Here is a 72,089-nt window from a genome sequence, read left to right as displayed (position 1 = left end):
GTATCAGAGCCTAGGTTTCTATTTGAATAAAGCTTTCTCTAGCTTGGGTAGATTCTGGTCAAGGAACAAAATGGGAAGAAATGAGTCTGCCTCCTCAAAATCTCCCATGTTTGATGGATCTAATTATGCCTTCTGGAGAAGAAGAAATGAAGACCTATATTTCCTATCTTGGTTTTGATGTGTAGATGTCTATAAAGAATGGGTATAATTTCCCTAGTGTTCCTCCCACTGATCTGGATGCCTAGAAAGAGTATGAGAATAATGCAAAGGATAAACATGCTATCTTAAGTGGGTTGTCAAATAATGAGTTTTTCAAGGTCCTGCATTGTGCATATGCCAAAGAGACTTGGGATAAATCACAAAGATTATTTGAATGAGATGCCAAAGTCAAAGAGGCCAAGCTGCAATCACTAAGAGGTTAGCTTGAAGGCATCAAGATGAAAGATGAAGAAAATATTGTAGACTACCTTCATAGAGTAGATGAAACTGTGAAAACCATTAGAGGACTTGGAGAGGAAATTTCCAATGAGATTATTGTCAAGAAGGTACTTAGATCTCTCATATCTAAGTATGATGCTAAGGTTTCTACCACTAAGGAAGCAAAGGATATGAAAACCTTCACAATGGATGAACTATTTGGCTCTCTAACTACCTATTAAATGAGGACAATCGATGAAGCATCTTCAAGGAAAGAGACATTTTTCAACTCCATTAAAAAGAGAAAGGAAGAGATTGATCATAAAGGATCTAGTGAAGACTCGGATGTAGTGGTAGCAAACTTTGTCAGAAAACTCAAGAGAGGATCCAACAAGTATAAAGGAAAGTTACCACTCAAATGCTTCAACTGTGGTAAAGTTGGACACTTTGCTATAAAAAGTCCTTATAATGAAACCGATGGAGATGAGAAAAGAACTTTTGGCCGATCTGTCGATAAAGACAAAGAAAGGATGTCTATTGGTAAGTAGGAAGAGGCTACCAGAAGAAAAACAAAATGTATAATATTGAGGATGATGCCATAGATGAAGAAAGTGCATCAGAAGATGACTACCATGAGAATGAAAGAGAAGTTAATCTCTTTATGGCACTAGATGAACCAGTTATTGAAGATGAGGAAGAAGAAGACATTAAAGCTGAAGTGGATCTAGAAGGTGAGCTCATAAGTTCTCTTGAGGAGTTAAGTAAGACAAGAAGAGAACTCAAGAAGGTGAAGCTTGTTGCAACAGAAGAACAAGGTCTCTTGAAGTGATCCCTGGATAAGTCCAATCAAGTTATCTCCAACTTAAAACTCCAATTGGAAGAAACCAAGAGGATATGTGAAGTTACATCCTCTGATTTGATGAAGAAGGAAAAGGAGCATCAAGATCTAGAAGTAGAAATAATGAAGCTCATAAAAGAGCTTGAAAAGAGTAAGGATGGACTAAAAATGAGGAGAAAATATGAGGGTAGCACATAAGCCTTAGATAATATGTTGAGAAAATAGAAGCAATATAAAGATACCGATGGCTTAGGATTTGAAGAAGGACAAAGTTCAAATAGAAAAGACACATCTGATAAGGAGATACAGCTCACTTATTCTAGTAAAGGTGAAGAAAAGAAAACATTCACAATAAGAAAGGATACTAATAAGAAGACTTATGTAGAAGGTGTTAGAAACAATCACACAAACCAGTATACACAACCAATGAACCGAAGGCCACAATCAATGTACTAGAATGCAGATCTGAGGAGAAATGCAAGGGTTGATCATGAAGGATTCAATAGAGTTAGCAACATGAAAGGAAGACCCCCAATGAGACAGACGTTTGTAGGACCAAGGCAAACTAACTGGTATGTTCCAAACTTTTATGGTTATTGTTACCAGTGTAACAAATTTGGACATAGGTTAGCTATGAGAGTAGAAATCCATTTAATGCACTCTGAGATATGAATGTTGTTTGTTATCATTGCAATGGATTTGGTCATAGGAGTTTTGAATGTAGGAAGAATAAACCAGTGTTATACAATAATCTTGAAGATTCATCTTTCAATGTAAATGTGAAATGCTATAACTATCAAGAGTTTGGACATATAGAAAAACTTTGTAACAATAGGAAAATCAAGCAAAAGAGGACAGATCCTGATTAGGAACCAATAGCCAAATTGGAGCACAAAATTGCAGTTGATAAAAAGAAGGAAACTCAACCGGTTTGGGTTGAGAAAGAAAAGGACAAAGAAGAATCAACTCTGATAGTGCACACTACCATACATGCTGAAAGGAGAAATCTATGGGTTGTAGACAGTGGATGTTCCAACCACATGACTGGTGATAACTTTTTTTTTATCAAAATTGAAGACTGGAATGGTGGCTCGGTAAGATTTGGAGACAACTCATCTATCAAGATAAAGGGAAAATGTACTCTAAATATTGATGGCAAACATAAAGCACATGATGTGTATTATGTGGAAGGCCTGAAGCACAATTTGCTGAGTGTGAGTCAGATGTGTGACAAAGGTTATAAATTTACCTTTGATTCTACCAGCTATTAGATAAAGAAGGAGAGTATTGATCAGATTGTAGCTAAAGGTAAGAGGACATATGGTAATTTATACAATTTGAAAGAATTTTTTGAATCCCAATGCATGTTGGGACAAGTGGATGAAAGCTGGTTGTGGCACAAAAGATTAGACCACATAAATTTTTATAATCTAGTTGTAATAAGCAAAAAGGGTTCTGTGAGAAATATACCACCCATCATCAAACCAGTAAGCACATTTTCTAATGAATGTGTGAAAGGAAAGCAGACTAAGGTGAGCTTTAAGACAAAATAACACAACACTTCAAGACCACTTGAGTTGGTGCATACAGATCTATGTGGCCCAACTAGGACAAGAGCTCTTGCCGGTGAAAGATAGTTTATGTTCTTCATTGATGACTATTCAATATTGACATGGGTCACTTTCCTACCAGATAAATCACAAGAGTTTAATAGATTCAAGATCTTTCAGTAGATGGTAGAGAGGGAAAGTGGGTGCAAGATGAAATGTCTAAGATCAGATCAGGGTGGAGAGTTCCCATCAAGTGAGTTTGAAGATTACTATGAAAGACATGGAATCAAAAGGCAATACTCAACCCCTAGGAAACCACAACAAAATGGTGTGGTAGAAAGGAAGAACAAAACAGTCAAAGAGATGGCCAGAACCATGTTAAATGAGGCAAGTTTTTCGGACATGTATTGGAAGGAAGCAGTTCATACTACTGCCTATAGCTTGAACTAGGTTCAAATAAGAACAAACAATAGATTAACACCTTATGAGTTGTGGTATGACCATAAACTTTCAGTCAAGTAATTCAAAGTATTTGGAAGAAAGTGTTTTATCAAGAGAGATATGGATGATTTGGGTAGTTTTGATTCGAGGAGTGATGAAGGGATCTTCCTTAGTTAGTCAACTAATAGTAAGACCTATAAATGCTACAACAAAAGACTAAGAAGAGTGATTGAGAGTGTGCATGTGAGAGTTGATGACGATATGCATAAAGGAAGACAAGCACCAGTGAACTAGTATGATGATTTTGGGGATGAAGGTGAAGAAGCTCAGTCAGACAATGAACCAGAAGAAGCATCCAATAAGGTCCCTAACTGGAATCTACAGCAAAACCACCTAGAAGAGAAGATTTTAGGTAATAAGAGTGATGGTGTGCAGACTAGGAGAAGACTTGCCTAAAACGATGAACAAGTCAATTTCTGCCTCATGACTAAAGTAGAACCTAAACAATTCAATCAGGCTAGCAAAAGTAAGAAATGGATGGATGCCATGGAAGAAGAGTTGTAGCAAATTGAGAAGAGCAAGACTTGGGAATTAGTCCCTAGACTGGAAGACAAGAACATCATTGGCACCAAATGGGTCTACCAGAATAAGATGAATGAAGAAGGTAAAATCGTTAGGCATAAAGATAGACTTGTGTGCAAGGGTTACTCTCAAGTAGATGGCATTGATTTTGAAGAAACATTTGCACCAATAGCTAGATTAGAAGCAATTAGGACATTTCTAGATTTTTCTGCCTACAAGGGTTATAAGGTATATCAAAAGGATGTAAATTCTGCCTTGCTCAATGGGAATTTAGAAGAAGAAGTGTACATGGACTGACTAGAAGGGTTTTTATTACATGATGATGAAACCTTTGTGTTCCAATTGAAGAAAGCCATGTATGGTTTAAAGCATGCTCTAGAGCATGGTATTCAAGGCTAGATCAGTACCTGAAGGAGAAAGGATTCAAAAAGGGGAGTGCTGACAACAATCTATACATCAAGGCATATGGAAATCACATGATCATTGTAGTTGTGTATGTAGATGACATCATTTTTGGAGGCAACAAGGACACTCTTTGCAAAGATTTTGCTGATTAGATACAATCAGAATTTGAGATGTCAATGCTTGGAGAATCAACATACGTTCTTGGTTTCCAGATATCATAGCTAGATAAGGGAATCTTTATCTCACAAACCAAGTATGCAAAGGACATGCTAAAGATGTTTCAAATGGAGGACTGCAAACTAGAGAGTACCCCCATGCTGACCGGAAGAAAATTAAGAAAGAATGATGAATCACCGGTAGTGGACCAGACATTGTATAGATCCATGATAGGTAGTTTATTGTATCTTACTACTTCTAGATCAGATATAATGCAGGCAGTCTATATGGTGGCTAGATTTCAAGCAACACCTAAGCAGTCACATATGAATGCAGTAAGAAGAATTTTTAGGTACTTGCAAGGGACACTCAATTATGGATTATGATACCCTAAACAAGGGGAATTAATCTTGGAAGCATATACTAATGGTGATTGGGTAGGTTGCATTGGTGACTGGAAGAGCACAAGTGGTGGTGCATTATTCCTAGGTGACTGGTTGGTCTCATGGCATAGCAAGAAGTAGGATTTAGTCTCCCTATCAACTATTGAAGAAGAATACATTGCTACTGCTACATGCTACTCTCAGGTACTTTGTATGAAGAAAACCCTCAAGGACATATAGGTGAACATCTTTGATCCTATTCCCATCTAGTGTGATAATTCAAGTGCCATCAACATATCAAAGATCCTGGTGATGCATTCGAGGACAAAACATATAGCCATCAAGTATCATTTTCTCAAAGAGAAGGTTGAAGGGCAGGAAGTAAAAATGGAATATGTCCCTACAGGAGAACAAGTGGTAGACATCTTCACCAAACCATTACTGGTAAGCACTTTTGAGTACTTAAGACACAAGTTGGGAGTTGTATCACCTACCTCATGCACTTAAGTTTGTAAGGAGATATATGGTTCATGGGGATTTCATAGCAGTAACTATATCTCTTGAACCACATGCTGATCATAGGGAAAGTTCAAGTTTGTATGTCTTAGTACCGACTGTAATCACTAAGAGAAGATTTGACTAAGGGGGAGATAAGAATGAATCGAAAGGGGAGAATGAAGTACCCTAACCATTTGTCATTGTGTCAAAGGGGGAGAAAGCTACCGTTGTGAAGACTTGCAATGAGTTGACATCAATACCGAAGGGGGAGATTGTTGGCATTAGGCTTTCATTGATGTCAACTAGTATGGCATGGTCACTAGTGAGTAAGTAGTGGTGACCGATATGGGTTAAGTAAGACATAATGATGTCAACCAATATGTGTGTAAGCAGATAGAAAGGTATGTTACTGGTACACATGGAATGCATCATCTACCGGTAAAGAAGGACCATCGGCAAGGAAAAGCAAGCAAGCAAAGAAGAACAAAAGGATGTGAACTGGTATACACAGAGAATTTTAATGGTATTGGTAAATGGACTTAGTAGATGGACCAACATGTTTGATGGAAGGCCAATTTGATCCATTGATAAAGAAGAGGTCAGCAGGTATGAAGGTCCACCCGTGAAGTTAGGTTATACATATAAGGTGATTTGAACTAGTAGTTAGTCTTGGTTGGAAAAGGATATCAAATTGACATAGAAGACTAAAGATGACACCAAACCAACATTACAAACGATAGTAGGTGGATGTCGAAAAGGATGACATGTGGAAACTAGGTGGCGATCACGCAGAGGTCACTAAAGTATTCATTGATGTAGTAGTTAACAAACAGGTCAACATTAATGAAGAACTCACAAATCATGGGAGGATGGCAGAATGTTGTGGTTCAAGGAAGACAAGGTGGCAAGGTGATTGAACTGACCTTGTAAGATGATTTGATCTTTGTACCCATTTGCTAAAGGAAACAACTAAGCCATTAATAGCGATTGACAGAGAAATGCAAAAAAGCAATTCATAGACATCCAAAAATAGAAAATGCACATTGAAAAGAGAGGAGATGGTTGTGTTATTTCGTGTGATGTAGATCACCATTCCAAAAAAGTAGATGATACTGGAGCACCGATCTAGTTCTTACCAGTTGGGTAGTTTTCAGTGGAATTGGTTGAGAGAATAACATTTCTTCATGTTTGAGTGTTTAGCATTATGGTTTTGGGATTTATTCCCTTGTGTTCATGGTCATTGTCATATTAGAGTTTCGTAGCATTTGGCCTTGTTTCTGGTAAGATGTGGATGTTCTTACCAGTTAGCTTGGTTGTATGTTGACCAAAGATGATTTTGGGTTGCGGTTGATCTCCATAACTTGTGGATCATTTGAGGTGTTGCTTTGGGCCTTGGCCGGTATTCTCAGAAGTCTATGCATCATTTTATGTTTTGGATTTATTCTTAAGTGATTGAGTTGACATGTTATCATTGCATGTTTCTTGAACCAATTGGTCTTTTGGGCCAACTTGATTAAGTTATAATTATTTGTGGGAAGTATATATATGGAAGCTTCTAAATCATTTGAGGATAGAAGACACAACAAAGAAGTTTATAAGATTGAAGATTTTGTTTTGATATTGAGAAAAGATGTAGAACCAGCGAGATTCTGATCTGGTAGGACTGAGGCTGAAAGGCTGAGGTTTGGATTAGGATAAAACTGATAGACTGTTACCGGAAGCCGATTTGATATGAGGATGATTTGCGGATCTTGTAACTACATTGTAAGCATTATTTGTATCTTGGACTGCAATCCACCATGTGGCATGTATAATTCTTCACATTGTAACAAGATTCATGCATATTGTTTACCAATTATTCTTTCTATTGTAATTAATGGCACCTTGTTACTGGTTATTCTTTCTACTATTATTGGCACCTTGTTACTAGTTATCGATATGCTTTGCATGGTTTATGTCTTAAGCTACAAGGTTGGGTTGTCCTTCATTAGATCTCCCTACCTTGATTGTGTCAAATGGTATCAAAGGAAGTTCGTGAACTTGTTGTTGGATAGAGTGTAGTTTGTATACCGGCTGGTTGGAGAGAAGATTGAGGCAACTTGTGGACTTATTTAGATCACTGAGTGTGACGTAGAGAAATATTTGTAGGTAGACCATTGATCCTAGAGCTTGAGCTTGAGGTAGTTAATGGGTGGACACTTGAATAGATTTTTGTGGAGAGGCAACCAGAAGCTGTGATTAGATCATCCAATCCCTGAGGCAGTTGCAAGTACCTACTAACCAATCATCAAACCAGATCAAGTGATGGTAATCACTTTTCAATTAACCTTGAGAGTATGATGCAGGAGCACCAGTCTAGTTCTTACTGGTTGGGCAGTTTTCAGTGGAATTGCTTGAGAGCATAACATTTCTTCATGTGTGAGTGTTTAGCATTATAGTTTTGGGTTTATTCTCTTGTGCTCATGGTTTTTGTCATATTTGAGTTTCATAGCATTTGGCCTTGTTTCCAGTAAGATGTAGATTCTAGTATTTCCCTGGTTGGTGTGTTCATACCGGTCAGCCTAGTTGTATGTTGAGCAAAGATCATTTTGGGCTATGGTTGATCTTTGTGACTTACATATAGTTTGAGGTGTTGCTTTGGGACTTGGCCATTTTTCCCGGAGGTCTACACATCATTTTATGTTTTGTATTTGTTCTTAAGTAATTGAGCCAACATGTTACCATTGCACATTTCATGAACTGATTGGTCTGTTGGGTTGACTTCATTAAGTTGTAATTATTTGTGGGTGGTATATATATGGAAGCTTATGAATCATTTGAGGATAGAAGACACAAAAGAGAAATTTAGAAGATTGGAGACTTTGTTTTGAGATTGAGTGAAGATGTAGAACTGGTGAGATTCTAATCCGATAGGACTGAGGCCAGAAGGATGAGGTCCGGATTAGGATAGAACCAATAGACTGTTATCAGAAGCCAATTTGATATGAGGATGATCTACAGATCTTGTAACTACATTGTAAGCATTATTTGTATCCTAGACTGCGATCTAGCATGTAACATGTATAATTATTCATATTGTAATAAGATTCATTCATATTGTTTACCGGTTATGTGTTCTTCCTTGTTACCGGTTGTTCTTTCTGTTGTTACTAGCACCTTGTTATTGGTTACCAGTATGCTTTGCATGGTTTATATATTAAGATGCAAGGTTGGGTTGTCCTTCATTGGATCTCCTTGCCTTGACTACATCAGCAGATTAGATCAGATCTAATACAGATAGATTTAATGAAGGTAAAGCCTAACATGACACCGCTTGAATGCTTCTTTTGGTGGGAACCCTCATAGATAAATATGTCAACTTGAGATTAAAATATTTGATGCTAGATGTGAGGTGTGAAAGGAAAGAGAGTTTGAACAAGAAGAAAGACAATCTACCTAAGAGTTATTTCTTAGAGAGTTAGAGTGTGTGTTAGCAGGCTGAACCGGTGAGAGGGTCTAACTGGTAGAGATAGATTAACTAGTAAACTATTATAGTCTTAACAGTCAAACATATTGATAAGAAGTGATTGGTTAGGAAGGCATCCAAGAGTGACACTATGAAGTGTGAGGCTTAGAGAGAGAGAAGAAAGGTTGGGAGTAATTGGTGAGTGATTAGAGAGAATAATCTGATAACCCACTCTGTGAGAACCAGTGAAGAAGAGGAGGTTGTTAACCAGCAGACATCAATTGATTAGGTGTTGCAGATTTCATTTGCAACTAAGTAATATCATTGCATTAAAATTGTATTTTATCACATTACACTGAGTTGGTGCTTGGTGTAGGGGTTGGTGGCCTAAATCAGTAGGCATTGGTGCTCCTTGGGTGGTGCCCTAAATAATTGTAATTTGTTGTTTTATTGTGAGGCTAGATTGGAGTAGTAGACTCCAACAACATTTCTCATCAAGGTTTTTCCCATATTGGGTTTTCCTCGTACATTTGGTGTCGTGGGTTATGCATTTGTATGTTTGCCTCTTTTAATATCTTCTCATATATTACTAGTTTGATTGCTTAGTGTTTAGGTTGTTAACCTATACTCAAGGCTTGGTTTAAAGAAAAGATTTTAGGAACCAATAATTCACCCCCCTCTTAGTGGTACATTGTGTTCAACAACTTTTTCTTTGGTAGCTAGAATTGAAGTTGTTAGATTATTTATTGCCTATGTTGCTCCAAAAGATTTGAAGGTTTATCAAATGGATGTCAAATCAACCTTTCTTAATGGTGAGTTGGAAGAAGTGTATAGTGAGCAACCAGATGGATTTCAGCTGACAGATGAAAAGGACATGGTATGTTGGTTGAAGAAACCATTGTATCATTGAAGCAAGCCCCTAGAGCATAGTATGCCATATTAGATAAGTATTTGATGAAGCTTGGATTCAATAAAGGTACTATTGACAATAATTTTTATTTTAAGATTGGTTAGAATAACATTTTGATTGATGAAGTTTTTGTTGATGATATTATCTTTGGAGAAAATTACTACCTATGTAATAAATTTGCCGAAGAGATGCATAATGAGTTTAAGATGTCTATGATTGGTGAGATGAAATTATTTCTAGGATTAAAAATTAATTACTTGGATAAAGGTATTTTCATATCTCAGTCCAAGTAAGTGAAGGAATTATTGAAGAAATTTGGTTTTGAAGACTCTAAACTAGTTGGTACACCTATGGTGAAGGAATGTAAGTTGACAAAGGATGACGATTCTTTAGAAGATAATCAAACCAAATATAGATCTATGATTGGTGGATTGTTGTATTTGACTCATAATAGACCTAATATAATGAATTTTGTGTGTCATGTTGCTAGATTTCAAGTTGATCCTAAGGAATTGCAAGTTATTCCTATAAAAAGGATATTCAGATATTTCAAAGGGACAGTTGATTTTGGTTTGTGGTATTCTAAGAATGATGACTTTATTTTGAGTGTTTTTATAGATGTTGATTGGGAAGGTGATGTTGATGACTGAAAGAGTACTACAGATGGTGCATTCTTTTTGGGTAAGAAGTTGGTTTCTTGGGCAAGTACGAAGTAAAATGCTATTTCTTTATCTACTACAGAGGTTGAATACATTGTTGTTGCTAGCAATTGTACTTTGGTAAGTTGGATTAATCAGATGTTGAAGGATATAGGAGTTATTTATGATGAGCCTATTTCTATATACTGTGATAATTCAAGTGCTATCAATATTTCAAAGAATCCAATATTGCATTCCAAAACAAAGCATATATCAATCAAGTTTCATGTCTTGAGAGAGAAGGTGAATGAGAAGGAAGTCAAACTAGAGGATGTATCTAAAAAGGAACATATCATAGACATTTTTATGAAGCCTTTTCCTAAAGATTATTTTTTGTATCTCAAAGAGAAGTTAGGGATGATTGACCCTCTTGATGAGAACTAAGATGCATGGATTTGCATAATTTTGGTGAACTTTACATAGATATTTTTTGATTTGGATTGATGAGTGAGGTTGCTACAAGGGGGAGTATTCAGTGCTGGTGTTCAGTGGTTCATATGTATAAATTTGTGAAGCTAATTCAAAGGGGATGGAATCTTGATTCCTAAGGATTTTTCATTGATGTCAAAGTGGGAGAGAAACATGTGAAAAACTCTTTGGGAGAGAAGGGCATTTTGAGATTTGTGATTTGAGTTGTTTGTCTAAGGGGGCATTGATCCTTGTGATTTTGAGGGAGATTATTGTGAGTTAATTTCTTTCTTTTCATTGATTATTTTTTACATGCATATGTTACCATCAATTCCAAAGGGGGATATTGTTTGATAGTGTTGAGAAGTTTTCTAGAATGATGTGTTGTCATTGATGTCAACATATTCTTCTTTGGATTTCAGTGTTGCAGTTTGGTTGGATGAGTTGGTTTAAAGCCTGTTTGTTTTAGATGAGTTGATGTGGTTTAATGGGTTTTGAGATTCTTATCTCTATTTGATCTAGTAGAATTTTCAGAGGTCTAGATGTTTATTTGATTGAGTTATGAGATCCAACATTAAGGATGTTATTCAGTTGTTTGTGTTATTCGGTATTTTGGGTTGTGCTCTGTATTGCTCTAGAATTGTAACATCTTTAGTTACAGGCATGTAGTATGTATTCAAGATATTTATGTGTGTCCTCAATTTGATTGGTTCATGATTTGCAAATCCACAAGCAAATATTTCATGTTGATAGCCAATTATGTTGGTGTTCTTGAGCTCTGGTAGAGAGGATGATGATTCCAGTGATCCGAGTTATTGCAGTTGTTGTGGTACAATTCACATTTCTTGTGAATGTTTCTAGATTGTATTCTATGCATATTAGTGGTCCACATTGATTATTTTATGTGCTATTGAATATTTTGTTTGTCTGGTGATGTTCTTCATGTTATGTGACATTCTTGATGTTGTAGCATGTTGCGAATGATCGAGACATAATTGTTGGAGGTGTTTCATATTTGTGATGGTTTTTTTGGTCCAAATTATGTCTTAGATGATATTTTTTTGGTCTACATGTATTGTTGTAGCGTGTGAGGTTATTATTTTTTTATTTGTGTTAAGGGTTTAGCCAACCTTGTAATATAGGTTGATGGCTTGTATAAATTAGTGTAACCATCAATGTGAGGTATCAATCTATGTGAAAATATTGTATCAACCATTTAGTAGTAGGGAAGTTGTGTGAAGTGTACAAATAAGTGTGTTGCACAATATTTGACAATGAGATTAATCAGAGTTGTATTGAGGCATATGGAGATGTTATTCTCACAATTTATGTAATTCAAATTGTTGTCCAAATGCTTTTGTAAGTCAGTGAGACTTCCTATAAGATAGTGATCCTTCCCTAAAGGTTGTATCCTTTTTGGGTTTCTTATTTGAGCAGTGAGCTCTAGGCAGTGTGCCTGAATGCATTTACATTCCCCATTGTAATATCTCATTTACTCCTACCAGGGTATTATTTCATTGTGGGTAGCTTCCCACTGTGGTTTTTCCCTTAATCGGGTTTTCCACATCAAAAATCTTGGTGTTATGTGTGTTATTGATGTGGTGTTGTTTCATGCTTTAACTATTAATTATCAAATCTAATTTATGGTTTTAGTTGTAGTAATTTTTTGTACAAAATGATTCACCCCCCCTCTCAGTTTGCTGCATTATTGCCAATAGAAACATCATAAATGAAGGAGACATTATACCAAGATCTACCCAAAGAATCAACATCCACTGGATCACACACATCCAAATTGATAATTTATTATGGTCTCATTGTTGCAAATGTGAATTTGATTGATGTTTCAATATGGTTGTCTTTGATGTCAATGTACTGATTCTGTTTCAAGTTTCACTGCTTGGTTTTTGCTTTGAATGTTCTGACATTGTAGATATTTTTATGATACGTTAGCATGTTGTTGAATATTATCTTGAGTTTCTTCTCTCTTGTTTTGTTGGTTCAAAAAGTGTTCTCTAGAAGTCTATTTTTTGCTAATGATGTTTGTCTGATAGAGTTTGCAGAGCTTCACATTGCTCCACATTTTAGTTCTCTTGTTGTTTTTCTAGATTTATGCTTCTAAAGCTTGTATCTTTGTTATTCTTATTCAACATGTGTTGTGTTGTGGAATTATTCTTACATGGTCTAGTTAACCCCAAAAGCTCTATGTTCATGGTCCATCGATTACAACATTTGGATAATGTGTTGTTGCATTATGGTGTGGTCCACTTTTTATTCCTTTCCACCACATGAATGCTTAGTGAAGACCTAGTTTTGAATTATGTTTTATTATCTCCTTGGATGACTTGAGAAAATCTATTTTGGAGATTAGTATATATAAATATGATTGTAATCGAATATATATCGAAGTATTTGTAGAAGGAATTTGATTATAAAAGGAATATATCTTTGGCAATGTGAAGTGGTTTATTAGTGTGGTTGTGTGTTGATGTTGTTTGGTACTCATGGCAATGAGCCTAAGGTTTCTTCTAGCACTGCAGTGGAGTTGTAATTGTGACTTTTGTTAGGATTAATGATAGTCCCAAAGATACTAAGAGGGGTGGGGGGGGGGGGGGGGGGGGGGTGATTCAGTATCTAACCGGTTAACAAAATATTTAACTTTATTAAGAACTTTGGACTCCAAAACAGTGTACCGATAAATAAGAATTAATGTAGTAAATATGAACAATAAAGACAACATAGAAAACACACCATAATACAAGATGTTTAACAAGGAAACCTGGTGTGGGAAAAACCTCGGTGGGATTTGTGACCCACAAATTCACTCACCGACCAATGAATAAATATTACTTATAATGAGGGGCCTGCACATGCAAGAAGGCCAACTGCCTAGAGACCACTGCTCAATAAGAGTCACACTGACTACAAAAGTGGATTATAAAATCCAATACAATGTACTACTTCAAATCAGCATCAACCATGCCAGGTTCAATACCAGTTTAAGCTCATTCTATAACCAAAACCTTCATTGTCACTTATATCTCCTTATACAAAAATATCATCCATACATTCTCTCCATGCATATAACTTACTCACAAAATGACATATAAGATCTCATACATATATATGAGTCTTTTACAATATGCCTTGTCGGCTTTATAAAAGATATTTACAATTAAATACAATAAACAAAAGTTTATTCCTTGTCGGCTGGGGGTGCTGGTATGCATTGTTGTCACTGTCAGTGAAGTGTCTATCGGTGCATGTAGATGTCTATGCCAGTGTCAGTGCTTGTTGGTGGCTTTACCAGATGAATGCCAAAAGGTTGCCAGATGGTTGCCATCAATGACAACACCTACTATTCTCATAAGAGTGTAGAATGCCAATACCTTTTGTGGTAGATTCTTTCTTTCTTCCTCTGGGCAGTGAACCTCCTTATTTTTTTGTCTTTTTTGGTCCAACAATGAGCCTACCTATAGTGAGCAATTCTGGTAGTGAGTCATCTTCTAAAAATCACCTTAATCAATGTCATTTTTATTTTGAGAACTAACATTCTTCATGGTTTTTCCCTTCTTTGGTTATCCACATTATATTTGGTGTCTCTTGTGTGTGTTATTTTCATGTTATCATTTGGTCATGGTTAAGCAATCAAAAATTTAAATTGTCAGACTTGTTTATGTGGAAAGTAATATAAGTTTTAATTTAAAATTGATTGCTTCCCCCCTCTCAATTGTTTGGAACATTCAACATATGGTATTAGATGTTTGGTTCCTAGAAAGGGAGACTAATCTCTCAAGGAGATCCGATGACACATAAATTAACTATCCGTACTTTGAAGGATGCGACTATAGTTTTTGAAAAGTAAAGATGCAAGGGGGTAAAAGCACAAAATTGTGTTACTTTCAGGCCAACTTATCAGCACAAGTAAATTTAAGTCATTCTAACTAAAAAATAATTTTAGTCAAATATATGGTTTATAAAGATTCATTATAGCTATGTTATATATGGGCCACAACTTTTCCAATTGGAATTGTCTACTAAATATATATTTTATACCACTTTGGGTCTAGAGTTACCAATTTTATTTTATTTTTTGAAAATCTTGACGTTTCAACAACTCTTACTCTTAGATTTTATTTTTCTTTGAAATGTAAAAATACCCTTTTATAAATCTATAAGTGAATTTTCCAAAATATATATCTTTTAATATTTTAATTAGTTTTCATATTTTATATTTTATTTTTAGTGAAAGTAGGTCAACACTAAAATATAAGGTTGATTATCTCGTGAAGGAAAAATACTAAAATTTATTTAATTTTTTTTTTTAAAAAAGCACTAGAGAAAAGAGTATGTGAAGATATAATTATTTTCTAATTTGGATTTAAATAATTAAGAAAAAAGGTGATGCTGAATGGAAAGAGTTATATTTCAGTAAACACGGCTTTTCAAATTTATTAAAAAATATATATACATTAAAAATAGTTAAAAATATATTTTTTCACTAAAGTTTCAAGTTATCAATATACACAAAAGGATTGAAGAAAAAAAGGAAAAAGTTACTATATAAAGTGTGACACCTCATGTAACTTCAATTTCAACATTTTATCAACAACTAAATTATAGTGTTTACTTTATAAGAAAGTATATTCAAATAATTTTTTAATTTTTTAAACAATTACAAACATGAAATACATAAAAAAAAAAATGCATTTTATTAGTTTACATAATTTTAAAATTCAAAGCATATATATCACTTTCTATTGATTCAATTTAAAAAGTTGAATTAGCATTGACCAGTTCCTTTATAAAAGTGTGACATAACTTTGTTCTTTTACCCGAGGATATTTGATTTCTCTGAGTTACAAAACCTAGAAGTCTATGGAGACTAAGTATTCAACACTAGAAAATGGACCTACTACATCGGATGAGCTCCAAGCTTATAAATAAAATGAGCGTGCAAGGTATGCTATCTTTAGCACTTTATCTAAAACTGAATTGGCAAAGATTGTTTCTTTAGACACTGCTTATGGAATTTGTGAAAGATTGAAAAGTATTTATAAAATAAATGAAAGAGTCAACCTATCTAAGATGTAGACTACTAAGGCTACTTATGAGAATTTGAGAATGGAAGAAGGTGAAGGAGCTATGAGCTATTTTAAGGTTGATAGTGTTGTAAATGAGATCAAAGATCTTGGTCGTGTCTTTGATGAGAATGATGTATTATAAAAGATCATGAGAACTTTATCAAAGAGTTACAGTGACAAGATATCAGCTATTGAGGAGACCTATTATCCAACAAAATTTACTAGAGAACGATTTTTTGGCACCTTGATTGCATTTGAGATGAGAAAATTTGGCAAAGACAAAGAAAAATTAGAAACGACATTTAAAGCATCAAAATTTGCAAATGAAGATTTAGATGATGAGAGCCTAGATGAGATGGAAGTAAATTTTGTGAGGAAACTAAAGAGAGGAATCGACAAGTATAAAGGTATGTCACCCCTTAAATGTTTTAAATATGAAAAGATTGGTCATTATACATCTAGATGTCCAAATTGAGGATCAAAATAGAAGTTTAAGGATAACAATGGAAAATTAAATAAGAAAGCGTATTATGTTAAAGATGATGTTGGTATTTCAGATGATGAGTCATATTATGAGGATGGTGATTGTTTGTTCATGGTAGAGAAAGATAGACCTAAACCTAATAACTCTAAGATTGTTAAGATTGTTGCTTCAACGCTACTTGTTATGAGAGATAGAAATGAATGGTTGATTGATAGTAGATGTTGAAATCATATGACTGGTGACAAAAGTAAGTTTGTAAAACTTGAGAAATATGATGCTGGCTATGTTAGATTTGGAGATGATTAGACTGCTCTAATTGTTTGAATTGGTTCTATTACCTTTGATGGAAAGCATAACACTGATAATGTTTACTATGTAAAAGGACTACATTATAATATTTTGAGTGTTGGATAGATGTATGAAAATGGTTACAATGTTATCTTTCAAGATGGTGGTTGTGAGATCCAAAAGAGATCTAGAACTATTATTGTTGTGTGAAAAAAGACTAGAGGAAACATGTATCAGTTGGAAGCTGCTACAAGACATTATTTATTATGACAAATCAATGAGAGTTGGCTCTGGTACTGGAGGATGTGTCATATCAATTTTGACAATTTGGTGAACATCAATATGATAAAAGTTGTGAGAGATTTACCAAGACTCACTAAACCCGATAATAGTATTTACAAAAAAATTCAAGTGGGAAAATAAACAAAAGCAACTTTTAAGGAAAGTCCAACAATCATCTGCTGGATTATTGGATCTAATACACACATACCTATATGGTCCGACTAGAACAAGGATTTTATAAGGTAAAAGGTATTTCATGCTCTTAATTGATGATCATTCTAGAATGACTTGGGTTGCACTTCTAAGATAAAAATCATTAGCATTAGAGAAGTTCGAGATATTTAAAGCTAGAGTGGAGAATGAAGTTGATAAAAGAATTAAGTGTTTGAGATCTGATAGAGGAGGAGACTTTATTTCTGAAGAATTTGATACTTTCTATGATAAATATGGAATTGGAAGACAATTATTAGCTCCTAGGATACCTCAACAGAATGGTGTAGTTGAAAAGATGAACAAGACTATTCAAGAGGTGGAAAGAACTATGATCAAGGAAGCAAACCTTTCATAAGTTTACTAGAGAGAAGATATACACATTTTTGTGTATACCCAACTTAGTTCTATTCAGAAAGAAGTTTTAGAAGACATCATATGAGTTATGGTATGGAAGGATCTCATCTATGAAGTATTTCAAAAGTTCTAGAAGTACATATTATATTCAAAGAGATGAAGGAAATCTTGAAAAGTTTCATAACAGAGTAGATAAAGGTACATTTCTTGGTTACTCTACAAAGAGAAAATATTACAAATGTTGTAATAAGAGGTTGAATAAAATCATTAAAAGTGCAAATTTGAAGGTTCATGAGAATATTTCAAAAGAATCTGTTATTCAAGCAGGGTATGAATCTGATGAAGGATAAGTGAAGAACAAAGATTAAGAGAAGCTAAAAGAAACTCAGGTTTCTCCAACAACTATATAAAAAAACCTAAGGTTGTTGGAAATTGACACTCATCAGATTTATTTTGTTGTTATTGATGGCAACAAGTTTAGATGGAAGTCATATACTGACATTAGGAGACATATACCAGCAGACACTAGCATTAGAGTATCTAGGATTATACCGATAGCGGCACCGACACTGGCATTGCTGGAAATGTGCCTCTAATTCACTTGACCCTTTGTTCATACTGATCGGGTTGACTCTGGCCGATGAAACAATGTGAAGAAAATCTATGAGCTCTATCTATATAACCTTTGCCAATGTATCCTCCTTCATCGGGTGCTCGGAGAAGCAGGGTTGAAGTCATCCCGATGACCCAACAAAGTCATCTTCGGTCATCAGGGTAGCATCGGCTATTGGGTAGACTTGTTCAGTGTTATGCCAATACCCGATGAAGTCTCCTTAGGCGATCGGGTTGACATTGGCTATCGGGAGGAGTCTATGAGGAGTTACGTTGATATCTGATGGATCCACTTTGGTCGAATTTCATGTTATCAGGGATCGAGGTAACCAGTTTGGTTGTGTTTCTGATGACCTGATGAAACTGACTAAGTGCTATCAGTGATCGGCATGACACGGTTGGTTGCTACATCGATACCCGATGAGTCTACTTTCATTGGTATCAAGGATTGAGGTAGCCAGTTTGGTTGTCTTGCTGATGACCCGATGGAGTCACCTTCGGCGATCAGGTATCATCGGGAGCTCGGGTCTATCTATTGGAGTGTTATTCTGATGAGTTGATGGAGCTAACCTATTTTGAAGCCATGGTAGTGGAGTCATCTATTGGTTCATCGAGAGATCAGAGCAACATATTTGTGGTTTGTCCAATGACTGATGGAGTAGAGACTAACCATGGATACTTGCTTTGAATCGAAGTCCAAAAGATGAGCTCATGGTCACATTAGAAGTTCCTGCCAGTATATATGAATATGAGCTGACTCGAATTCCTTGTGCATGTGGGATATTGTGTTTCCCATGAATGCAGACCGACGCAGGTAGACGGTTAGACTTCAAACCATTGGTGCAGTTGCTCAGATGAACTGTCAACAATCTGGTATATGAAGCCATTGGATAATTATGGTGGTATGGTGTGTGATAGATATCTGAGAGCCGATTGTAGTGTCCAGTTCGTGAGAATCTGAGAATGAATGCCTATAGTTGCAGACTGAAACTTTATTGTAAATTCATTTACTAGAATAAAGTGTTTCAACTAGTGGTAGTGGGTTTTTTCCCAAAAGGGTTTTCCCATGTAATTCTTGGTGTTCTGTCTCTATGTTGATTCTCTATGTTATGTCTATACTATTCTTAATGTTCTATAAAATTTTTAAACTACATTCTTGTATGATTTCCCTTGTTAACTGACATTAGGAAGGCGTTTCCTAACTATGCTTTCCTTACAGGCATCAGTACTTCATGGAAGTCAACATCAAGGAAGATTTTTTTAATAAAATTTTTTAATTATTGTTGAGGCCAACATTGACTATATTTTGTAATATATTGTAAGCCGACATAAGGCATATTGTTTTTAATGGGTATATAGGTCAGTTTGCTAGGTCATTTTGAATATGACATAGGATGTGACATAGGAGAATATATAGCAGAACTATATAATGCAAAGTATATGTATGTAGATCATTTGTATGTGAATGTTATATCATGCAATGATCTATAGATAGTTTGGAAATAATTTTTGGAGGAGAAGAGATACCGGTAGTATTGTTTAGGGTTTATGAACCTGTACAAAGCAGAGCTAGAACTAGAACTCTATTCGGCATAGCAGATGCATTTTGTGAGTTCATTTTTATTGTTTTACTTCTGCAGAAGCTTGTAGTTAGTGAGACTCTTTAATGATGAGCAGTATGCTCTAGGCAGTGTGCCTTCCTACATGTGTAGACCCCCATTATATGTAATATCCTTTGATATGGCCAATGAATTGATATTGTGGGTCACAATTCCCACTTTGGTTTTTCCTCTTTGAGGTTTTCCATGCATAAATTTTGTGTGTTATGGTGTTCATTTATGTGGATGGTTTATTTTCTTCATGTTATATGTTTATTTATTTACTGGTTTATATGTGTATGGTATAAAAGGATAAAATCTTGTGTTACTAGCATAACATTGGTTCACCCCCCCTCTCAGTGTTCTTGGATCCCAACAATTGGTATCAAAGCCTGATACCTTAGAAGAAGTTTATCAGCTTGAGGAAGATCCTGAAACCAAAATCTTTGAACATGGCTATGGAGAAGAAACTTGAGATGACTCTTGAGGATTATGATGTTGAAAGGATAAAGAACTTGAAATTACAAGATGAATTGAATTCTGCTAATGAGTTCATTCTTATCCTGCAAGATAGGTTATCATCAGCTCAAGCCAAGAGAAAATAACATTTAAAAAACCTAGATAATGAGGAGAAGGATCCACTTAAGGAACAATGTCAGAAACTAAGTAAAGCAAACATGATCATGAAGAATGAAATACAAGATCTAACTATGAGGTTATCAAAATATATTGAGGATAGAAAGAAGAAGGAAGATAATCTTGTTATATCTCTGAAGAACAAATTTGATGAATATGGCAGATTGACTCATGAGAATAATTTGTTGAGAACTAATTTGGGACACTCCCGGAACAATGAACAAGAACTTGAAAGACAAATAACTACTCTAAGAGATGACGTGACTACTGCAAGTGAGTATAAAGAAAAATTCAGGATTAGTGTTGCACAGTTAGATGACTTATTGAAAAGACAAAGGTAGATTGATGATTCTAGAGGACTTGGATTTGTACAAGGTGAAAGCTTCGGTACTGCAAATGAAGATTAGACAATCGGTATGCAAAACTCATCAGAACAGAGGAAACTGGTAAGGAAATATAATGCATATAAATTCAATGGTAGATGTTTTGTTTGCAATAAATTTGGGCATATGGCTAAACAATATAGAAATAAAGAAAATCAAAACTACAATTCTATTCTCGGTCAATGCACAAATTGCAAGAAATATGGTCATAGATCACAAGATTGTAGAATGAATGTTAAATTTCATTCATGTGGAAAGTTTGGACATTTTTCTAATCACTGTAGGTCAAGGAATGACACCGGATATGTCAAAGCAATTCAAAAGAACAATGTTACATCTTATGCATGCAACAAAATAGGTCATATTGCTAAGTATTGCACAAGAAAGGCTCAACCAGTTAGTAATGATAAAGATAATGAGAAAGGAAAGAAGAAGGTAGATGAAATACAACATGATCACACAAAGAGATGGGTTAGAAAATCTGAAGAACCAAGTAAAGATGGATCTACACCGGTAACTCCACCAGTAGAACAGGGTATTCCTCCACCGGTAATTGAGGCATAAGCCTTAGGGGTTGGTAAAGTCATTGAAAAATCTTGCATATTACTCCAGAGGAGATCTAAGGAGAACTGGAAGAGATCTGGAGAGTTGTGTTCATCATAGATAAAGGTTCACCCATTACAAGACTGTGAAACCGGCACCTTGTAGGGTTGTTCACAAAGCATTTTATTACAGAGAAAGATTAGGGTTTTATTTGCTGATAAAAAGGGTAAGTGAATTCATTATCACTCACCAAGAATTAAAGCATTCAGAGTGAAGAAAAGGTGAATTTCAGGTGAATTAAGAGCAAGCAAAGGCATTGTGAAAGGATTTCAAGCAGTTATTTGGGAAGCACTAAATCTTCCACCAGAGTTCAGTTTTAGGTATTCTTCAAAAAATGGAATCTGGATCTTCAGCTCCTACTTTCATTGCAAATCCCACCATTATTGAAGTAAAGGATAGGTTAAGGTGTGTATTCAAGGAGGTTCCCCTGATTGCTAAGAAAGAAGACTTTGCGAGAGCATTTTCGAGGGTTCCTAACGATGCGATGTATGTTGAAGACGTGAGGGCATACATTCATTGCACCCTAGAGGATCTAGGCATAGAGGACATCAAAAGAATGTATCCATCCATGATATTGGGAGACTCTGAAACCATCAAGTTGGAATACAAATAAATTGAGGATCTAGGGTTAATCGATATTCTGTACATACCGAAATTGAAGGATGAAGTCATCAGACACAATCTAAGTAGGGTTCACAACAAGTTTATTTGGTTGGATTGGCCTTACATGATCATTAAGGAGGCTATTCAAGTAGTTATCGACTTACCCAAAGTCAGACAAGAATGTGCCAAGAAAATTTCCAACATAGAGGTTGAGAAACTCACTGGTGCAACTCTTGATAGAAGATCAATGAGGATCAACACAATCACCGACACTGATGTAAAATTTGCAAGCATGATAATAGGTTATAAGGTAACTCAATCTAATTGATTGAATTCTATTTCTAGTTCATGCATTCATGCTGCATATCAGATTCTCAGGAATAATGTAGAGTATGATTTATGTGAATGGATGAGGAATGAGTTGATGTTGAACCTTGGAAAGATCAAGGGAAATAAGAAAGGAACTCTTAGATATGGTAATCTCATTGTATGTCTGATGCTTTACTTCCTGAATGAGCTACCTAGTTCTAGTAAGGAGCATTAGGCTCATGACATACTGGTAGGTATGTAGATCAAGGAAGCAATCACCAGTCTTGGTATTGGCAAAGATGAGAAACTTTGGGGGTATTTCAAAACATTCCAAGAAAACATGAGGTAGAGGGAGAGAATATCAAAGAAAATTGTGGAGAAGTACTCCACTGATATCTGTTTTATGGTGAAAACTGATGAAACTCTTATGGAAGCAATTGAACCTAGGACAATATGGGTTACAAAGCTTGGATATGAAGTGGATGATAGCATTTTTGAATTCTATGCAAAAATGCTACTTGAAGCTCCATTGGATGACAAAACAAAGCATATTGACACAATAAAAGAGAAGGCCCTTGAAGTCAAAACTGGCTTCAATAGGAAAAGAAGAGAGAAGAAAATATAAAAGATGTCTGCACATGTACATGATGTAATTCATAAGATAGACACTCAATTGGGTTTTGTATCTAAACCAATAGCAGAATTGATAGTGGCTAGTACTGCAAAAGTGAAGAAACCTGAAGCTTACATTTCTACCATCACTTTTGATTCTAACCCTGAGGACAATGAACCTATAGCTTTCAGAAGGGTACAAAGGAAGAAAGTAGATCAACCACCAGTAGAGAAGAAGAAGGTGGAGCCTAGGAGGAGACTTGTTAGAAAGGCAACTAAACCTACTACACCACCACCTCCAGCAAGGAAGCCTATACAAAAGAGAAAAGTAGTTACATCTACTCCGACAACCACAAGCAAAAAGAAGAAGAGTGATGACACTAAGTCTGGTAAGACTAAAATGGCATGTGCTAAATTAATTTATGAAATTAGAAATGATGGAATGTTGAAAAATGTATCTAAGTATTATGAGGATTTAGAAGAAAGTGAGGAAAATGAGATTCAAGAGGTAATTTTCTTATACATGGAAATATATAAGAAAGCCCTAGTAGAAATTTTGAAGGAAATTCCTCTATCATTATACAATAAATTAGATGCTAGAAGACTTGATGCAATCAAGAGGGATAGAGAAATTAAGGAAGTAGAACTTTTGGAAACGTATGGTGCTATAAATAATGAGGAAATGAAAAGATGCATAGATGTTGCAAACAAAACAGTATTTAGTAGGCAACCTCAGCAAATAAGACTAATGATGGGTAGGGTAATTGAGGTAGTAAATGAGACCAAAGATGGTTGGACCAAATTCTTCATAAAGGGAATTGACTCTACACTAGCAGTTCATATTGATTCCCTGGCAAAGGTTTTGGCAATTGACACTTCTCAGGTTGAGAAGAAATCTATCACTAAGATGAGTCCAACTAAGTTGATGATGATGGCAATGTTGGCATTCTACACTCTAGTGAGAAATGATGGTGTTGTCATTGATGGAAACTTACTAGCAACCTTATGGATATCTTGAGGCACCAACACCAGCAGGCATCGGTATCGATAGACACTTCACCGACAACAGCAACAATGTATACTAGCACCCTAGCCGACAGGAATAAAGTTTTGTTTATTGTATTTAATTGTAAATATATTTTGTAAAGATGACATGACTTATTGTAATAAGACTCATATGTATGAGATCTTGAAAATCATTTTGATATAGAAGATAGGATGGATGTAGAAGTGATAAGAAAATATTAAGGTAGATTTTGTATAAGGGCTTATGGTTATAGTATGAGCTTAAACTGGTACTGAACCTAGCATAGTGGATGCTAAATTATAGAAGTACATTATATTGGATTCTCATAATCCATTTTTTATTTCAGTGAGACTTCCTTTTGTAATTAAGCAGTGAGCTCTAGGCAGTTGTCCTTCCTGCATGTGGAGGCCCCTCTTGTAAGTAATATCCATTCATTGGCCAGTGAGTGCATATTGTTGGTCATAAATCCCACCGAGGTTTTTCCTGTTAGGTCCTGGAGACAACTAAGAGGGGGTGGGTGATTCAGTTGTCTAATAAATTCAAACCAAAAACCATTTAACCAACTTAATGCTTAATACTAGTAAACCAGTTAAGTATGCCGGTAGACAGTGTTAACAATAAATTCCTATACTGGTAAAGATTAATGCATGAAACATAAACATAAAGTCATCCACAACACATAACACTAGTATTTGTACATGGAAACCCTGTAAGGGGAAAAACCATGGTGGGAAACCTTACCCACAATGAGATGGTACTACTGCAGATAGTAAGTGTACATAAATGGGGTCTGCACATGCAAAAAGGCCAATAGCCTAGAGCTCACTGCTCAATCACAAAATGGGAGTCACACTAACTACAGTTGGATGGTTAAATCCAATAAGAATGTATTGCACAAAATAGCATCTTCATATGCTTGATTCAGTACCAGTGTAATGCTGATATGCTTCTACAAAAACCTAGCTTCACCTTCAAATGATGTCTTCGTGTATACCTTTGCTTAATCTCGCATATACCTTCTCACAAATATTTTTCGCATTCCACATTCGATCTTACAAATAAGATCTTACATTTATACCATAACCTAAGACCAATTTTAGTAGGTCGGCTCTACAAGATATTAAAAAATACATTTTACAAACAATATAATATCCGATGCAATAATGGATTGAACATGTCGGCTTAATGCATTTACAATAATAATAAATCATCTCCATAGCATTCCATGCTGATCTAGAAAAGATAAACCTGCCGGTGTAACCCTGGACCTATTTGCCGGTAAAAGCAAATATGTAAATATGAATATACCAATGATTAATTCTTCAAAACAAAGTGTCCACATGATGTTTTCGACATTACCAAGTGTCTTCCATATCATTCCAAGTGCCGATGAACATTATATCCTACTAGTGAACCATATACCAGTAACTATGCAATAGTTACTGATGCAGAGAGATCAACTCTGGAACTCTCCCTAAGGATTAAATCAACTCAAGGAGACACATCAAAGGATCCTCTACATGCTAGGTGATTCAAAACCAAACTCAACTCAACACACCCAACCAAGGATAACATCAAAATGGTTTGTTCCAACACCTCTATTGGTCTTAACACATCCCAAACACCATAAGACAAGGTTCTAGACACCCCCAAACTCAGACTCAAACTCATAAACCAAACTTGCTCTTCTAGGCTCTATTCCTTGTAGCCTCCAAATCGGGTATTTTCAACTTTTCTCCAAATCATCCCAAAACACTTGACAAAAAAATTACATATTTAGACACCCATTTGGATGTTACACAACATATCATAAAACCAATATAGGTTGTTTTGGACGGACCCTTTGCTGTCCTCAAATGTGCCCCTTTTTAGCCTTAAAAACCACCCACTTTACAAAGGAAGTACCAACAAAACTTAACACCAGATTAAACCCTTTTGTAAAGTCTCTTATTATGTTCCCAAACCAAGGATTTTTCAGGTCTTAGGTCTTGGTTGCACTCCTAGATACCCAAACACCAAAAAACCTCACTAAATCACCCTTTTCCCTAGGGCTTTCTAGAAATATCACTTCCAATCACTTCCAAGGCTCAACCAAAGTTCAAAAACCTTTAAAATGGTGTGTATAGACACTTCAATGCATAAAATACCCCCCTTGTTCAATTAGATTGTCTGCTGCTACACTCTAGCCTTCATTTTCACTCATTTCCAGTCACTTTTCTTCAACTTTCATGCAACTTTCATGGTGTACACCTGCACTCTTCACTCCTTCCTGTCAATCATGGGTTATTAATCTATTTTACATGTTATTTGTCATCCATCCTATGAGAATCAGACCTGTACATTCATAGGATGGATCCTTACATGCTTGGAAATTCACAAATTAGTGAAAAAAATCACTGTCTTTTCTAAGACAGTCAGCAATAAATAAAAATATGATACTTTCAAGACTTCAAAAATGCACTCAATACATCAAAGGAATAACCAATAAACCCCCAATGTACAGCAATGATGATCCCTTAGCCTTTCAATGCAAAGAAAGCATGAAAAAACAAGGATTTGACTTTAAATAAAGAGTTTTTTAATTAATTTTCTGAGACAGTCCGTACAAGTCCGTACCAGAATCATCCAACCACACAAAAATTACTTTAGATACTTTATAAGACCTTCCCCAACCAACTCCAACCAATCTCCAACTAATCCAAGTGATTAAAATGTCAAAACAACTCTAAAACTTATTTCCCACCAAAACTGGAACTAGTTGTTGAAATTCAAAATTTGAATTTTCAACTTTATTTCTAATACTTTTAATCAACTAAAACCTATCCCGTTCAACTTATTTTGACATAATAAGATCATTAAATCACAATAAACTCCTATCCAACCTATCTAGACTCCATCATCCTATTACATTGCATTTTGGTCCTTAGGCCTTTATCAGGACCTTTAGGACTTTTACATAATTTATTGAATTCAACATTACAATAGGCCATTATAGGCTTCAAAACATTCCAATTGACCTTTAGTGATGTCATATCACTCTCCTTAGTCCTTTGTGTCCTCCTTTGTTCATTTTCCCTCCTGGATGCTCCGGCATCATACTCCCCACCAATAAGAAAATTCTTGTCCCAAGAATTGCTCCAATGATCAGTCTAATTTCATTTTGCTATCATCCTTTGAGTAGGGATCAGATAGTCCCCAAATGTGACCTGCTTCCTTCCTTTCCAACCTATACTCACATCACAAAATGGATTAGAAACAAAACATGCTTTGGTGTGTCCTTGTCTAGGACATGGCTGCTCATAACTAGTCTGTACATCTGCTCTTCTCTAATCCACTTGCTGTACCTGCAACTTCTCTTTCACATCCACATATCCCTGCTCAACAATAGTACATTTTACTAAACCAATTTGTACAAAAGACAAATCCCATAAATCATCATGAAGAGGACTGTTTTTTCTCATAGTCTGCTACAAATTAACGTCTTCCTTCCAACCAGTATCTTCATTTTTTGTACCCTGTTGTATCATTGGTAAATGCTCACCAAAACATATTATAGGATGCTCTTTCAAGACCCCCAAAGGTAAAGGATTCAATTTATACTTCTGACCATCTTTATGAACCATATATGTGTTATCAAAACCATCATGGAGTGTCCTTCTACTATGCTACCAAGGTCTTCCTAAGATCAAATGTGCACAAGTCATAGGGACCACATCACATAACACCTTATCCTGATACGGACCAATAGAAAAATTCACATAAGCCTTCAAACTAAGCTCTACATGCTGTTGTTGGGTGACCCAAGTGGCCTTGTAGGGATTAGGATGGTCAAATGGTACAATTCCTAACTTGGTTATCATATCAAGAGACACAAGATTACTATGTGATCCTGAATCAATGATTACCTTACATATCTTTCCTTTGCATAAACAAGTAGTTCTAAAGATTGTTACCTTTGGTTCTTGCTGAAGTTTCTCACCTTGCCTTACCATCAAGAAGTCACCTTCAAGAACTGGGTCTACTCTCTGTGATTCTTCTTTCTTCTCATCTTCTTGTACCATATACACTCTTCTATCTCTGCCTTGTTCTGATTCATTCCACTTAGGGCATCTGAATGATTGGTGCCCAATCTCATTGCAATGAAAACACTTACCTGTAAAGATTCCACTTCCTCTTCCTCCTCCAAATCTACCACCTCTAGGGTTGTATCCTCCTCTTGGTTCTGAAAAACTTTCTTTGCCTTTCTCATTCTTGCCTTGCCCTTGATCTCTATTACCTCTTCCTCTATTAGAAATGCCTCCTCTTCCACCATTACTTGATCTTTCTTGTTTTCTCTTCAACTTCGCCTCAGCCCTAATGGCCAACTGATAGCATTCACCCAAGGTTCTAGGTACTTGTAGACCAATCTCATCTTGTAAGTTGTATCTCAAGCCATTTATATACCTGGCTATTTTCTCCTCTTCTTCCTCATATCCTCCTCTAATACTAAGCTTGTGAAATTGCTCAATATAAGCCATTACATCCATTTCTTTTTGCTTCAGATTTTGCCTCATCCTCTTCACATGAATGGTATAATCAGAAGGTAGGAACTGCTCCTTCATCAAACTTCTCATCCTTGACCATGTAGACACTTTTGTTAATCCTCTTACCATCCTATCATTTTGAAAACTAGTCCACCATGTCAATGCTATACCTCTCAACTTTGTCTTTGCAAATTTCACTTTCTTCTCCTCTTCCATTTCTTCAAACTCAAAATAGTTATCCAAGGCATCAAGCCATCCCAACACCTCTTCACTATCCATCTTCCCTTGATAGATAGGCAAATCAATATGACTCTTACCTCCACTACCTTGTACTGCCTTCAGCAATCTAACCAACCTTCTTTCTTCAGGGTCATCTATGTCATTTGTTGGCTACTCTTGGTCTGCTACCTCATTCACTTCTTCTTCATCATTGTTCCCTATGTTGTCTTGCTCCATTCTTCTTCTTCTATCCCTCTCAAGGTTTTCTATCCTTGCTTGCATATTCTCTCTTTCTCTTCTCCATTGTCTTTCTTCTCTTGCCTTAGCCTGCTCTCTTGCTGCATCTTGTTCCCTTCTTTCCCTTCTTTCCCTTTCTAGGATTTCCTTCAATTCTTCTAGTTCTCTTGCCAATTGATTCTTAGGTACCATAACTACCCTTACCAAACCTTCACCAGATCTTTTACTGATTCTCTAATACCACTTGATGCAGAGAGATCAACTCTGGAACTCTCCCTAAGGATTAAATCAACTCAAGGAGACACATCAAAGGATCCTCTACATGCTAGGTGATTCAAAACCAAACTCAACTCAACACACCCAACCAAGGATAACATCAAAATGGTTTGTTCCAACACCTCTATTGGTCTTAACACATCCCAAACACCATAAGACAAGGTTCTAGACACCCCCAAACTCAGACTCAAACTCATAAACCAAACTTGCTCTTCTAGGCTCTATTCCTTGTAGCCTCCAAATCGGGTATTTTCAACTTTTCTCCAAATCATCCCAAAACACTTGACAAAAAAATTAAATATTTAGACACCCATTTGGATGTTACACAACATATCAGAAAACCAATATAGGTTGTTTTGGACGGACCCTTTGCTGTCCTCAAATGTGCCCCTTTTTAGCCTTAAAAACCACCCACTTTACAAAGGAAGTACCAACAAAACTTAACACCAGATTAAACCATTTTGTAAAGTCTCTTATTATGTTCCCAAACCAAGGATTTTTCAGGTCTTAGGTCTTGGTTGCACTCCTAGATACCCAAACACCAAAAAACCTCACTAAATCACCCTTTTCCTTAGGGCTTTCTAGAAATATCACTTCCAATCACTTCCAAGGCTCAAACAAAGTTAAAAAACCTTTAAAATGGTGTGTCTAGACACTTCAATTCATAAAATATGCCCCTTGTTCAATTAGATTCTCTGCTGCTACACTCTAGCCTTCATTTTCACTCATTTCCAGTCACTTTTCTTCAACTTTCATGCAACTTTCATGGTGTACACCTGCACTCTTCACTCCTTCCTGTCAATCATGGGTTAGTAATCTATTGTACATTTTATTTTGCATCCATCCTATGAGAATCAGACCTGTACATTCATAGGATGGATCCTTACATGCTTAGAAATTCACAAATTAGTGAAAAAAATCACTGTCTTTTCTGGGACAGTCAGCAATAAATAAAAATATGATACTTTCAAGACTTCAAAAATTCACTCAATACATCAAAGGAATAACCAATATACCCCCAATGTACAGAAATGATGATCCCTTAGCCTTTCAATGCAAAGAAAGCATGAAAAAACAAGGATTTGACAGCAAATAAAGAGTTTTTTAATTAATTTTCAGAGACAGTCCGTACAAGTCCGTACCAGCATCATCCAACCACACAAAAATTACTTTAGAGACTTTATAAGACCTTCCCCAACCAACTCCAACCAATCTCCAACTAATCCAAGTGATTAAAATGTCAAAACAACTCTAAAACTTATTTCCCACCAAAACTGGAACTAGTTGTTGAAATTCAAAATTTGAATTTTCAACTTTATTTCTAATACTTTTAATCAACTAAAACCTATCCCATTCAACTTATTTTGACATAATAAGATCATTAAATCACAATAAACTCCTATCCAACCTATCTAGACTCCATCATCCTATTACATTGCATTTTGGTCCTTAGGCCTTTATCAGGACCTTTAGGACTTTTACATAATTTATTGAATTCAACATTACAATAGGCCATTATAGGCTTCAAAACATTCCAATTGACCTTTAGTGATGTCATATCACTCTCCTTAGTCCTTGGTGTCCTCCTTTGTTCATTTTCCCTCCTGGATGCTCCGGCATCAGTTACTTGCTTGTCGGTGAATGTTGTTGGATCTCCAAAGTGCTAGTGTTCTAGTAGGTGTTGACATCAATGACAAAACCATACCAAAATACCAACAATCTCCCCCTTTGGTATTGATGGAAACACAAGATGGAAAAACCATCAAAGTGCCAAAATAAAAATGCCAAATACCAAAAACAAACAATCTCTCCTAAACAACAATTTCTCCCCCTGGGAGCAACATGTGTTTATCCAAAGATTTATTTTCAATACCAATCTTTCTATCAATCTTTCCTCAAAGATAATATTTTTTTCCATAGATATCTCTCCCCCTTTGACATCAAATGCCAAAGTTCATATACAAAAGACCAATCAATTCAATATACCAACTACTCCCCCTAAGAAGTAGCTTCCTCATCAAAGACCGAAGTAAAAGATTTGTCTTTCAATTTTGTTGGTTGATGACAATCATCAACTATCTATGTTTCTATCAGTGGTGGTATGACTCCAGGCTGATCTCTGAGATATTCAAAAGTCTCCTTAGGCAAAGGTTTTGTGAAAATATCTGCAAGTTGTTCTTTAGTATTCACATAAACCAGTTTTATCTCCTTTTCTTCAACTTTTTCCCTTAGAAAATTCAGTTTGATAGAAACATGTTTTGTTTTAGAGTGTAATACTGGATTCTTAGATATATCAATTGTTGCAGTGTTATCAAAATATATGGTAATAGGTTCCTTGCATTTTACCTTTATGTCTTTCAACATTTTCTTAAGCCATAGTACCTATGTATAGTTAGTTGTTGTTGCAACATATTCTAATTCTGCCGTTGATAAAGATGTACAACTCTGTTTCTTACTCAACCAAGAAACTAATCTCTTTCCAAGAAGTAATGCTCCTCCATTGGTGCTTTTTCTATCATCCACATCTCCTGCCCAATTTGCATCTATGTATGCACATAGATCAAAATTTTCATCTCTAGGATACCATAATCCAAGATTTGTTGTGCCTTGTAAGTACCAAAAAATCCTTTTTATTGTTGATTCATGATTTTCCCTAGGATTACTTTGATTCATGATTTGTATCTAGTTGGATTAATAGGTGTAGATTCATCCCTTTGAGATAATTTGTCATTTGTAGTCATAGGTGTGCTTATCGGTTTAGAGTTCTCCATCCCAAATTTCTTTAGTAATTCTTTCAAGTACTTGGATTGACTCAAAAATATACCTTTATTAGTCTGTGAAATCTACAATCCTAAAAAGAATTTTATTTCTCCAATCATAGACATTTCAAATTCTTGCTGCATTTTAATATAAAAGTCCTTACATTATCCATTTTCTCCTCCAAAGATTATATCATCAACGAATACCTCTATAATCAAGATTTCATCATTAGTTATTTTGTAATATAAATTATTGTCTGCATTTCCTTTAGTAAAACCAATCTTTAAAAGATACTTATCCAACCTTGCATACCAAGCTCTTGGGGCTTGTTTCAATCCATACAAAGCTTTTCTTAACCTGCAAACCATATTATTGTCATCTATCAAAGAAAATCCATTAGGTTGTTCAATATAGGCTTCCTCTTCAAGATCTCCATTTAAGAATGCACATTTAATATCCATTTGATAAACTTTGTAGTTCTTGTGAGCTGTAAAAGCCAAGAATAATCTGACTGCCTCAATTCTAGCTACCAGTGCAAACGTTTCATTCTAATCAACTCCTTCTTTCTGAGAATATCCCTTACACACTAGTCTTGCTTTATTTCTGACAACCTTACCATCTTCAATAAGTTTGTTTCTAAATACCCATTTGGTTCCAATTACATTTGTATCTTTAGGTCGGGGAACTAATGTCCAAGTATTATTTTTCTCAATTTGTCCTAATTCTTCTCCATAGCTTTAATCCAAAATTTGTCTTCACATGCCTCATTGATAGATGATGGTTCAATTTGAGAAATAAGACAAACCTCTTCATTTGCCAATCTTCTTCTTGTCATAACTCCTTTAAATCTATTTCCAATTATCTAATCTTCAGAATGATTCAATCTTACATACTGGGGTGTCTTAGTTTGTTGTTGTTCTTCAATTACTATGGAATCCTTTGATGGTACCGGGGTAACTAGATCTTCATTCTGTACCGGTGGATTTAGTGTAGGTTCATTTGTCACAATTTCTATTGTCGGTTCAGAGTCTATATATCTTGAAGCTCCTATGAATTGTTCATCAATCTTTACATTTGTACTCTCAACAATTTTCTGCAATCTCTTATTAAAACATCTATATGCCATGCTCTTAGATGAATAACCAAGAAATATTCCTTCATCACTTCTAGGATCAAATTTGCCAATATACTCATCTCTTCTAATATAACATTTACTTCCAAAAATTCTAAAATACTTAAGAGTAGGAGTATTACTAAACCATAGTTCATGAGGGGTCTTACCGGTTTCACCTTTGATGTGAACTTTGTTGAATGTATAGAAAACAATGCTAATTGCTTCTCTCCAATACACATGTGGTAAATTTGCTTTAGATAACATACTTCTTGTTGCATCCAAGATAGTTTTGTTTTTCCTATCAACAACTCCATTCTGTTGTGGTGTCCAAGGTACTAATAATTGTCTTCTGATTCCATTCACTTCACAGAATTTATTAAAGTCCTTAGATGTGAATTCTCCTCCTTGATCTAATCTTAAACATTTGATTTTTTTACTAGTTTCATTTTCAACCATTGCTTTGAATAGTTTGAACTTTCCAAGTGCTTCTGATTTTTCCTTGAGAAAAGTAACCCAACACATTCTAGAATAATCATCAATAATTAGCATGAAATATCTATCACCTTGTAAGCTTTTAGTTCTAGCTGGACCACATAAATCAGTGTGAATCAAATCAAGAGCATTATTGGATTTTTTTGGAATACTTTTGAAACTAGCTCTAACTTGTTTTCCAAATTGACATTCCTTACAAATTGTATTCTGAGGTTTCACAATTTTAGGTAGATCTCTAACTACCTTGGAAGTACTGATTTTTACCATGCAATCAAAGTTTACATGACATAGTCTCTTATGCCATAACCAACTTTCATCTATATGTGCAATCAAGCATGTCTTTTCACTGTTATTCAAATGAAAGATATTACCTCTAGTTTAATTATTGGTTGCAATTTCCAAACCAGTTCTATTCATGATTTTGCATTTTCCATTTTTAAATTGTAACTGAAATCCCTTCTCAACTAATTGACCAACACTTAAAAGATTATGCTTTAATCCTTCAACATAGTAGACATTGTCAGTGTTATGCTTACCATCAAGAAATATTTAACCCTTACCTTTGATTGAACGGGCTTTGTCATCTCCAAATCTTACTAAACCTCCATTGTATTCTTGAAAGTTCAAGAATTTTCCTTTGTCTCCTGTCATATGATGTGAGCATCCTAGGTCAATGATCCATTCATCCTTTACTTCAACATTAGCTACTAGGGCTTGTTCTACCGGTTGAGCAGTAGGTGCCAGTTGATCTTCTATTATAGCAACAAAAACCCATCCATTATCTACTAGATCCTCATCAGAATTATCAGTCACACCTTCATCAGCAATGTAACAAGATTTGTCTTTGTTCTTCTTAAATCTATATCTTTGATATTTAGGATTAGGCTTGTATGTTCTTCTAGCTTCTTCTCTTAGTCTAGCATGTCTATCAGGGCATCTCTAAGCCATATGACCAATCTTATTGTAGTTGAAACATTTAAAGGGTTCTTTACCTTCATACTTACTTCCAACTAGAACTTTTGATATTTTCCTTGCAAATAGTGCTTCAAGTTCTTCAAGCTCTTCATTCTCCTTCCTAGTTTCTTCAAGTTCTCTTGCATAAAAGGCTTTCCAGTCTAATTTGTCAAATGATGGAGTAGATAATGTTGATGCTTTAAAGGCCAAATATGTCTTTATAGTAGCAACAGGACCAAATTCCTCAATTTCAAAGGTTGAAAGTTTTCCAATCAATGTATCCCTAGTTATTGATGTATTAGACATTGTTCTCAACTCATTTATAGTAGTAACCTTCATTTTATATGCCGGTGGAAATCCTCTTAAGATTTTTGAAATAATTTCATCCTCACTTAAGGTTCCTCCACAACATTTAATACCCAAAACAATTTCATTTACTCTCTTTCCATAAAAGGAGAAATCCTTTCATCTTCTTCCATTTTCAGATGCTCATACCTGACTCAGAAGCTTTCAAGTTTTGCAATCTTGACTGTGGAATCTCCTTCATTTAGTGTTTCCAAATGATCCCAAATAGCTTTAGCAATAGACCTATCTGATAATCCCATGATTTGTTGGTCTGATAATGCACTCAGAAGTGCTTCTCTTGCTTTGCAATCATTCTCCTCATCTTTAGCTAAGGTAGTTGGAGCAGTCTAACTAGCTACAACAGCAGTATAACTATTCTTTGTAACTTCCCAAATGTCTTTACCAAAGCAATTCAGATGTGTCTCCATCCTGATCTTCCATATCCCATAGTTGGTTCCATCAATTTTAGGACTATCCTTCCTGAAATAATTAGTAGACATTGGATCTCCTCAAGTTGTTAAACTTCTGCAAAAGACGACTGAGCTCTGATACCAATTGTTAGGTCTCGGAGACAACTGAGAGGGGGGGGGGCGCAAATTAGTTGTCTAATAAATTCAAACCAAAAACCATTTAACCAACTTAATGGTTAATACTGGTAAACTAGTTAAGTATGCCGGTAGATAGTGTTAATAGTAAATTGCTATATCAGTAAAGATTAATGAATGAAACATAAACATAAATTCATCCACAACACATAACACCAATATTTGTACATGGAAACCCTGTAAGGGGAAAAACCACGGTGGGAAACCTTACCCACAATCAAATGATACTACTATAGATAGTAAGTGTACATAAATGGGGTCTACACCTGCAGAAAGGCCAACAGCCTAGAGCTCACTACTCAATCAAAAAATGGGAGTCACACTGACTATAGTTGGATGGTTAAATCCAATAAGAATGTACTACACAAAATAACATCTTCATATGCTGGATTCAGTACCGGTGTAATGTTGATATCCTTCTACAAAAACCTAGCTGCACCTTCAAATGATGTCTTCATGTATACCTCTTCTTAATCTCACATATACCTTCTCACAAATCTTTTTCGCATTCCACATTCGATCTTACAAATAAGATCTTACATTTATACCATAACCTAAGACCAATTTTAGTAGGTCGGCTCTACAAGATATTAAAAAAATATTTTACAAACAATATAATGTCCAATAAAATAACTGATTGAACATGTCATCTTAATTCATTTACAATAATAATAAATCATCTCCATAGCATGCCATGCTGATCTGGAAAAGATAAACTTGCCAGTGTAACCCTGGACCTATTTGCCGATAAAAGAAAATATGCAAATATGAATATACCAATGATTAATTCTTCAAAACAAAGTGTCCACATGATGTTTTTGACATTACCAAGTGTCTTCCATATCATTCCAAGTGCCGGTGAACATTATATCCTATCGGTGAACCATATACTAGTAACTGTGCAATAGTTACTTGCTTGCCAGTGAATGTTGCTGGATCTCCAAAGTGCTAGTGTTCCAATAGGCGTTGACATCAATGACAAAACCATACCAAAATACCAACATTTCCCACACTGGGTTTCCTCGTTAAACATCTTGTCTTATGGTGTGCTTTCTATGTTGTCTTTACTATTCATATTTAGTGCATTAATTCTTGTTTACTGGTACATTGTTTTGGAAAGCAAAATACTTAATAAGGTTAAATATTCTGTAAAGTGGTTAGATACTAATTCACCTCCCCCCCCTCCCCTCTTAATATCTTTGGGCCTTATTGGCATTTTGGCACTTAGTTTTCATTGATGTCAACCAGTGGATATTGAGAATGGTAGATGGCTACCTAGATAATGATGAAGAGGCAAAATGTTAAGATGTATAGTACAAGATGTTATACTACTCAACGTGTGAAGAACACTCTACTGGCAAAGGGTTTTACTAGTATGTGTTTGTCGGACTGACTAAACATTGGAAAGCCATGTTTTGATTGGAGTAATGTCGTGTGAAGCTGAGGTTGGAAGTAGGGTGTACTTGGTGAAGTTTCACTCGCTGGGTTGATGAAACTGATATTCATCATTAATGAAGAAAACACATATCTAGGAATCGTATCAGACTGATTGTGGCTTGAGGAAGAAGGAATGTAAGAGGAAGATCAAGGGAATAGTTGACGTCTAGATCAAAAATAGAAGATCGGATTGAAAGATCACCTCGAGAAGGAAACAACAAGAGCATTAATGGCAATCTATAAAATGCAAATCTAAAATGAAGGATCATGAAACCATATTTGTAAAAGCACAAAAATGATGGTGAAGAATAGATGGACATCAAGGAGATCAAATCTTATGAGACAAAAGGGATTTATGGAAAATGGGTTGCCTACTACAAATCAACATAAAGAGAAAGTCAAGAAAAGTTCAGAAGAACTTGTTGGTATGCTGAAAAGTCAAAAACTTAATGGAGACATTAATGGACTTGGATTTGAAGTTGGTGAAAGTTCTGGTACTACAAACAATCATGATCACAGTAAATCGGTAAGACAACCCAGTGCTTTCAAATTTAATGGGAAATGCTTTAACTGTAACAACTATGGTCATAGAGAAAATCCGTGTAGATATAGAAACAATTAGAACATTAATGCACCCACCAGTCAATATTCCAAATGCAACAAAATTGGTTACAATTCAGAAAATTGTAGAATGAATGTAAGAAATTATGTTTGTGGAAGATTTGGGAACTTATCTAATCAATGCAGAACACAAACTAGCATAAGATATGGAAAGGCTATTCAGAAAAACAATGTGACTTGTTATGCTTGTAACAAGATTAGACATATTGCAAAATTTTGTAGAAGCAAGAATTCACTGACAAATAATAAAGGATCTAGTTTGAAAGGCAAAGAGAAGGTTGATGAGGTAAAGAAAGAATTTTCAAGACAATGGATTATAAAGATAGATCAAAATATTGATGAGACTATTCCTTCACTGGTAGAACAGAGTATTACTCCACCTGCAGGAGACTCTTCATCCAACTGAGAACTAACCCTTTGGGGGTATTGCAACAAGTTGAAAATCATGCAAGTTTACCCTTGGTTGATGGTGAGATGATGGACTTCTTCTCTACCGATAGATGTGTTAAGTTTAACTTAACCAATGAGCATTTAATGCAGTTGTTGGAGGAAAAGACATTATAAATTATTGATTTTCCCTCTTTTTCAATTCACTGAGTATTCAAACTTTCAGAGAGTGCAAAAATCCAAGCGAAGGCTTCTTGAGCGAGAAGTGAAGCAAGTTCTTTCAAGCATTCAAACCTATTAGGCAGATTAAGGTATTTATCAATGGCTTCCTCCTCTACTCCGAAATTTATTGCAAACCCTACTATTATGGAAGTAGTTAAATGTCCTAGACTCGTTTTTAAGATTATCCCCGAGATAGTGAAACAAGTTGATTCCCTAGGTGCTTTTTCAAAAATTCCAAAAGGTGTTGCATATGTTGAAGATCCTAGAATCTATATTCATTGCCATATTGAGGAATTAGGTTCAGAAGAAATATTGAAAATGTTTAAAACTTTTATTTGTGATGAAAGTGGAATTGTGAAACCCAAACATAAGGTTATTGATGATAGTTTTGATACTAAATATGATTAGTACAGATGCCAAGCTAACAATATGAGAGGGGGGCAGTGAATCATTCAAACTTAATCTTTAATAAAAACAACAAATTCAACCTCGGTAACCTTATTAGAAAAATAGTAATGCATGCAGACCCATAAATAGATAAGATCACAAACATATAACATCAGATTTAATGTGTAAACCCAAATAGGGAAAAACCACTGTGGGATTTTAGACCCACTAAGAAATATACTCTTCTAGAGTATGCTCAGTTAAAAGCAAATCCTGTTAAAGATTACAAACACATTGCTAGATGTGACCTGGTTAAGGGATTTCCTTTAGATCTGTTAGGATCTTCACCTTGTTAGAAGTGACCTTGTTAAAGGATTTCAAACACTCAATAAGAATGTCACCTTGCTAGAGGATTTTACAAATAAGACTATTAAGTCCACTCGATTAAGAGATTTTCTACTACTTCTCAAAATAACAATAATAAAAATATGTATACAACTTCACATCTAAAAATGCTTAAGCAGATTCTTATTTGCTCAATACAATTTAGACATAGAACTAATCTTGTCTATCTGCTAGGCTTCCATACTCTGTGATTCTAACAAGTCTTCAAGCTTTTGTGCTTGGTAATCACTATGTAGCATCCTTGTGCATACATTTGCCTGCATACATTGTTTATCAACAGTTTCCTATTTATAAACAATCTTCCAACTGCTTAATCTCCTTGATCACATTTCCCATGATCAATCATAGCCATCAGATCTTTAATCTTGTCCAAGTTCAACATATCCTTTGATCTGAAAACATTTTACCCTGCCTTGGAACTTGTGTTAGGGTATTGCGGTTCAAACTGAGCTGTAGATCTTCCTGTCGATCTTTCTTTACCATAGATTCTTTAACAATCTTCATACATGGCTTACCAATCATTTAATCCACTCCATCTCATCAGCTTCCTTCATTAAATATCACATGTGAACATTTAATGCATTTTGTTATAGCTCAGTTGTAACTCAGTAAATACTAAACTTGACTCGGTAGACATTCTGCCTTCATTAACTGATAGTGATAACCTTAGGGTTTTACTGACTAGGTTCCTTAGGGTTTATCGACTAGGTTCTTTGCTCGGTAACATAGTATAGTATTAACCTTTCAAACAATAGAATATGTAGGATATCAAAACAATCTAAACATCATGATCTCATCATTGTCTAACTGGGTAATAGTTGCCCATTGAATAACTTATCCCCTTATTCATCATATTCTTTCTGTGTCTTTTACTGACATCTTTATGCTCATCAAATCATACTTCTTAAGATATGGTGACGTCATACTAAATTAGAAAATCAATTTCTTGACATCAATGAGAAAATAATAATATTAAGACAGTAATCATCCTTAATCAGTTATATCCATAGTCATCAATAACCTTCTCAATATCCATATTGAAATGCCAAAAATCTCTCATTGTCATTGGAATGCCAACCTTCTTCTTGCCTATTATAATGCCAACAATTGAAACTTTAGGTTTTGTGGAAATCCTTGACATCCTAGAATTTCCTAAGGAGGTAGTAAGGATTGTGCTTAGCAGAGTTCATGGTGAATTCTTTTGGCTAGACTCTATTTGTAAAATCACTAAGGAAGCAGGTAGGGTAGTGACTGGCTTACCCTCCACCGATAGCAGGCTACATAAAACTAAAAAGATTCCTAATAACACTCTCATGACATTAACATGAGCAACCTATGATAGCAGATCCTTGAGAGTTAATGATGTTAAAGATGAGAATGTTAGATTCATAAGTATGATTTTAGGTTATAAGGCCACCCATGCAAACTGGCTCAACTTTGTTTCCAGTCTTTGTATTAAAAGTGCATATGATATGGTCAATAATGATGCAAAGGTAGATGTATGTGAGTGGTTAAAGGATGAATTGATATATAATCTGAAAAAGATCAAAGGTGATAAGAAAGGTACTTTTTGTTTTGGCAATCTCTTGGTATGTCTGATGTTGTATCTTACAAAAGAGGTTCTCGATATTGGTAAGAAAGACTTTGGTTATGATATACCAGTAGGAAAATAACTATTAGATATCTTTATTGGTATAGGGACAGATAAGGATAACAATATAATAGAATACTTCAAAACATTCAAAGCAAAAATGAAAACAAGAGAGAGATTACCACAAAGTATTGTAGATAAATATGAGAAGGAAATATGTTTTGTAATCAAGAAGGTTGAGATATGGATGGAGGCAATTATTCCTAGAACTGTATGGTAACATAAATGGGGTATGAGGTAGATGTAAATATCATTGAAACTTATGCTAAAGCCCTATTAGAAGCCCCTAGAGAGCCAAAAGAAAAGGTTTTTGGTAATGCACAAACAATAGAAAGTGGTGTACAGACTTTGAAACAAAGAAAGAGAAGAGAAAAATACATAAGGAGTGCATCTAAGAAAGTTAAATAAATAAAAGAAAACATCATGAACATAACTAGAATAAAGGAAAGTGACTTAGAATGATTACAACTGGAGGCACATCTGTCACCGGTTGGTACATCCTCTGACAGTGAAATTCTTGTTGAGTTTAAGCGAGTTGATAGGAAGAGAAAACCATCACTAGTACCCTCTCCTCCTCCCAAGAAAACAAGGACAACAAGGAAGAAACAACAAGTAGTGAGACCATTGGTAAAGAAGTTGACACCAAAGAAGAAAAAAAAACAACAGGTTATACCACCATTGGACAACTTACTGAATGAAATAATTGATGATATCAACTTATCCAATGTGAGCAAATTATATGATACATTCACTATTGAAGAGAAAGAAAGTATAGAGAATAGCATCATCCTACATCTTGATATATAAGAAAGTGTTAATAGAAGTTGTAGATGATTTTCCTAGTGAATTGTATAGGCGGTTAGATGCAAAGAGGATTGCAGTCATGAAGCTTGACAAGAAACTAAAGATTAAAAAAATACTAGCTGTACATTCGGTCAACTCTATAGAAGAAATTAATGAATTGATCAGTGAAGCTAATAGGTCAGTTTTTGCAAGTGGACACCGACATGTGAGCCTAATGGCTGGTAGGGTAAATGAAATTACAGAAGAAACAATAGACAAGTGGGACATTTTCTTTGTTGAGAAGGAAAAATAGGAAGAGCTAAACAAACATAAGAAAAATTTCAAAGTTTATCAGAAGGACAAAGACAAGGGGAAAGGTAAAGTAGGTGGATTGCCCAACATTAAAGTAACTAATAACCTACCACCACCTTTGGTTACTCCACCGATACAGACTAATAGTACATTGGCTACTGAGAATGTGGATACACCACATGAGGATACAAACCCTGAGTATGAAATTTTGTACACTATGAACATAGACACTTAGGAGGTTAACATTGTAGTTGATAAGGAAAGCATAGAGGAAAAGAAAGATGTTGCTACTAAGCAACCGATAGATAATATTGAGGTTGGAACATAGACAAAACACATTAAGATTGGGGTACAAGTAGAGAAAATTGAGCATTCAGAGGAACCCTTGGTTAGTGAAATAGTTATTGATAATACCAATACAAGCACAAAGAAACCCGCAGAGACAGTAACTAAGATACCGGCAACAAAGAATAAAGAAAAACCAATGGAGATACCGATAGTAGATAACACAGTGAAACAAGCTGAGAAATTGACTGATTCACATGTACACATTGAGGTAGTGAAACTGGTAACCACAGAGAAACCAAAACCTTTGCTAGTGGAAAAGCAAACATAGACTGACCCACCAGAGGTCAAGACAAGCAAAGTGGTTACTCACACCGGAAGCACTGAGATTGTAAAGGTAGTTGGGTAGACATCCAATACTTCACTGACAAAATTTAGACCCACCAATGTGACTGAAGTACTTTTGGATTCAATAAAGAAAATAATAGATTGTAATGCATTGGCCTATAAGAAATTGATGACACAATTCCTATTTTTAAGATGATTGCACCCAAATGCAATTTAGATGAAGTAAAGGATTCTTTAGGTCAGTTAGACACATTGTCTAAATATATTACTGGTAATATACTGACAGTTAATCAAATAAATGAGGAAACATTCAAGAAGAAAATGGAAAAGGAAAAAGAAAAATTCTTTGAGGAAATAATAAAGAAGTGCATGGAACACATCAATACACTTTTACCGGCACTGAGCATAATAATTACAGAGTTTAAGGAACTCTATAGAGATACTTGCAAGACAAATCTGTTGACAGTTGACATTGATAAGAAAATAAACATAGATCAAAAGGAGATTAATGACATAGTTGATAATATCATTGGTTCATCTGAACCTATATCAGTTATTGAACATGAAATTGCTAGATTTGAAGAAAAATTGGAGAAGTTAGAGAAAGAGAAGGAAAGGATAAAGGGAAAAGCTAGACAGCTAAAGTGCAAACTCAGTCCTAAGTTAGATAATCTTATCTCTTTGCGGAAATAAATATCTGAGGCATTAATTCAAGGTCAAAAGACACCAGAAGAACAAATGCATCATTTCACAGGTACAATTTAGAGAACTAAGGTAGCTATGAAGGACAATAACAGGTTTATTCAAAGCTTGAATTTGGTCTTAGCAGACTTATTCCAAATTGTAACCAACCGATTACAAAGTTCAAGCTAAAAACTGCACTCATTTGACAATTTTGACAACCTTTGTCATTGATGTCAAAGGGGGAGTAGTAGGACAAAGAAAAATGGTCATCAGAGGAGATCATCTGCTCAGGGGGAGCACACATTTTTGGTAAAATTTTGGACTTCATTTTTGGGACAGATTTTTGGATTTTTCTCATGAGTGTTGCCATCAATGCCAAAGGGGGAGATTGTTGGCATTCTACACTCTAGTGAGAAATGATGGTGTTGTCATTGATGGTAACTTACCAGCAACCTTGTGGATTTTGGTATTTTGGTATGGTTTTGTCATTGATGGCAACACAAGATGGAAAAACCATCAAAGTGCCAAAATAGAAATGGCAAATACCAAAATACCAGTAATTACCAAAATATAAGTAATCTTTCTCAAAGTAACAATCTCTCCCCCTTTGACATCAAATACCAAAGTTACTACAAAGCCAAGTTCATTACAAAATACCAACTAATTTAGTATACTAACTACTCCCCCTGAGAAGTAGCTTCCTCATCAAAGCCAGAGTAAAAGATTTCTCCGTTAATTTTGCTGGTTGATGACAAACATCAACTCTCTAAGTATCTACTGGTGAGGGAATGACCCAAAGTTGATCTCTAAGATATTCAAAAGTCTCCTTAGGTAGAGGTTTAGTGAAAATATGTAAAATCTGCTCTTTAGTATTCACATAAACTAGTTTTATTTCTTTGGGTTCAACATTTTCTCTTAGAAAATTCAGTTTGATGGAAACATGTTTGGTTTTAGAATGTAGTACTAGATTCTTAGATATATCAATTGCTACAGTGTTATCACAATAGATAGTTATAAGTTCCTTGAATTTTACCTTTATGTCTTTCAACATTTGTTTAAGCCATAGTAACCATGTATAGTTAGTTGCTGTTGCAACATATTCTGATTCTGCTATTAATAAGGATGTACAACTTTGTTTCTTACTCAACCAAGAAACTAGTTTGCTTCCAATAAAAAATGCTTTGTTGATGGTTCTTTTTCTATCATCAACATCTCTTGCCCAATTTGCATTTGTGTATGTGCATAATTCAAAGTTTTCATCTCTGGGATACCATAATCCAAGATTTGTTGTGCCTTGCAAGTACCAGAAAATCCTTTTTACTGCTGATTCATGATTTTCTCTAGGATTACTCTGAAATCTTGAAACAATACATACTACATTCATGATATTGGGTCTAGTCTATCTCAAATATAGTAAGCCTCCTATCATAGACTTGTACCTAGTTGGATTAACAGGTGTAGATTCATCCCTTAGTGATAGTTTGTCATTTGTAGTTTTAGGTGTGGTTACCGGTTTAGAGTTTTGCATCCCAAATTTCTTTAGTAACTCCTTTATGTACTTGGATTGACTCAAGAATATACCTTTATCAGTCTATGAAATTTGCAATCCTAAAAAGAATTTTATTTCTCCAATCATAGACATTTCAAATTCTTGTTAAATTTCAATAGAAAAGTCTTTACATAATCCATCTTCTCCTCCAAAGATTATACCATCAACAAAAACTTCTATAGCCAAGATATCATCATTAGTCACTTTATGATGGAAGTGGGAATGGGATAAACTAGCCTAGTCTATGCTCTTTGATCCTTTCCTTGGATCACCAAGTGTTCTAACCACACCCTAGGGTCTCTAGGACTTCCCTTGCTTGTGGAGTCCCCTGACCTTGCCCAATCCACCCACCAACAACAAGTAATACTTCTCGTAAGGTCTCACCTTCTCATGAGATTCAAAAGAACCCTTATTTAGGCTAGTAAGGGTTTGGCTAATCCTACACCTTCTTAGGTCCTAGCAAGGATATTACAGGTCTTAGACATGGTTTTCCATCCATTCATGTTCCCCCAAGAGGTTTAGACCTTCCTATTTGTTACTGATCTCACCATTTTGCTTCTTTCCTGCAAAATAGGGCTACAAGGAATGAGCCCAATTAGGCCTCCATTACGGACTTTTAGGGCTCTCTCTTGCAAACGATGACCCAACTTGTGAAACTCCCCAAAAGGACTACTATTCAATTGGAAAAAGCTCAAATATTTTCCAAGTTTTGGGCCTCCAAGTGTCCGTACACTGCCCTAGGTGAATTTTGGGGTTTTTAAAGGTTTTTAAGAGGGTTTTTAGGCCTGCCAGGGTCACAGTGATGGTTTGGTGTTTTTACCACCTTGTATAGATTGGTGGAAGCTTCTACTTCTCATAAATGGTGCTCCACACATGCCTATACAACTCCTCCAAAGGGTGCATCCTCCTCTGACCTTCCTTGCTCTCACAGACCTCTGCAACCTTAACCCTTCCTAGCCGAGTACTATCCAGTCTTGTCAAGGAGTGGGTCTTTGGATGGCTTCCCTACATCTTCAAGGGCCCTACTTTCTCTAAGGTAATTTATAGGTTCTACACTCCTATTCCCCATGGTTTCATGGTGATTCCACAATGGGGATAGGAGTTGTCAACCCATTGACACAAAACAGTCCAAAACTGGATAGTGAAAGAGTGTTTTACAAAATATTTAAAAAGGACTCATAACCTGCACAACACACTAAAAATAATTGCTCAAAATGGAAGAGTAAACACAAAAAAAATCTCTCAAAATAGTTTAGTCTGCAAAACAATCCATTATCACTCTCTGACGCTCCATTTGTACCAACTGGCAACAAAATTACAATCACAGTCAACGTATCTTTTCTTGGTCCGTACAAAAACTAACATCCAACCCATCATTTTAGGGTTTGTAACAATATATTGTATCTTTTCCTCAATATTTGTGCCAAAATTAGGGTTCTCCACACTAAACTAAGGTTTTTGACCTATTAGGTGGAAAAGTTGCTTGACAACTTTAAAAAGTTGTCATGCAACTTTTTGCAACTTTTGATCAACTTTTGCAATGTTGCTTTTCTTGAGTCCTAGGCCTACATTGGGCTACCCTATGGACACCACCATGCTAAAAGGACCCCAAACTCATCAATGGCCCACATACTCTCTCCTCCACAAGAAACCTCAACCAAGACTTGAGAACCTAGGACCTAAACTAGGACCTAAATAAGACCAATGAGCTCATATCTCTTATTACATTTACAATGGCTTCTTAAAGAAGAAAAACACCAACAAAAACCAAAAGGAGGAAGACCTTAGAAGGGTGCTCCTACACCATACTCCCCCTCTACACAAAATTAAGGAACTAGGGGAGAAATGAGAGCTGGGTCAATACCAAGTTTATTGAACCTACCCTCTTCAACCCAAGTGGCTTGAGACTTAGGTTGACCTGCCCACTTCACCAAGTGTTCTATATAGACTTGGCATCTAGTAGTATTTTTCACCCTTGACTCCAAGATCTCCTCTACTATTGGTTGCTTCACTTGAGGTAAATCATTCACATCCAAGTCTTGTAGTACCTTGGCTTGATTCTTAGTTTGTCTTGCTATTTCACCCTTGTATAATATCAGATCAGCAACATTAAAGACTGGTGATATAGCCAAATCTAAAGGAAGATCAACCTTGTAGGCATTCTCACCATATTTTAATAGAATTCTACAAGGTCCTACCCTCTTCATTTTCATTTTAGTAGGCTTGCCACTTTGCATTCTAGCTTTGCTCAGATGGACCATCACATAGTCACCCACTTTGAATTGAACCTCTCTCCTTTTCTCATCCACTTTAGCTTTTAGTTTTTGAGTAGACTCTAGGATGGCTCTCTTGACCTATTCTTGGACCTCCTTGATGGTTTGAGTGAAGTTCTTTTCTTGCCCACTCTTCATCTCCATGGAAGCAAGTTCTCTTAGTTCACACACTCCCCTTGGATGTCTACCATAGACAACCTCAAAAGGACTCCATCCACTGGTCCTATTTACACTGTCATTGTAGGCATACTCCACTTGTGGAATGACTAGATCCCATGTCTTCCCATACTCCTTGGTTAGACACCTCAACAAGTTGCCTAACACCCTATTAATGACTTTAGTTTGACCATCAGTTTGTGGATGGTAAGCTGAGCTAAATGATAAATTAGTCCCTAGTCTTTTCCATAAGGTTTTCCAAAAATAGCCCATGAATTTGCTATCCCTATCTAAAACAATACTTAGTGGGAGTCCATGAATCCTTACAATCTCCTTAAAGAAGAGATGTGCAACATAGCTAGCATCATGAGTAGTTTTACAAGGAATGAAATGGCTCATCCTAGAAAACCTGTCTACTACCACATAGATTCTATCCATACCTACCTTTGTCTTGGGGAGTCCTACTACAAAGTCCATGCTTACACACTCCCAAGGCCTATTTGGGACCGGTAATGGCTGATAGAGGCATGCATTACTTAACCCTCCTTTAGCTCTTTGACACACACCACACTGCTTGACATACCTTCTCACATCCCTTAGAAACCTAGGCCAATAGTAGTACCTCTGTACTAGATCCAAGGTTTTATTGATCCCAAAGTGTCCACTTAGACTACCATTATGTTTCTCTTGTATGAGATTTTCTCTCATGGATCCTCTAGGCACACATAACTGATTACCTTTGAACAAGAGATCACTTTGAAGAGTGTATTCTCCATACTCACCATGAAAATGATTCTCAAACTCCTTGTAGGCCTTGTAGGCTAATGAGAAGTCTTCATCTACTTCATAGAGGTCCTTGAAACCTTTTATTCCTATGCTCTGCAATTGTAACTCTTGGATAGTCAACAAATTCCTGCTTAAAGAATCTGCCACCTTGTTGAGTTACCCCTTTTTATGCTTGATGGTAATGGTAAATATTGGAGGTATTCCATCCATTTCAAATGTCTATTGCTAAGCTTCTCTTGAGTGTTAATGTAACTCAAAGCCTGGTTATTTGTGAACACCACAAATACCTTTGGGAGTAGGTAATGCCTCCACTTTTTGAGAGACTGAACTAGTGCATACAACTCTAGGCCATAGGCTGAGTACTTCTTCTTTGCTTCATTAAGCTTCTCATTGAAAAATTCCATAGGCCTTCCCTCTTGACTCAATACACCCCCTACTACAATGCCACTTACATCAAATTCCAATGTAAATAGCTTGTCAAAAGTAGGTAAGAGTAGGATGGGTTTTGTGGCTACTTCTTGCTTCAATAATTGGAATGCTTTATCAGCCTATTTAGTCCACTTGAATTTGGTTTTTAGGCCTCCTTTTATGGTGTCAAGTACTGGTGCACATATGCCACTGAAGTTCCTCACAAACTTTCTATAGAATTGGGCTAAATGATGGAAACTCCTAACTTCAGTCCCTATTTTAGGGGCAGGCCAATTCAAGATTGCCTCCACTTTGCTTGGATCCATCTTCAAGGTTCCCTTAGACACCACAAATCCCAAGTAGACCAACTCTTTCTTCAAAAATTCACACTTCTCTAAGTTGATTGCCAACTTATCTTCATGCAACCTCTCTAGGACTAACCTCATATGTTCTAGGTGCTCCTCTTTGGTTCTGTTATAGATGAGTATGTCATCTAAGTACACCACCACAAACCTACCTATGAAGTCCTTTAACACCTCATTCATCAATCTCATGAAGGTGCTTGGCACATTGGTGAGTCCAAATGGAATCACAAGCCATTCATACAACCCTTCTGTGGTCCTAAAAGTGGTCTTCCACTCATCACCCTCCTTGATCCTAATCTGATGATAACCACTTTTAAGGGCCAACTTAGTAAAATACATGGCACCACCTAAACAGTCCATCAGATCCTCTATCCTAGGAATAGGAAATCTGTACCTTATGGTGATCCTATTGATTGCCCTTGAATTAGTGCAAAGTCTCCACTTGCCTCCCTTCTTTGATGCTAGCACTACTCGGACTGCACATGGGCTGATGCTCTTCTTGATCAGTCCTTGATCCAATAACTCATGCACTTGCCTTGCCACCTCCTTGTTTTGATCAGGTGTGAGCTTATATGCAGCTTTATTGGGTAGGGATCTACACTGGGAACAAAGTATATTTGATGGCTTATAGACCTTCTTGGTGGAAGTGTTGCAGGTGCTCCATCACTTACTATGTCCTTATACTCTTGCAACATTTGCTTGACCTCCTTGGGTACCTCTATCTACAACTTGTCTTCCTTCTCCTTTGGCTTCACAAAGATGGCACACCTCACTGTCTCCTCCTCATGTAGCAAGTGTAAGAACTCTTTACTAGTATTCAATAAGACACTAGGTGTTCTTGAGGTTCCCTCATCATTCTCTGTCAGAGACTAAATCTTAAAGGTTCTACTGTCCTTCTTGAAGGAAATGGAGTTCTCCTCTCCATCATAGATCACCTTCCTATCAAATTGCTAGGGTGTACCTAGCAGTAGATGACAGGCATCCATGGGTAACACATCACAAAGGATCTTATCCTTGTATCCTCCAATAGAGAACTCTACCCAAGTCTTATCATTGACAAGCACACTCTACTCTTGATTCAACCATGTCACCTTGTAAGGGCTAGTGTGGGGTATCCTTGTGAGTTTCAACTTCTTGGCTACCTCATCTGATATGATGTTATCAATTGACCCTGAATCAACTATCACCTTGCAAACTTTACCAAGGATCTTGCATCTCACCCTAAACAATGCTCTCTTATGCTTAGGTTCATCCTTAACCAACTGTCTTATTAAGACTCTATTGAACATCAGATTTTCTCCAATCTCTGATTCAATATGGTCCACCTCAGGTGTCTTGCTGCTTGATGTGTCTTCATGGGCATAAGAAACTCTTTTTCCACTGTTTGATGATGTAGGCTTGTCAGGGCATCTATAGGCCGGGTGTCCCAATTGATCATAATATAGCATTTCATGGTTGTAAAGTAGGAACTGCTCCTACTAGTACCTCTACCCCTACTTGGACCCCCTTGTGCACATCTTCCTCTAGAATGGCCTCCTCTGAGATTGGTTTCATTGCTATGTTCAATCAACTTGGACTCTCCTTGGTTCCTTTACTCACTTGCCTTGCTTTGGTAACCACCTCAGTGATTCATTTGATCTTTACCTCTGCCTCTACCCCTATTGTTGGAGTCACCATTCCTTTTGTTCCTATCTTCTACCTTAGCAGCAAGATGATGACACTTTTGGATAGTGGTAGGAGTCCATAGGCTTATCTCCTCTTGGATGTTCCACTTTAGACCACTTAGATACCTAGCTACCTTGATGGATTCTTCTTCTTGGAATTTGGATCTAAGACAAAGCTTTTGAAACTCCTCTATATAGGAGGCCACATCAAGATCTTTTTGCTTTAATCCCTATCTCTTCTTATGAAGTTGGACTTCATAGTCCTCTGGTAAGTAGTTCTCTTTGATCTTACTCACCATGGCCTTCCAATTTGCAATAGGTAGCTTCCCCATGCTAATCCTCTCCTCTTATAAGTATTTCCACCATGTCAAGGATGCTCCCCTTAGTCTAGATTTGGCAACCTTAACTTTTTGGGCTTCTATCACACCCTCACACTCAAAATGGTTCTCCATACCCTCAGTCCATTCCATGACAGTGTCAATATCCATCCTTCCACTGAATTGTGGCAATCCTTCAAAAGATTTTGGATTCAAAGCCTTAATGGCCTTTACAAAAGGTTCTTCATTGATCAAGGGGTTTGGTTTAGGTATAATGTCATCTATATCAATAGTTTTCTTTCCTTTATCCTTGGTGTCCTCACCCCAGAGTTCATGTGCCCTCTAATCAACCACTTCTTGTAGCTTGTCGCTTATCTCACTCATAGCTTCTTCAAAGAGTCTATTTTTCTCCTTCTGCTCTTCTACCTCCCTATCCAGCTCTGCATTAGTGACCATTATGTTCTCTGCTACTAATTCACTAGAATATAGAGACATGCACAGTCCATCAAATCTTTAACTTGCTCTGATACCAATCTGATGGAAGTGGGAATGGGATAGACTAGCCTAGTCTATGCTCTTTGATCCTTTCCTTGGATCACCAGGTGTTCTAACCACACCCTAGGGTCTCTAGGACTTCCCTTTCTTGTGGAATCCCCTAAACTTATCCATTCCACCCACCAACAACTAGTAATACTTCTCCTAAGGTCTCACCTTGTCATGAGATTCAAAAGAACCCTTATTTGGGCTAGTAAGGGTTTGGCTTGTCCTACACCTTCTTAGGTCCTAGAAAGGATAGGATAGGTCTTAGACATGGTTTTCCATCCATTCATGTTCCTCCAAGAGGTTTAGACCTTCCTATTTGTTACCGATCTCACTATTTTGCTTTTTTCCTGCAAAATAAGGCTACAAGGAATAAGCCCAATTAGGCCTCCATTCTGGACTTTTAGGGCTCTCTCTTGCAAACGATGACCCAACTCGTTAAACTCCCCAAAAGGACTACTGTTCAATTGGAAAAATATCAAAGATTTTCTAGGTTTTGGGCCTCCAAGTGTCCGTACACTACCCTAGGTGAATTTTGGGGTTTTTAAGAGGATTTTTAGGCCTGCTAGAGTCAAAGTGATGTTTTGGTGTTTTTACCACCTTGTCTTTATTGGTGGAAGCTCCTCCTTCTCACCAATGGTTCTCCACACACCCCTCTACAACTCCTCTGACCTTCCTTGCTCTCACAGACCTCTGCAACCTTACCCCTTCCTAGCCGGGCATTGTCTAGTCTCACCTACGAGTAGGTCTTTGCATGGCTTCCCTACATCTTCAAGGGCCCTTCTTGCTCTAAGGTAATGTATAGGGTCTACACTCCTATTTTCCCATGATTTCATGATGATTCCACAATGGGGATAGGAGTTGTCAACCCATTGACACAAAATAGTCCTAAACTGGACAGTGAAAAAGTGTTTTACAAAATATTTACAAAGGACTCAAAACCTGAACAACACACTACAACTAATTGCTCAAAATGGAAGAGTAAACACAAAAAGAATCTCTCAAAATAGTTTAGTCTACAAAAAAATCTATTATCACTCTCTAATGCTCCATTTGTGCCGACTGGTAACAAAATTACAGTCATAGTCAAGGTCTCTTTTCTTGGTTCGTACAAAAACTACCATCCAACCCATCATTTTAGGGTTTATAACAATATATAGTATCCTTTCCTTAGTCTGTGTGCCAAAATGAGGGTTCTCCATTCTAAACTAAGGTTTTTGATCTATTAGGTGGAAAAGTTGCTTGACAACTTTGAAAAGTTGTCATGCAACTTTTTGCAACTTTTGAGCAACTTTTGCAATGTTGCTTTTCTTGACTCCTAGGCCTAAATTGGGATATCCTATGGACACCACCATGCTAAAAGGACCCCAAACTCATCAATGGCACACATACCCTCTTCTCCACAAGAAATTTCAACCAAGACTTGAGAACCTAGGACCTAAACTAGGACCTAAATAAGAGCAATGAGCTCATGACTCTTATTACATTTTACAATGGCTTCTTAAAGAAGCAAAACACCATCAAAAACCAAAAGGAGAAAGACCTTAGAAGGGTGCTCCTACACCACTTTATAATATAAGTTGCTATCAGCATTACCTTTAAAAAAACCAATCTTCAAAAGATACTTATCCAATCTTGCATACCAAGCTCTTGGAGCATGTTTCAATCCATTCAAAGCTTTCTTTAACCTGCAAACCATATCTTTGTTATGTTGGCAAATGCACACTTCAATGAGACATTGTAGGTGGTTGAAGGTTTTGTCATTTATGGCAACCTTACAATCCTATGACACTGGCATGGCAATCCACCAGCACCAGCAAAGTCAGATTTTACACCGGCACATAGACCACTGGCACCAACAATGAAAGGAAGCATACCGACATAGAAGCCGACAAGAATTTTGTTTGTAATTTATTTTGTTTATTATTGTAAAATCATTGTAAGCCAACTTGGAAAATTGTAAAATGACTCATATATATAAGAGATCATTGTAGAAAAAATATGTAAGTAAGAAGGAATGTAATTAGGTGAAATAAGGCATACCTATTATGTGAATTATAGGTTAAGGGTTTATGTATGAAGCAGAGCTATAAACCTGTACTGGATCTGGCATAGTAGATGCTATTTTGAAGCAGTACAAGACATTGGATTTATATAATCCATTTTGTAAGTCACTAAGACTTCCCATTTTGTAATTGAGCAGTGAGCTCTAGGCACTTGGCCTTCCTGCATGTGTAGGCCCCTCTTGTAGTGGTAATATTCTCTTATTGGCCAGTAAGTGAATATTGTGGGTCACAAATTCCACCGAGGTTTTTCCCACACTGGGTTTCCTCGTTAAACTACTGTGTTATGGTGTATTTCTCATGTGGTTGCTGTTATCTTTGTTTACTATTACTACTTATCAAGTTGCCATTAGTTTTACATCCAAACTCATTCTACATACTCTAGTCGGTTACTACTACCAATGTATTCAGTCGGTATGCATAGAACAGTCAGTTATAGAAGAAAGTAGTCACAGAACCCAGTATACACTAAGCTATCTATCGAGTATCATCCATCTATACTGAGCAGAAATAATGATATACCGAGTTGATATACACTGAGTGAAATGTGTTACCAGATTCATTGAATATAGACACACATGGGAAAACGTGTTATAAGATCGAGGAGCATAGAACCGTTATCACATTGGAAATTGTTCTCAAAGATTGTGTATGATTTTGAGGTCATCTAACCAATGATATATTTTATATAGTTATTCATTTGATAAATCATGTTTGTAAGATTGAAGCAATGAATCAGATCACTGACATAAGAGATCTATTTATACAACATGGATTAAGGATAAAAGGGTGATAGACAGAGATATACAGAGGTGTATGAAGCAAGACATGTGTGATACATCAGAAAGCACTAAGTGTTATGATTTTTACAGAGACACAGAGGTCACCGAGAAGGATTTCAGAGAATAGTCAAAGAATAGATTAAACAGAAGGGTTTACCAAGTTACTTTATGGGTTACTGAGGTATGCTATAAGCAAGGTAATCTTATTTTGAGCACATAGAATCTGCTATAACATTCCAGATGTAAAGTTGTAGATATTTGTAAAGATTTTATTGAAATATTTTGAAGTTGTAAGAGAAACCTTTAATAGGGTAAAAGACTCTAACTAAGTCTATAAATTGTAAAGCCTCTAACCAGCTATAGCATTTAGTTTAAGTGTTGTAAAATCCTTTAGCAAGGTAGATCTAATAGATCTTAATACTCCTAATAGGGTAAGCTATCAGAAATAGTTGAACATGTAGCTCTAATTGAGCACTCTTTATTATTGTAGTAGTGAAGTTGTGGGTGCCATCCCCACCGCAGTTTTTCTCTCTAACCAAGAGTTTTTGCATAACCAAAATATATGTGTTATGGAGTGAATCATGTATGATTGTTAGTTATTTGTTTTAGCTTTATGTTATGTTGAAGCAGTTTTTGGTTTATGTATAATAGTAAAGTTATTGTTGATAAAAGGTTTTGAAGTACTAATTCACCCCTCCCCTCTCAGTATATTAGCTTTCCATATTGGGCCTAACAATTGGTATCAGAGCTTGAATCTTGGAAAAAGGTTTAACAACCTAAAGAGAAAGATCCTATCAATGGAAGGCTATAAACAATCTTGAATAAATGTGTATCTACAAGAAGAGTTAGATCATGCTAATCAAGTGATTGTAGACATGCAAAGACAAATGCAAAAATCATTGAAAGTGAGAAGGAGATTATCTGATGATTTGTAGGACTTTCAAGAGTTAGTGGAACAAATTGAAACATCATCTGAGAATAGTATATCTGAAGAGACTAAAGAAATGATTGGAGTATTGAAAGAAAAAAACAAAGCACTGGTTAATCAGTTAAAAGCAATGAAAAGAGGACATGAACATTTTAGGACACAGATGACTGAGAATCTTGATGCATTGAGGATAGCTAAGGATAAAGTAAGAGATCTGGAAAGAGAAAAACAACAGCTTGAAGCATTAGTATCTGAAAAAGAATGATGAAATCATAAGGTTGACTGGGATTCAACGAAATCTATCAGATCAATTAGGTTATGCACATCATGAAGCAAATCTAAAAGATGATGAGAATCAAGCATTGAAACTTGAAATATCAAGGTTGACCAATGAACTTGAAATAGAAAAGAAATCCAAGGAAACACTGAAGAAGAGCTATGAAGCATCAAAGATGTTGGATGAGTAGCTGAATACAAGAAGACCCAACAAAGAAGCAGGACTCGATTACAAATGAAAAGACTCTACCGAGAAGGGAATTCATACAACCGAGAGAGGAGAATCATCAAAGCAAGCTAGAAACAAGAAGCACATCAAAAGAAAGAAGCCTATTTGCAACTACTGTGGAAATCAAGGTCATACTGCTAACATGTGCCAAATCAGAAAAGGTAAGCAACCGAATGTCACTAAGTCTAATGGTTATTGTTACAATTGTAATAAATATGGTCACACATTCAACCAATGTAGGACAAAGTCTGTTAACAATTATCAAAAGGAAAAATTCAAAGGGTTTTGTAAAAACTGCAATAGATATGGACATAGTACCAGGGAGTGTTGGCTTAAGCATAAAAACTATATGTGGTCTGCACACCGAGCAAATAATAGAGGTTACAGAACTCACACAGATCCTTATCGACAATATTCTGTAGTACCATGGGATTACAATACAAGGATATGGTGTGAATGTTGTGGAAGATATGGACATATAAGTGCCAACTAGTTTATAAGGTTTGGAATGAACAACCAAAGATCATGGAGAAATCTTTGTATGGCATGTTTTCATTGTCACAAAATTGGACACTTGGCTAGAGATTGTAGAGATCAACCTAGAGGAGACACTAAGGAAATAAAAGAAAAATTACAAATGATTTGGAAAAAGAAGGAAATTGTGTCAAATGAAGAAAGCACCTTACCTACCAAGTTAGGTGCACCTATTCCAAATTAATCGGTAAAGGTATGAAGGGACTACATTCTCTCAAAGGTCAAATCTTAATAGTTCCTATTTTATTATGTACTTAATTCAAAATCTGCATAACTAAGATGTATTAGTAAGTTTGAAATTCTATCAAAGTCTTTTGGAGCACTATACAAGAAGACTGTCAAGTTGATGAATATAGGAAGCTTGTCAAGTCGGTGAATATAGGAAGCTTGTCAAGTTGGTAAATGAAGAAAGTCTGGTTACTCAATTAAAGCGCAAAAAGGAAAGAAAGTTTAGTGGAACCGAGTGCATTTAATATTTTTGACCTAACCTGCATAGAGCCTGATAAGGTATATTGTGTACTTAAAACATTTACGCGGTCATTTTTCACTCACCAAGTTTTCAAGAGAGCAGAGCAAAGTGAATCAAAGGTGATCAAACCTCCTCCAAAGAAAAATTCAAGGTATTTACATCTATCTCAATGCATTGTTAAGCTGGTTTACCGATCATATCAAGTTGTTATTATCTGCTAAGTGTGAAGCATCTGCTGTTTGAAAATCTTCAAACCCTAAGGATCTTTTGTTAATTCTTATCTGAAATCTGCAAGGGCACCTAAGATCCAGAATCCCTTTTTTGTTGAGAACATTGAAAATCCCTCATTGAAACACTCTTTAACTCCCAAAATTGCATCTGAATCGGATGACAAAACTGCATTTTCACTCATCCCGGATAGAGTTTTATTAGTCGAGGATGTGAGATTCTTCACCAAATGTCGAGTTGAAGAACTAGGTCACGTTGAAATCAAAGACACATATGATGAATTTTGCACTGATGGTAAAATGGATAGCAAGTATGAGCACATTAAGATCAAGGGATTGATTGAAGCCCTAACCTGTCCCCGTGTATTCAAACCCCAGTGGGTCAAGTTTGTTCTGAGCAGAGTTCATGATGACTTCATGTGGCTAGAAGAGAAACTGTTTAAGATCACCAAGGAAATCATTCATTTGATCACTGACTACCCTATTTATGATCATGCCCGAGCTCAGAAAATGATATCACAAAAGGAATTGATCAGTTTAACTATAGTAGAATCAAATTGTAGAGAACTGAAATTGAACAATGTCACTGATGCAGAACTAAAGTTTGCCATTAGAGTAATAGGTTATTGTTTCTTCCAATCGGCGAGGGAAAATAGTGTACCTTGTGCATCAGTAGACTTAGCATATAAAATTGTGAAGAAAGGCATGAAAATTGATTTATGTGAGGTGTTGCTAAAAAACCTGTTTGAGAATTTGAACACCATAAGGAAGCCAGAGAAGAACAATTCGTCCAATACACTAAAGTTTGGATCACTGTTAATATGCATGTTTTTCTATTTTGAAAAATTATTTCCATTAGTCAGTAAAGTTGTTTGGGAACTACACCGACCAATCACCCATCAGATCAATGACTTCATCAAGAAGCTAGGTGATAATTTTAATGATATTATGGATGATTATTTCAGCAAGTTTCAAGAAAGGATGCATAACAGGTACCGGATTCCACCCAAGCTAGTGGAGAAATACAAAGATGACATATGTTTTGAAGTGGACACTAATTACTGTTATGTGAATGCTATGGAACCAAGAACTCAATCTTTGCCACCTATGGGTTATGAGATTGATTTTGACATCACACAACAACAAATAGATGCATTTCTTACATTACCAAGGCATGCTACCAAGCTAAGGTATGGAACATATGAAGAAGTGAAGGAAAAAGTAAAAATGAGCATTGTAGTACCCAAAGCTACAAGGAAGGCAACAAATATGATAAAGGCATTAACAGAGAAATTTGGAGAAGATTCTTTCTCCACACCTGTCAAAGGCACTATAGCCATTACCGAAGAGGAATCTGAAGCCCAAGAGGTAGCTATAACACTAAGCATTGAATTGCCTAAGGGAAAAGTGTTGAAAAGAAAGAAACATGATACATCAAAGGTCTCACTGAATCCTCCAGCAAAGCGACCTAACACAAGAGCATATGTAGCTTCACCGAGTAAGAAAATGAAGAGTGTTGCCACACCAAAGGTAACAAAAACTTACAAGAAATCTACTTGGAGATTCATTTTGGCAAAAGAGTCTAGTGACACCGAATCTGAAGGTGCAAGTAAATTTTAGATTGTCAAGAGCAAGAAGGTAAATGTACATAGAGTTGAAAATTTATGTGCTAATCTGAAGAAATATGGTGGATTTGGATCATTCAGATATGTAAAATATGAATCCAGATCTGATGATGAAAAGAGACAAATAGAAGAAGCGGTCATCCGCACACTATTGAAATTCCAATTGGTCCCATTGGAAGTATGTAAATCTCTTCCAAATGAATTATATTTGCATATTTACAATAGGTGGAAGTATGAAATGGACTCAAAAAAGCATATTAGAGAAAGAAGTCTGGTACATCTTTTCCCAGACATGTCGGTAGATGAGATCACCGAACATCTGACAAACTACCACAAAAAATTCCTAGTCAAGCAAAGAGCTTTGAAATTGATGAATGGCCTTTACTTAGATGTAAAGAATGAAACCAAGGAAAAATGGCAGGAAATCTTTAGAATCAAGAATGCTAGTGAGCAAGCTGAAGTTGAAATAGTTGATGTCTCTGAGCAAGATCCTAATATCACCAAGTAGGACCATGCTGACACCATACAAGTAGATGAAGATATCATGGATACAGAGGCACCAAAACAAGAAATGATAGAAGGGAATGCTTATGCCCAACTTGTATCCAGTGAATCAGTTTTGGAGCAAGTTCAGCCCTATCCTTCGGTCAATCAGCCTATTTCAACCGAGGCCCCCAAGGATACAGAGTGAAGCATAGAAGGTCACAAGTCAATAGCAGGAGAAGGTATTTCTCAAGAACATACCTCTCAAGCTCCTTCTAGCATTGAAAATGTTGCAACTGAGACACCAAGCTCAGAGACACCAAAGGACACTATAGAGGCTAAAGAAACCAACCAAAGTGTTGCCTCTACTAAGCAACCTACCGAGGGTCAACAAGCCTCATAAGCCATTGTTTTAGTCCAACCGATGAAAGGTAAAGAAAAGAAGATGAAAAAGCATAGTTTGAAATTAGATTTGTCAAAACCAATAGTGTTGCCCAATGTTGATATATCCAAATTAAAGGGGCAAGCACTCATTGAATTCGGTGAACTATGCAAAGCCAAAGCTGAACAGGAGAACCAAATGGCTATTCAAAAGAAAAATAAAGTACTTCAGAAGGTAAAAGCACTCTTAACCGATATGCTACCTGAAGCTATGGTAACCAAAGATGCAGCCATCCACATTCAACTGGATGAACTCCTAACCAAGATAGAGACATTTGGAGTAGATGCATCTGAATATTTGAGCAAGCTAAAAGATAAGGAGCTCACTGTAAAAATGATTGAAGAGGTATAGAAAGCTATTGCCATTGGCAAAGTTAAACTTGTCAAATTTATTGCTGAGTTGACCCCTCAACTCAAGCACATTCTTTATTTATTTCAGAAACTTTGTACATTTTCTTTATTCATTAAAGATATCAAAAATAAAACAGAAGCAATTGAGAAAGAGATCACCGATCTCTCAAATAAGTTGACCACTAAGCCTAATTCCATTCAGAATTTTTATACCAAGCTACAACGGCTCATGGCTCAACAATTGGAACTCAGGAATGAAGAACACAAGATAAGGATGGACATAATGACACTTCAAACATTATTCCTTCCTCATCCTTCCTCCTTCCAAGAATAGATCAACAAAGCTACCTCCCTATCCACTCAACAAGAGGGAAGCACCTTAGATGGACTCATTTCACTATTAGTTGACATTCAAGCTCAGAATTCACTCATGGATAGTGTTAAGGATGCCCTCTCTACCGTTCTCACCGATGCAAGGACAAAGTATAATTTGACTAGTTGCCACCACTGAATGGTAACTAAGCTTTAATGTTTGTCAAAAAGAGGGAGTGAGTATCATATCAAAGTATACAAGGGAATGTAGTGTACAGGGGGAGTATATATCAGGCAAAAAAAAGTATTCATTCAAATGCAGAGTCAATTTTGATACGGAACAAAGAACAGAGCAATGAACCGAGCAGTTATCATAGAACATTGATCACCGAGCATGCAAAATCAGAGTTTTGTATAGTATAGTGATAAGGGGAGTATATCTGAATATACTATTTCATTGACTAATGTATAAACTGTTTGTTTAGTCAAATTTTGTAAGTATATAGATTTTTTGAGTTATGACTTTGAAAGTAGTTTTGTCAAACATCTCAACTAATGTCAAAAGGGGAGATTGTTACTAGTTATCAAGTTGCCATTAGTTTTACATCCAAAGTCATTCTATATACTCTAGTCAGTTACTACTACTGAAGTATTTAGTCGGTATGCACAGAATAGTCGGTTATAGAAGAAAGTAGTCACAAAACCCAGTATACACTGAGCTATCTACTGAGTATCATTCCATGTCTACTGAGTAGAAATAATGATATAATGAGTTGATATACACCGAGTGAAACGTGTTACTAGATTCATTGAATCTAGACACACATGGGAAAATGTGTTACAAGATCGAGGAACATAGAACTGTTATCACATTGGAAATTGTTCTCAAAGATTGTGTATGATTTTGAGGTCATCTAACCAATGAAATATTTTATATAGTTATTCATTTGATAAATCATGTTTGTAATATCAAAGCAATGAATCAGATCAGTGACATAAGAGATCTATTTATACAGCATGGATTAAGGATAAAAGGGTGATAGACAAAGATATACAAAGGTGTATGAAGCAAGACATGTGTGATACATAAGAAAGCACTAAGTGTTATGACTGTTACAAAGACACATAGGTCACCGAGAAGGATTTCAGAGAACAGCCAAAGAACAGAGTAAACAGAAGGGTTTACCGAGTTACTTTATGGGTTACCAAGGTATGCTATAAGCAAGGTAATCTTATTTTGAGCACATAGAATCTTCTATAACATTCCATATGTAAAGTTGCAGATATTTGTAAAGATTTTATTGAAATATTTTGAAGTTGTAAGAGAAACCTTTAACAGGGTAAAAGACTCTAACTAAGTCTATAAATTGTAAAGCCTCTAACCAGGAACAACATTTGGTTTAAGTGTTGTAAAATCCTTTAGCAAGGTAGATCTAACAGATCTTAATACTCCTAATAGGGTAAGCTATCACAAATAGCTGAACATGTAGCTCTAACCAAGCACTCTTTATTATTGTAGTAGTGAAGTTGTGGGTGCCTTCCCCACTGTAGTTTTTCTCTCTAACCAAGATTTTCTACATAACCAAAATATGTGTTATGGAGTGAATCATGTATGATTATTATTTATTTGTTTTAGCTTTATGTTATGTTGCAGCAGTTTTTGGTTTATGCATAATAGTAAAGCTATTGTTGATAAAAGGTTTTGAAGTACTGATTCACCCCTCCCCTCTCAGTACATTAGCTTTCCATATTGAGCCTAACATATAGTACATTATTTCTTGTTTACCAGTATACAATATTAATATGGTTTACATGTTTTAAGTGAAGAAAACATTATAACTGGTTAGATACTGATTCACCATCCCCCGCCCCCTCTTAGTATTTGTGGGAATCCTAGCAATTGATATCAGAGCATGGTCCTCTATTTTCAGAAGCCTAACAACTTGAGGAAGATCTTGACAGTGGTAGAGATGGAAAACTTGATGAAGCAATTAGAAGGAGCTCTCTCAGACTATGATGTAGAAAAATTGAAAAATATCAAACTTGAAGATGATCTAAACGCTGCACAGGATATTATTCAAGCACTTCAAGAAAATCTTACCATTTCAAGAAACAAGAGAAGAGAACTTTGTGAAAAGATGCAAAATGAGAATGATGAAAAGGAAACTCTTAGTGATCTGATGAATAAGCTGAAACAAGAAAACATGACAACAAAGAATGAGATGTAGGATATGACTATGAGATTTTGTAAAGAAATTGAAGATAGAAAGAAAAATGAAGAAGACTTGACTAGAAGACTGAATGATGCTACAAATGAAAACACACAACTTAGTTATGAAAATGATATGTTGAAGATAGATCTGATGCATGCACAGAATGACTCAAATGAACCCATGAGACAAAAAGGTATCTTGGAAGGAGAACTGGCTGTTGCAAATCAACATAAAGAAAAATTCAAGAAAAGCTTAGAAGAACTTGGTGACTTGTTGAAGAATCAGAAACCTAATGGTGACACTAATGGTCTTGGCTTTGAAGCTGGTGAAAGCTCCATTACTGTAAACACATAGGATCATGGCAAACTAGTAAGACAACCTACTGCTTATAAATTTAATGGAAAATGCTTTAACTATAACAAGTATGGTCATAGAGAAAATCAATGTAGATCTATAAATTATCAGAATACCAATACACCCACCTGTCAATGTTCAAAATGTAACAAAATTGGTCATAATTCTGAAAATTATAGAATGAATTTAAGATGTTATGTTTGTGGAAGATTTGGACACTTATCTAATCAATGCAGAACACAAAATGGCATAGGTTATGGGAAATCTATTTAGAAAAATAATGTGACTTGTTATGCTTGTAACAAAATTGGACATATTGTTAAATTTTGTAGAAGCAAGTCCTCACCAGTAAACAACAATGGTGCTAGTTTGAAAGGTAAATAAAAGGTTGAAGAGGTAAAGCAAAAATTCTCAAAACAATGGATCAAAAATCAAAACTAAATGTCGATAGGAATACTCCTCCATCGGCAGAACATAGTAACACTCCACCGGTAGAAGAAAGTAACACTCCACTGGTAGGAGAGTCTTCATCTAACTGAAGAAAATTTCTTTGAGGGTTTGGCAATCAAATGTGAAACATGCTATTATTCCCTCGGTTGATGGTGAGAAGTTGAAATTACTTCTATACCGATAGATAAGTTAAGTGATTACTTAATCGACAAGCATTAAATATGGTGGTTGGAAAAATTAACATTATAAATCAGTGTTTTTGGGTCCATTCTACTTCACCGAGCATTCAAACATTCGAAGAGCACAAAAAATCCAAGCAAAGATATTTCAAGCAAAGTAGCAAAGCAATTCAGCAATCAATCATTCCTAAGGCAGAGAAAGGTATTTATAATCATGGCATCTTATTCTGTACCTAAATTCATAGCAAACCCTACTGTAGTCAAAGTAATCAAATGCCCCAGGCCCATATTTCAATTAGTTCCTAAAATAACTAAGCAAGATGATAATGTTGGTGCATTTTCTCAAATTCCCAAAGGAGTAGTTTTTGCAGAAGACCCTATAATGTACATTCATTGTCACATAGAAGAATTAGGTGGTGAGGAAATTAAGAACATGTATAAGACTATAATTTGTGATGATTCTGATAATGTGAAACCTAAACACAAAATAGTTGAAACCCTAGGATTCACTGAAATCCTCAGTATTCTGGAATTCCCTAAGGATGTTATAAAGATAGTTTTAAGCAGGGTTCATGGTGAATTTTACTAGTTAGAATCAGTTCACAAAATAACTAAAGAGGTAGTAAAGGTTGTGATAGGGTTACCCTCCACCGGTAACAAACCTGATAAAACAAAGAAGGTCTTAGATGACCTAGTGACTAACCTAATAGGTGCAACATCTGACAAAAGATCTTTAAGAGTGAATGATGTAACCGACATCAATGTTAGATTCATTAGCATGATTTTAGGGTATAAAACAACACATGCAAATAGGTTAAACTTAGTTTCTAGTTTATGCATAAAGAGTGTTTATGATATGATCAAGGATAATGCAAAAATAGATGTGTGTGAATGGTTGAAGGATGAACTGATTGATAATCTTGGAAAAATTAAGAAAGACAAAAAGGGGACATTTAGATTTGGTAACCTACTTGTCTGTTTAATGTTGCACATAACAAAATAGGTGTCTAGTATTGGCAACAAAAATCTAAGTTTTGACATACCGGTAGGCAAACAACTATCTGATTTACTGCACAACATGGGTGAAAATAGAGAAAAGAATATAAATGAGTACTTTCAGGCATTTAAGGCCCAGATGAATACTAGAGTCAGACTTTCACAAGCAATTTTAGATAGGTATAAGGATGAAATATGCTTTGTTATTAAGAAGGATGAGATTTGGATGTAGGCAGTTGTCCCAAGAACCATTTGGGTTATTGAAATGGGTTATGAGACTGATGACAACATAATTGAAACATATGCAAAAGCCCTTCTGGAAGCACCTAAGGAACCAAAAGAAGAGGTATTTGGTAGTGTTGAGACTATTGAGAATCAAATTCAATCAAAGAAAAGAGTAAAGAAGGTAGAAGCAACAATAAGAAGAGAATCTAGGCAAGAAAAGGCTATAAAAGAAGATGTACTTAAACAAATCAGTATCACTGAAGATGAGTTGCAAGCACAACAGCCAGAAACTCACATTTCACCAATAGCAACTTCTTTAGAAAGTGACATGCCAACTACATTTAAAAGAGTTGTGAGGAAAAGAAAACCTTCACCGATATCCACACCTTCGCCTAGAAGAACCAAACAAAAACAACATGCAGTAAGGCCCCCGACTAAGAAGACAACTCCAAAGAAGAAAAAGTTAACACCAAAGTAAAAGACTCAACAAAACATTACTCCAATTGACAAACTGCTGGGTGAAATAACAAAGGATGGATAGCTGAAAAATATCAAGAAATTATATGATACATTATTAGTTGATGACAAGGAGAAAGTAGAAAACAGTGTAATTCTACACTTGGATATCTATAAGAAATTTTTTATGCAAGTTGTAGATGAATTACTGGTAGAACTATTTAAGAGACTTGAAGCTAGAAGGAAAGTTGTTGTAGAGCTTGACAAGAAAATAAAAATTGAGAAACTACTTGTTGTTTATCCTGTTAACTCGCCAAAGGAGATAGATGATATGATCTTAGATGCTAACTAGATAGTATTCTCAACTGCACACTGACATGTAGCACTTATGGTTGGTAGAGTAAATGAGGTTACAGAGGAAACTGCTAATGCATGGGACATATTCCTTGTTGAGAAAGAAAAGTAGGAAGAGTATAGAAATCCTAAACCTATCAAAGTATATCAAAAAGATAAGGATAAGGGTAAAGGAAAGGTTGGTGGACCTCCAAGCATAAAAATAAAAGACAACTTATCCCCACCGCCTCTGAATATTCCACTAGTAGTTACAACTAAAAGTCAACTGACTAATGAGAGTATGGAGATACCACAAGAGGACACTAATCCAAACTCTGAGGTGTTATACACAGTTGACATTGATACTCAGAAAGTTAACATTGTGGTAGATAAGGACACAACTCAAAAGATGGATATGGCTAGTGAAGCATTGGTAATAGATAACATAGAAGGTAAACTGGTAGATGGTAACACAGAACAACAAGTAGAGCAAAAGGCTCCATCACCACAACAAGTTCACACAGACTTAGTACCATCGACATCAGCTAAGAAAGACAAAACTTTTCTTAAGCAAATAGAAATACAAACTGACCTACCAGAGGTCACCACAAGCAAGGATATTGATCCCACCAGTGGGATACAAAGTGTTGGCACTTCAACTACAGGATTCAAATCCACTAATGTAATAGAAGTTCTTTTGGACTCCTTAAAGAAAATAACAGATTGTAGCTCACAAGCATACAAGGCTATAGATGATACAATTCCAATTTTGAAGATGATAACTCCAGAATGTAATGTAGATAATAAAGATTCTTTGAGTCAACTTGACACTTTGTCTAAGTATATTACTCAAAATACTATGATAGTTGAACAAATAAAAGAGGAAAAATTCAAGGAGAGATTAGAGAAGGAAAAACACAAATTTCTTGAGGAAGAAATAAAGAAGTGTACAAGGCAATTTGACACACTTCTACCAAAATTATGTAGCACATTAAAGGAATTCAAAACTTTGTACAGAGATACTTGTAAGACTAACTTTTTGACAGTTGATATAGACAAGAAGATCAAGAAGATACAGGAGGAAATAAATCAACTAGCTAACAATTTCATTAACTCATCTGATTCACTATCAGTTTTTGAGTAGAAGATAACAGGTTTTGAGGAAGACCTATTAAAGTTGGAAAGAGAAAAGGAAATAAATATCTAATGCCCTAGTTCAAGGATAGAAAACACTAGCAAAGAAAATACAACACCTCATCGGTACAGTTCAGAGGATAGAGGCTGTAATAAAAGACAACAAAAAGTTCATTGAGAGCTTGAATCTGGTTTTGGAAGATCTTTTTTAGATTGTAACCAACTAGTTACAAGGATGAAGTAGGAAACCACACTCTATTGACACTTTGACAACCTTTTTCATTGATGCCAAAGGGGGAGTAGTGGTATGAGAAAAATCCAATAACTTAGGGATCATCTACTCAAGGGGAGCACACATTTTTGGTAACAATTTTTGGACTTCAATTTTTGGATACACTTATGAATTTTTCTCATGTGTTGCCATCAATGCCAAAGCGGGAGATTGTTGGCAAATGCACACTCCAATGAGACATTGTAGGTGATTGAAGGTTTTGTCATTGATGGCAACCTTACAATCCTATAACACCAGCAAGGCAATCCACCGACACCAACAAAGTCAAATTCTACATGGACACACAGACCACTAGCACCGACAATGAAAGGAAGCATACCATCACAGAAGCCAATAGGAATTTTGTTTGTAATTTATTTTGTTTATTACATAAAATCATTGTAAGCCGACTTGGCAAATTGTAAAATGACTCATATATATAAGAGATCATTGTAGAACAAATATGTAAGTAAGAAGGAATGTAATTAGGTGAAATAAGGCAGACCTATTATGCGAATTATAGGTTAAGGGTTTATGTATGAAGTAGAGCTATATACCGGTACTGGATCTGGCATAGTAGATGCTATTTTAAAGTAGTACAAGACATTGGATTTATATAATCCATTTTTTAAGTCAATGAGAATACCCATTTTGTAATTTAGCAGTGAGCTCTAGGCACTTGGTCTTCCTGCATGTGCAAGCCCCTCTTGTAGTAGTAATATTCTCTTATTGGCCAGTAAGTGAATATTGTGGGTCACAAATCCCATCGAGGTTTTTTCCACACCGAGTTTCCTCATTAAACTACTGTGTTATGGTATGTTTCTCATGTGGTTGTTGTTATCTTTGTTTATTGCATTATTTGTTGTTTATCAGCATACAATATTAATATGTTTTACATGTTTTAAGTCAAGAAAATATTATAACCAATTAGATACTGATTCACCACCCCTCCCCCCCCCCCCCGCCATCTTAGTATCTGTGGGAATCCTAACATGTTATCTGTCAAAGAAAATCCATCAAGTTGTTCAATGTAAACTTCTTCTTCAAGATCTCCATTCAGAAATGCACATTTAATATCCATTTGATATACTTTGTAGTTCTTATGTGCTGCAAAAGCCAAAAATAATCTGACTGCCTCAATTCTAGCTACCGGTGCAAAGGTCTCATTATAATCAATTCCTTCTTTTTGAGAATATCCCTTACACACTAGTCTTTCTTTATTTCTAATAACCTTACCATCTTCATTAATTTTGTTTCTGAATACCCATTTTCTTCCAATTACATTTTTATCTTTAGGCCAGGGAACTAATGTCCAAGTGTTATTCTTCTCAATTTGTTCTAATTCTTCTTCCATAGCTTTAATCCAATATTTATCTTCACATGCGTCATTAACTGATGATGGTTCAATTTGAGAAATAAGACATACCTCTTCATTTTCCAATCTTCCTCTTGTAATAACTCCTTTATACTTGTTTCCAATTATCTGATCTTCAAAATGATTCAATCTTACATACCGGGGTGTCTTTGTTTGCTGTTGTTCCTCAATCATAGTGGAATTTTCAGATGATACTGGTGTAACTGGATCTTCATTCTATACCTGTGGGTTCAGTGTAGGTTCATTTGTTAGAATTTTTTTTGATGGTTCAGAATCTATATACCTTAAAGTTCCTCTGAATTGTTCATCAATCTTTACATTTGTACTCTCAACAATTTTCTGTAATCTTTTGTTAAAACATATATATGCTTTACTCTTAGATGAATAACCAAGAAATATTCCTTCATCACTTCTAGGATCAAATTTCCCAATATAATCATTTCTTCTAATATAGCATTTTCTTCCAAATATTCTGAAATATTTAAGAGTAGGAGTAATACCAAACCATAGTTCATGAGGGGTCTTACCAGTTTCACCTTTGATGTGAACTTTGTTGAATGTATAGACCGATGTACTTACTGCCTCTCTCCAATATACATGTGGTAGGTTTGCTTTTGATAACATACTTATAGCTGCATCCAAGATAGTTTTGTTTTTTTCTTTCAACAACTCCATTTTGCTGTGGTGTCTGAGGTGCTGATAGTTGTCTTTGGATTCCATTCACTTCACAGAATGCATGAAATTCCTTTGATGTAAATTCTCCTCCTTGATCTAATCTTAGACATTTGATTTTCTTACCAGTTTCATTTTCTACCATAGCCTTGAATAGTTTGAACTTCCCAAGTGCTTCTGATTTTATTTTGAGAAAAGTAACCCAACACATTCTAGAATAGTCATCAATGATTAGCATGAAATATCTATCACCTTGCAAGGTTTTAGTTCTAGCTAGACCACATAAATCAGTATGAATTAAGTCAAGAGCATTATTGGATTTTTTTGGAATACTTTTAAAGGTAGTTCTAACTTGTTTTCCAAATTGACATTCCTTACATATTGTATTGTGAGGGTTGACAATTTTAGGTAAATCTCTAACTGCCTTAGTAGTACTAATTTTCACCATGCAATCAAAGTTTACATGACAGAGTCTCTTATGCCATAGCCAACTTTCATCAATATGTGTAATCAAGCATGTCTTTTCATCTAATTGATGGTAAGGTTTCCCACTGTTGTTTTCCCCTTAGAGGGTTTCTACGTACAAATATTGGTGTTATGTATTGTGGATGTTATTGTCTTTCTATTTTATGCATTAATCTTTATCTATACTGCAATTAACTGATAAACTATCTACCAACATAAAGTTTGGTTTACCAGTATTATGCATTAAGGTTGGTTAAGTTGTTTTTGGTTTGAATTTATTAGACAACTAATTCATCCCCTGTCTTCATTGTCTCTGGGACCTAACAATTGGTATCAGAACTTAGCCCTCTTTTTATAGAAGTTTAACATCTTGAGGAGATCTAATGTCTACTAACTATTTCAAGAAGGACAGTCCTAAACTTGATGGTACCAACTATGACATATGGAAGATCAGGATGGAGACACATCTAAATTGCATTGGAAAGGACATTTGGGAAGTTACAAAGATTGGCTATACTGCTCCTACTCCCGGTCAGCCTAATCCACCTACCTTAGGAAAAGATGAAGAAAATGATTGCAAAGCAAGGGAAGCACTTTTGAGCGCATTATCAGATCAGAAAATCAGGGGATTATCAGATAGATCTACTGCTAAAGCTATTTGGGACCATTTGGAAACATTGAATGAAGGAGATTCCATAGTCAAAATTTCAAAACTTGAAAGCTTCAGGGTCAGGTATGAAAATCTAAAAATGGAAGAAGATGAAAGGATTTCTGCTTTTATGAAAAGAGTTAATGAAATTGTTTTGGGTATTAAATATTGTGGAGGAACCTTAAGTGAAGATGAAATTGTTTCAAAAGTTTTAAGAGGATTGCCACCAGTATACAAAATGAAAGTTACTTCTACAAATGAGTTAAGAACTATGCCTAATACATCAGTAACTAGGGACACATTGGAAAACTTTCAGCTTTTGAAATTGAGGAATTTGGTCTTGTTGCTACTATAAAGACAAATATAGATTTTAAGGCATCAACATCATTTGCACCATCATTTGACAAATCTAATTGGAAAGCTTTTTATGAAAGAGAACTTGAGGAAAGCAGGAGAGAAAATGAAGAAATTGAAGAACTTGAAGCACTATTTGCAAGGAAAATGCCTAAAGGTCTAGTTGGAAGCAAGTATGAAGGTAAAGCACCCTTTACATGTTTTAACTATAATAAGATTGATCATATGGCTTCAAAATGCCCTGATAGACATGCTAGACTAAGAGAAGAAGCTAGAAGAACAAACAAGCCTAACCCTGAATATCAGAGATACATATTTAAGAAGAACATAAATCTTGTTATCTTGCTGATGAAGGAGTGACTGATGATTCTGATGAGGATCCGGCAGACAATGGATGGGTTCTTGTTACTATAACAAAATATCAACTGACATCTATAGTCCAACCGGTAGAAAAGGCCTTGACAGCTAAAATTGAAGTAAAGGATGAATGGATCATTGATTCAGGATGCTCACATCATATGACAGGTGATAAAGGTAAATTCTTGAACTTTCAAGAATATAATGGAGGTCTAGTAAGATTTTGAGATGATAAAGCTTGTCTGATCAAAGGTAAAGGTACAATATCTCTTGATGGTAAGCAAAATACTAACAATGTTTACTATGTTGAAGGTTTAAAGGATAATCTTTTGAGTGTTGGTCAATTAGTTGAGAAAGGATTTCAGTTACAATTCAAAAATAGAAAATGCAAAATCATGAATAGAACTGGTTTAGAAATTGCAACCGGTAATCAAACTAGAGGAAATGTCTTTCATTTGAACAACGGTGAAAAGACATGCTTGATTGCACATATTGATGAAAGTTGGCTATGGCATAAGAGACTCTGTCATGTAAACTTTGATTGCATGGTGAAAATTAGTACTACTAAGGCAGTTAGAGATTTACCTAAAATTGTCAAACCTCACAATACAATATGTAAGGAATGTCAATTTGGAAAACAAGTTAGAACTACCTTTAAAAGTATTCCAGAAAAATCCAATAATGCTCGACTTAATTCATACTGATTTATGTGGTCTAGCTAGAACTAAAAGCTTGCAAGGTGATAGATATTTCATGCTAATAATTGATGACTATTCTAGAATGTGTTGGGTTACTTTTCTTAGAGAAAAATCAGAATCACTTGGGAAGTTCAAACTATTCAAAGCTATGGTAGAAAATGAAACCAATACGAAAATAAAATGTCTAAGATCAGATCAAGGAGGAGAATTTACATCTAAGGAATTTAATGCATTCTGTGAAGTGAATGGAATCAGAAGACAACTATCAGCACCTCAGACACCACAACAAAATGGATTTGTTGAAAGGAAAAATAGAATTATCTTGGATGTAGCTAGAAGTATGTTATCAAAAGAAAACCTATCACATGTATATTGGAGAGAGGTGGTAAGTACAATGGTCTATACATTCAACAAAGTTCACATCAAAGATGAAACCGGTAAGACCCCTCATGAAATATGGTTTGGTATTACTCCTACTCTTAAATATCTCAGAATATTTGGAAGCAAATGCTATATTAGAAGAGATGAGTATATTGGGAAATTTGATCCTAGAAGTGATGAAGGAATATTTCTTGGTTATTCATCTAAGAGTAAAGCATATAGATGTTTTAACAAAAGATTGCAAAAAATTGTTGAGAGTACAAATGTGAAGATTGATGAACAATTCAGAGGAACTTCAAGGTATATAGATTCTGAACATGCAACAGAAATTCTAACAAATGAACCTACACTGAACCCACAGGTATAGAATGAAGATCCAGTTACACCAGTATCATTTGAAAATTCCACTATGACTGAGGAACAGCAGCAAACAAAGACACCCTAGTATGTAAGATTGAATCATTTCGAAGATCAGATAATTGGAAACAAGTACAAAGGAGTTTTGTCAAGAGGAAGATTTGCAAATGAAGAGGTATGTTTTATTTTTCAAATTTAACCATCATCAGTTAATGAGGCATGTGAAGATAAATATTGGATTAAAGTTGTGGAAGAAGAATTAGAACAAATTGAGAAGAATAACACTTGGACATTAGTTCCCCAACCCAAAGATAAAAATGTAATTGGAACAAAATGGGTATTCAGAAACAAACTTAATGAAGATGGTAAGGTTATCAGAAATAAAGCAAGACTAGTGTGTAAGGGATATTCTCAAAAAGAAGGAATTGATTATAATGATACCTTTGCACTGGTAGCTAGAATTGAGGCAATCAGATTATTTTTGGCTTTTGCAGCACATAAGAACTACAAAGTATATCAAATAGAT

The sequence above is a fragment of the Cryptomeria japonica genome, chromosome 3 (assembly GCF_030272615.1).
Source record: "Cryptomeria japonica chromosome 3, Sugi_1.0, whole genome shotgun sequence".
Taxonomy (NCBI): Eukaryota; Viridiplantae; Streptophyta; class Pinopsida; order Cupressales; family Cupressaceae; genus Cryptomeria; species Cryptomeria japonica.
This window is presented reverse-complemented; position numbering follows the sequence as displayed.